The 72,089-nt window shown below is 46.5% G+C and overlaps 1 protein-coding gene across 1 annotated transcript; it reads right to left on the bottom strand.

Annotated features, from left to right (window-relative positions):
* Positions 1-7,460: 7,460 nt before the first annotated feature.
* On the bottom strand, positions 7,461-56,013 carry col6a1 (collagen, type VI, alpha 1). The gene is made up of 35 exons (XM_061733023.1): positions 55,750-56,013; positions 54,365-54,494; positions 52,817-53,017; positions 52,565-52,724; positions 49,285-49,398; positions 49,167-49,187; positions 41,408-41,428; positions 41,270-41,314; positions 41,121-41,174; positions 40,972-41,016; positions 40,086-40,112; positions 39,958-39,984; positions 39,812-39,856; positions 39,673-39,726; positions 38,953-39,015; positions 38,810-38,872; positions 38,674-38,727; positions 38,552-38,587; positions 38,402-38,464; positions 38,234-38,296; positions 37,088-37,150; positions 35,295-35,357; positions 35,129-35,179; positions 35,008-35,043; positions 34,855-34,917; positions 24,910-24,975; positions 18,989-19,024; positions 18,616-18,652; positions 16,229-16,237; positions 16,004-16,137; positions 15,468-15,565; positions 11,547-11,733; positions 10,665-10,836; positions 10,530-10,559; positions 7,461-9,717 (listed from the first exon to the last, which is right to left on the bottom strand). The coding sequence occupies exons 1-35, from the start codon at positions 55,832-55,834 to the stop codon at positions 9,095-9,097; spliced, it is 3,039 nt and encodes a 1,012-aa protein (XP_061589007.1). The 5' UTR covers positions 55,835-56,013; the 3' UTR covers positions 7,461-9,094.
* Between the last annotated feature and the right edge of the window lie 16,076 nt (positions 56,014-72,089).

The following is a 72,089-nucleotide window of genomic DNA, read 5'->3' on the forward strand; positions in this document are numbered from 1 at the left end:
GTGGACATCATATTTGGTCTCCAGCCAGGTGACCAGGGTGCATCACACAGCGAGTAGACCACAAAGTGGAGGAAACGGATGGAAGAGGCTTATCGCTTGGCATCAAAAACAGCACAAGGAGAGAGAGACAGGGCACTGGCACGCTAGGATCAGGATAGTTATGGAGCAGAGTTGTACCCAGGATGCAGAGTTCTGATTCGTAACTTCTCTGAGAGAGGAGGCCCTTGGAAGTTGAGATCGTTCTGGGAGGACCAGGGGCCTCATCTATAAAGCTTGCTTGCGCAGAAAAAGCGCCTGAAAGTTGCGGAAGCTGCCATCTACGCAAAGCCTCGGATCTAAAAAGAAAAAACTAACCGAAAAATCTGCTTATCTTTACGGCAACTCGGACCCTCCCGTAAGAATTTACTTAAGACACGGGGAACTGGCGACGCTGGGTTTGAGGTGTTGAAATGAAGCCAGATTCATGTCATACTCTTAATAATGTCATCACACATCACAACATATATCAGACTTATAATAAAATAGCGCTGATCGTGTCCCTCTGTGTGTGTGAAGCTCAGTCAGTCAGGACTCTGGTGCTGCTGCTGCTGCAACCTCCTCTTCACCCACCGCTTTAAGACAGAACAAAGGGGAGTCCCTAGAGCGTTTAGGGGCTCATTTCTTCCCTAAAGGGACACAGATATTTTTATATATATGAGTTTTACACGCGCGTGAAACCTTTAGGTGCGGGTGTATGGTGCCTAAATTAGGGTCCCGCGTTAAAACGACGCAGAGCCTACGGCGTAGGGTACGCGGCGACGCGCACCTACGCCGTAGGCTCTGCGTTGGTAACGCGGAACTCTAAATCAGCCCTGAGCAGCTCTGAGGGGAGACGGGAGAGGAGGAGGGGGAGCGGGGGGTGAAGCGGGGCTGCCGGGCCCTTCGCACAGGGTGTGATTTGCAATTTAAGGCTGAGCCTACCGTTAGTTATAGTAACTATAAAAAGTGGGGGGGACAAAAACATGATTTTGAAAAGACGGGGGGACATGCCCCCCCCTTGTTGCGCCGGGGCACTCACGGCGTTCCGTGCAGCAACGGCGTGCTGCACTCACTCGCTGTATTTTATACTATTTATTTTTCTACTTTTACTGTGACCACAAAATAATGTCGTTTTCCTGTCCTCCACCTCATCTACAACATCTAGATCTCAGATCTCAGTGAAATTCAGTGGCACGGTTGCTCGACACGTTCATTCATTCTGAAGCCAAACAGGTTGCAGGAAGCCACTGCGCATGCTCAGCAGGCTCATTCATATGCAAAATGATTCCATTTTCGGTAGAAAGTGGGCGTGTAGAGGGCGGGATACCAGGCGGATTCACGTGCGCAACCTTCCAGCTGGACTGTGATTTATAAAGAGAACCTTACGTGGAAGTCTGCGTACACGCGGTTTTATAGATCCGGATTTTTTTTTGCGCCCGCCATTTTTGGCTTTTGGGTGTACGTGCACTTTTAGTATGAATTCTACGCACTCCATTTTAAATGAGGCCCCTGGTCTACATAGTGACAGAAAGGAAGCACAAAGACAGCCAGAGGGCAGCTCAGGTCAAACAAGAGTCCTCCACGGAAATCCACTGCTTCCCTGTGACTTTCTCCCCTTTGAGCAGGGTCAAGCTGAGACAAAAACAGTAAAGGAGAGATCCAACAGCACTTTCAGAGGCAGATGCCAAGAACAGTTTGAGCAGCAGTAAGACCAGCAGTACTGTACTGGGGACATTCTTGCTGTGAGGCAACAGTGCTAACCACCAAGCCACCATGCTGCCCTCATATGAACCCCCCCATATTTTAGTTCATTTGAGTAATCATTTATTTTTCTTTATTTTACTTCATTTGTCAATAATGTAATTTCATATTTCAGTATGGACATGACATGGTGGTCAAGAGTGAGGTAAAGCACATAAGCTAGTCACATATTGTAGTAAGGTAAGATATTTGGCAAATCTGGGAACTAAATCGTTACCAAGAAATCTCTTCACCAATGTGTTTCTAAAGGTGTCTAATAACATGTCCTAAAAAGTTGAAATTCAACTCCTGGGGGAAACCTCGTAAAACCACTGCACAAAGTCGGGGTACCAATAACCGATTTTCGAAAATTTGAAAATGCAAATTGGCCTTAAGTAACTTGCGAGGGGTCAAACTAGGGGTTTTTCAATATTCTGAGTTCATTGCAAGTATTTATTTTTCACCAAGACCACTCCCTGGTGGAAAAATGGCCACACCCACTTTCCCAGGTCATCGTCCATGTGTTGGTATCAGAGACACCGCCTTGGAATGGTTCAGGTCATATCTGTCTGAGAGATGCTTCTCAGTCAGACTTGGTGACTCCCAATCGTCTTCTGTCCCTTTATCTTGTGGAGTCCCCCAGGGTTCAATTCTCGGACCCATCCTCTTCTCTTTTCACCAAGACCACTCCCTGGTGGAAAAATGGCCACACCCACTTTCCCAGGTCATCGTTCATCCCGGCAATGCCCTCCACTCAAACATATCATATGTAAAAAAAGAAAAAAAGATAATAGTTTATTCTTTATTGTTTGACATGATGAATAGGCCAAGTCAGTGTTTAGTGAGTTTAGTTGCTGTAGTTGTTTTTGCATTCAACGTGAGGACGTTTTGAGTTTTTTGAGTATTGCTGTAAGCAGACTCCTTCAACACATACAGGTAGACAACAGCCTGGTGGGCTAATAAGGTTAATAATGGGGCAGCCGCGAGGGTCATTCATGTAGAACCAGTGGTGAAATGTGTGATGTCTGTCTTTACAGGTGAATGTCGTAATGAGTTTGGGATTAAATATAAATTACGGGGCATGTAAGGTGTAAACAGGAAGGTTTATTTGTTGAGTGAATGTGAGTGTGGAATGCATGTTTACAGTTGGAAATGTATTTACCCGGATAAATACTTACCGCAAAGTCAGCTGGGCTAAAAATAGCTGGTCTGTAACCGGATGTGAGGAAGAAGCATAATTGTAAATTATTACAGCAGATATTATGAATATGAGATCTTAAAATCAACCACCACAGAGAAGCTGATAGACAGTTTGGAGAACATTTTTAGTCGTCAGGGTCTCCTGATCACCATTAGTTCTGATGGTAACCCACACTTCATATCTACACAGTTCCAGACATACTGTGAGGACAACGGAATACAGAATATGAAAACTAAACCCAAGTGGGCACAAGCCAGGGGTTAGTTAGTTAGTTAATATTTATTTTGGTCAATCGCAAACATATAAATCAACAAACAAGACAACACAGGTTTTTCCCTGGTCAACATTGTGATTATTTTGACCGAAAAGGTCTGGGCTTGAAGCATAAAGCTTATCTACCCACCTTTTAGCAGAACAGAATATACAAAAAGAACAAATTAAGTATTGTAAGTCTACACATAATAATAATAATAATAATAATAATAATAATAATAATAATAATAATAATAATAATAACAATAATGACGATGATGATAATAATAATAGTAATAATAATAATAATAATAGCAGCTTAAATAACTGTAATAATAGTAATAATAATGATAATAATAATAATGATAGCTCTGAAAACAGAAAGTGAAAAGATGCTAAGGAAACCGACAAAACCAATTTAAGTTATCATTTCATCTCATGCATGTGTACATTCTTCTTTGTTTGCTTATTGTGCTCCTATATATGTCCATTACCCTTGCTTTGAATAATATCTTGTATGCTTTTATTGAGTTTGCTAGTTTAAGGTCGTTATCTAATGAGTTCCACAGTTTTACTCCTAAAACAGATAAACATCTGCCCTTTGTATTTGTTCTTATTGCTGTTGTGTCAAACATTGCTGTTCCCCTGAGGTCAAATGGAGAGACAAAAATGATTGACGAATGAAAAGGAGAGAACTCCAGAAGTATGTCACAATTTACCGATCTACTGGCCACTCCACGACTGGAAAAAGCCCGGCAGAGCTACTCTTCAAAAGGAAAATACGAGGAAAACTCCCTGACACAACAACACCACAAGTCGAGTTGACAGTCAATTATGAAATCCTGTTAACAAAACTGCGCAATTTGGTTGGAATGGCAGGACCTACTACTACTGCCATGTCACAGACACTTTTCTCCAAAGCAACTTACATCTGAGTTGAGCATTGTGTTGGTATCAGAGACACTGCCTTGGAATGGTTCAGGTCATATCTGTCCGAGAGATGCTTCTCAGTCAGACTTGGTGACTCCCAATCGTCTTCTGTCCCTTTATCTTGTGGAGTTCCCCAGGGTTCAATTCTCGGACCCATCCTCTTTTCTCTATACCTTCTCCCCCTTGGAATGATTTTTAAAAAGCACGGCATCTCTTACCATTTCTATGCAGATGACTCTCAAATCTACCTGCCCCTCAAAATAAATGACAACAGCTCCCTGATGCCTCTGCTAGAGTGCCTAAAGGACATTAAGGCCTGGATGGCATTAAACTTTTTTAATTTAAATGAAGGTAAAACAGGTCATGGTGTTTGGACCCAATCGGGCCTATGATGGCCCTCCCATTGATCTGGGTTCCCTACAAATTTACTTGAAAACTACAGTCACCAACCTCGGCGTCAAAATGGACAGTGATCTTAAACTGGACAAGCAAATAAATTCTGTAGTAAAATCCAGTTTTTATCATCTGAGGCTTTTATCTAAAATTAAATCTGTTTTATCTTTTAATGATTTTGAACGAGTGATTCATGCTTTTATCTCAACCCGTTTGGACTACTGTAATGCCCTCTATACTGGCGTCAACCAGACCTCCCTTGCACGCTTACAGTTAGTCCAAAACGTGGCTGCTCATCTTTTAACAAGAACCCGCAAGCATGATCACATCACCCCCATTCTGGCCTCCCTTCACTGGCTCCCTGTCTCTTTTAGAATTAATTTTAAAATACTATTGTTTGTTTTTAAGTCATTAAATGGGTTGGCACCAAAATATATCTCAGACCTCCTACATGTTTAACTCCCTCGAGGTCTTTGAGGTTTCTCTGCTCAGTCGCAAAACCAGGAAAAAAACCAGGAGCTTTTTCAGCAATAGCCCCTAAACTCTGGAACAAGCTACCTCCGCACATCAAAATGGCCCCCACACTAGAAATTTTTAAATCTCGTCTTAAAACGTATTTTTATTCTTTGGCTTTTAATCCAGCGTGAGAGTTGTGTGGTCTCTGTCCTGTCTTTTATGTTTCTGAATCACTGGTTGTTGTCTGTCTGGTGTGTTTTTATTCCGTGCTTTTATGTGCTCTTATCTATTTTACTCTGTTTTTAGTTTTTTCTATTTTATTGTCTTGCTTTACTCATTGTGCAGCACTTTGGTAACCTTGTTGTTTTTTAAAATGTGCTATATAAATAAAGTGGATTGAATTGGATCTTCCTATTTGTCAGCTAGGAGTTTTAGTATTTCAGCAAACAGGATCTTGTCTGACTGATTTGCCGTGCGGAGTACCTCAGGGTTCTGTTTTGGGCCCGATTTTGTTTAGTTGTATGTTCTCCCCTTGGGAAAGAAAACCCAGGAGCTTGTTGAGGTTTTGTACCACCTATTTGCAGACGACTTCCAGCTGTACTGCTCTTTTAAAGCCTCTGAGATCCAGAAATCAAACTCCTTTATGAGCTGCCTTGTGCCTTGAGTTAATCATTCACACATTTGTCTCTCGTTTAGACTTCTGCAACTGTTTATTTTCTTGTCTAAACAAAGAGGAACATCTCGTCCTGCAGCAAGTCCAACGGCTGCTATTGTTGTAATAGAAGGGCTCACATCGGAGCTCAGGAATGATGTCCCGCTGTCTCCACGTCTGCTGCACTCCTTTGACGCTTTTAAGGGGAAACTTAAACCCACCTGTTTCTCCAGGCTTTGAAACATCAGTAGTGAGAGGGCTGTTTTATGACCATCATGTTGATTTTATGTACATTTTCACTCCAAGAGGTTTCATTGTATCTTCTCCTTTTTATTGTAATTTACATTTATTGTATTGTGCTTATTCTTTTGTGAAGCACCTTGGCACATTCCCCTGTCTGTGAACGGTGCTATGGAAATAAACTTTACTACTAGAACCACTTTTACTCAAAATCCTGGTTAAGAAACAGAACTACAGTTAAATGAATAAACTGTATGACCTACAGTTGTAATAAAATACTTGGTCATGTTTTGCGTTAAATGTGCTGCCTTAAGTTGCATAGACATAATTACTGTTTCTACAAAGTGAAGCAATTCAGTAAAGTTCTGTTTTGGTTTAATTTATTACTCCCCTTTAACAAATCTTGGTCTTGGCATTCTTCTATAATTTGCACAACAGTCACTGCAGTCATCAACCCGCAAATTTGAAACATATTATTTGGGTTTTGGTGCTAGATGAGAAGTGAAGAGATCATAAAACATAAACAAGGCTACCGTGGCAAAACGCCATGTTGCTATTGCGCTAATGTCACACAGTTGTTCTGGTTCCAGCCAAGAAATAACCTCAAGAGGTGCGTGTACAGTATTCCCTCTTTAAAACAGAGTGTCAGAAAAAGGTTCATTTCTCAACTCAGACTACCACTGGTTGATTATGCAGATATTGTTTATCAAAATACTCCAGATCCCCATCTTAAACCTCTGACTGTATTATTTAATTCATTATGTAGATTTGTGTTACGTTGTCCTTTCAGAACATTATTGTTTTATGTTTGATTCATTGAACTGGTTTCAACCCAAATCTAGACGGCAGTTTCACTGGCTTCACTTCCTTTTTAAATGTGTTTATTTTCACTGTTTTTCCTCCATATTTAAAAGAACTCATGATTCTATATAACTCTCCATACTCACTCAGACATATGCATTTTCCTTTTTTCTTTGTTCCTAGAATTTCAAAAGGTTGGTAAAATATCATTTTATTTTAAAGCTCCATCAGATTGGAATAATCTTCCTCTCTTTTTGCGTTCTATTACCTCTTCTCATTGTTTTAAGTTGGCATTATATTCTCATAATAAAATGAATTGTTTTTAATTTATTTATGTATTTTTTGTCCTTTTTTCTATTTATTTATTAATTTTTTTCTTTTCTCTCCCTTATGTTATATTTATCTCATTGTTCAATTAGTCTACTTTGTAACTAGACTTATGTGGGTGAGCAAGATGTCTGTGTGTGTTTTATGTCATGTATGTCTAGACTGTAATGTGATATATTGTAATCTTGTATATTTTATGGGACCCCCTTGAAAATGAGATGTTACATCTCAAGGGGCTATCCTTTAATAAATTCTAAAAATTCTAAATAAAACATAAACAAGCCTACCGTGGCAAAACGCCATGTTGCTATTGCGCTAATGTCACACAGTTGTTCTGGTTCCATCCAAGAAATAACCTCAAGAGGTGCATGTACAGTATTCCCTCTTTAAAACAGTGTGAATATTTATTTAGAAATCCAAGTATGGTGAGCAAAAGAGAGCAGACACATGTTGGTGTAGCAACCTTTATTGAAGGAGCTCTTAAAACACTTCTGAGGCCGTGGATCCCCAGCTACAAATATCTTCTTAAAGAACATGGACAGAGGCTGATACACTGAGACAAATAGCACCACATACAAGAACGACCATGCAGCCGCTCTCCGAGCCACTGGTGACAACAAACTATGTGGAACCTAAAGTTGTGAAATTGGGCAGATCTGGAAAAGTGTGTTCTTGTTTTTGTGACCTCATTAGGACTTATTTTGGCATAATCACTGACCTAGTTGGGACTTAGAAGCAAAGTCTGGTCCTAATGAGGCAGAGTGTCATTGGTTCTGGTAGGGGTGTGTTTGGACATGAATAGGGTCAGGTATGAACCAGGAATGATTACGGTTAGGATTAGGCAACTGCACAACCCATGCAAGTCAGCACCAAACAGTAATAAGAACAGCTTTGTAAGCTACTCTTATTACGAGTTCCTTAGAATTTCCCTTCTAACTTTCAACCGAGACAGATGTTTCCCTGCCTCACTGATGAGTTACAAAGCTATGTGTGTGTGTGTGTGTGTGTGTGTGTGTGTACGTGAGTGCTTCTGCGTTTATATGACGTTTATTCGTTGCACATATAATAAAGAGCAGGTTTCTGTCATTCTGTTATTCAACGTTTGACCCCAGGACAGTTTGGGAGGAATCAATTCAGCCACATGTATTTGCATAATGGGCACAAACACACACACACACACACACACACACACACACACACACACACACACACACACACACACACACACACACACACACACACACACACACACACACACACACACACACACACACACACACACACAGCTGTCCTCACTAGCCTTAGGTACTGATGGGTTTCATTAGTCTCCGTCCTGGGTTCCCTGTTGTTCCCTGTTGTGTTGTCGTCAAGTCAGGAATGACATCACCTGTCCAATAAACTTTTACAATAAACTTTGGTGAGGACGGAGCTAGGAGCTAGGAGCTAGGAGCTAGGCTAGGCTAGCTAGGCAAGCTAGGCTAGGCAGGAGAAGTGAATGGGCATGGTTTTGGTTCACAGCTGCGGTTGTTCTCTAGTCTCCGATTACTGTCACATATTACATCTGACACCACTTAAAGGAGTGGTAGGAACTGTAACTGAGCCCACATTAGACCCAAAAATTAAATCTTTCAAACGTGAAGAGCATCGGTCCTGGAGAGACCAGAGAGTAGCCTGCTGGGAGATGTGAATGGGAGCAGGGAATGATGCAGAGAAGCAGGGTACCTGAGTAGAAATCAGCCAAAAGGAAAGCTAGAAGTCGCTTTAATGTGGATCTTACAGAAGTCTGTCCAGGACCGGAGGGCTCATCTTTTACCCGGAATTTCATCTCCAGAGCAGAAATGTCTCCTGCCACATGTTCTTTACAACCAGATGCTTTTTGATCAGCAGAATCACAAGTGGAGACGGTCTGCTTTGGTGGATAAACTTGAAGTAAAAGGGTCGTTTCTCTGCTCCACAATCATTTGTCGTTTTGTGACATCTTTCAAAATCTTTTTTAAAATGTAATTTGAACGCAGTGTATTGTTAAGTGAAACTGAATATTCATACTGGGGCTAAAAAATCTCTAAACATGTTGGCGTGGTGGTTCAAGGCCCTGCGTTCATGGACACCCTACGGGTAACTGTTTGGTAGAAGACGCCGCGGAGGAGAGAGGGGTAGTCCGGGACTCGGAACAGGTGGCGCTGGCCGTAGGCCACGTCGTCCTGCTGGCCCCGGCTCACCAGCAGCCGCAGGTTGGCCTCGTTCACCTGGTTGCCGGCGGAGAGGACGAAGAGCTCGACACCAGAAGCCGCTAGGTCACTGACGCGCTTCTGCAGGACGGCCTCGGTGATGCCCTGAGACCGGCCGTCGGAGAACAGCACCAGCTTCTTCCTGCCCCCCGATCCGTCCCCACGGCCTTGTAAAATCCTACTGGCGAAGGTCATGGCCTCCAGGACGTTGGTGCCGTCGTTCTGGAAGGCGGCCTCGTCGATGCGAGACAGCACCACGGTGACGTTGTCGGCCCCCGGGCCGAGTCCCTGCTCCGCCTTGGCCGTCCGGCTGTACTGGCCCACGGCCACCCTCACCTTGGCGTTGTTCTGCCTCTCGGCGGCCAGGAAGCGCTCGGCCAAGCGCTTCACAAAGCTCTTGCTGGTCTCAAAGTTCTTCTGGCCCACGCTGGCTGAGCTGTCCATCATCACCAAGATATCGGTACTTCCTGAGAAAGAGACTGCAACACAAACAAACACCGCTGAGCCGCTGTTTCCAGGGGGCTAGACCAGGGCTCGGCAACCCGCGGCTCTAGAGTTCTTTAGCGCCGCCCTAGTGGCTCCTGGAGCTTTTTCAAAAATGTTTGAAAATGGAAATAGATGGGGGAGGGAAATATATTTTTTGTTTTAACATGGTTTCTGTAGGGGGACAAACATGACACAAACATTCTGAATGTTTTCCAATGCTGTAAAAATGTGTAGAATAAATATTTCCCTTAACGAAGATTTGTACGGAAGAGTATCAGGGCCATGCAGGAGAAAAAATATTTCAGAGGGGAAGATTTTTTTTTTTATTGTGCACTTCGAGAAAAAAGTAGAAATGTCGAGAAAAAAGTTGAAATTTCGAGATTAATGTTGAAATACAATTTTGAGAAAAGTCGAAATGTTGAGAAAAAACATTAATTTCGACATTTCTCTCGATATTTTTACTTTTTTCTCGACATTTCAACTTTTTTCTCATCATTTCGACTTTTTTCTCGAAGTGCAAAATAAAAAAAAATCTTCCCCTCTCAAACATTTTTTCTCCTGCATGGCCCTGATTCAACGTTTCTTGGAGCGAATCATTTGAATTCCCAGTTCTAACTAATATAGAAACATGCAGCATGTGTTCCTTCATTCTAAGGCTGATACAAGACTTTTAATTTTTTGCGGCTCCAGACATATTTTTTGGGGGGTTTTTGGTCCAATATGGCTCTAAAACATTTTGGGTTGCCGATCCCTGGGCTAGAGAGAGCGAGGGCAGTAAAATACTGGAAAAGAATAAAATACGTACTTGGACATTTGTAGTCGGGGCACTTCTTCTCTGCAGGAGACAACAACAGAGAGCAGGTTGAATTAACTGGACTCAGGAACATTTTCACCAAATGAAACAAGCGTGCATTAAAAGTGTGTGTTTGTGAAGCCGCACCTTCACAGATCCTGCCCGTGAGATTCTGCAGGAAATTGTCATCCAGCAGCTCAGCAAAGTTCTCCAGTACAATGGAAAATCCTGGTTTGGGGTCATTCTTACACGCCACGTTATCCAGCTGCTCCGGGTTGGGGGGGCGACCCGAATAATCCTTCACCCCCAAACCGCCCACCTGGAGGGGACAGGAGACGTCTCTGCCTGAGCCGGGGTGTGACACGGACTGCGTTTCCATGCATCAATAACCCTTTTAAAACCCAAATATTGGCAATAACCTGAATTTGCACGGACATGTAAACACCAATAACCCCTTTGAATAACCCGAATTTGCTCATATTCAGGTTTTTAAAAACCCCAATATGAGCCCTGGGTTACTCCTTTTAAAACCTGAATATTTGGTCATGTAAACACCAAACGGAATATCCCCATCAAACGGAACAGGAATTTGTTTTCTGCACATGCTCTGTTCACAAGGAATCCTGGTCTTTTGAGTCCAGGAAGTTCTTATAAACACGGAGAAACCAAGACCAGGAGGAGACTAATCACTTCATAAATGTAATGAAGGATATGAACATTTCTGCATTTGTAGATGGTAGAAAGTACCGGGATAGAAGATTTACAAGAAGGTGAGAGAAAAGTTGCGCGAAGCAGCATTTGTTTTGAATTTGGATACAGGAAGAAGAAGCGGAAATGACGGTAATTGCGTCATCACGTTCTCCGTGCGTCGCTGGTTTGATCCAGATATCCCCAATGATTAATTACCATGTAAACGGAATATTCCCAATGTTTCAGTAACCGGAATATTAGCAATAACCAGAATTTTGACTGCATGTACAGTAAACATAGTCACGGAGGCTTCCGTCAGGTTCCATGGGCAGCTCTTACCTGCAGGCCTTTCCCACAGAGAACATCCAGCGGAACCCGGTCCCTGCTGATGTCGGAGCGCCCGTCGGTCAGAACCAGAACCACCTTGTTCTCCTTGCGCATGTCATTGATGGTGGCGGTGAGAGCGAAGTCCAGGGCCTCCCCCGTGTACGTGGCCTCGGCCAGCCACTTCATGTCCCTCACGGCCCTGCAGTCAAACCACAGCTGGGTTGGGAAAACAGCTTCTTGTTGAAGAGACATAGGGAGGATCTCACGCAATCAAGCTGCCAGTGTTCTGACTCCATCTTTGAGCCGTTAACATATATGTCCTGCTTTGGTTTGGGGCATGCTGGGACGATGTTACGTCACCTCTGGCTGCATGTCGCACAGGTATAGAGGGAATGTGCATGACGTTTGTGGTTCCCATTTTGTATCAGGTAATGTTGGATTTTTGGGTAGCTAACGTTAAACGGTCAAATCATAAAGTTCGGTGTCCTCATCACTTTAATTTCTACAACAAATCCTGCCTTGAAGTCGGACCAAGCGTCAAGACTTTTGTAAGCCTTCAAGCTTTGCTTCGTGTATTTCCCCGGCGTAGAAATTAAGTACATATAAATATCAGGAAACTGGATTCGTGGCCAAATATTAATGTCCATGGACCACTGGTTCTTGGTAACTGTACCAAATATTAATGTCCATGGACCACTGGTTCTTGGTAACTGTACCAAATATTAATGTCCATGGACCACTGGTTCTTGGTAACTGTACCAAATATTAATGTCCATGGACCACTGGTTCTTGGGGTAACTGTACCAAATATTAATGGCCATGGACCACTGGTTCTTGGTAACTGTACCAAATATTAATGTCCATGGACCACTGGTTCTTGGGGTAACTGTACCAAATATTAATGTCCATGGACCACTGGTTCTTGGTAACTGTACCAAATATGAATGTACATGGACCACTGGTTCTTGGTAACTGTACCAAATATTAATGTCCATGGACCACTGGTTCTTGGGGTAACTGTACCAAATATTAATGTCCATGGACCACTGGTTCTTGGTAACTGTACCAAATATTAATGTCCATGGACCACTGGTTCTTGGTAACTGTACCAAATATTAATGTCCATGGACCACTGGTTCTTGGTAACTGTACCAAATATTAATGTCCATGGACCACTGGTTCTTGGGGTAACTGTACCCAATATTAATGTCCATGGACCACTGGTTCTTGGGGTAACTGTACCAAATATTAATGTCCATGGACCACTGGTTCTTGGTAACTGTACCCAATATTAATGTCCATGGACCACTGGTTCTTGGTAACTGTACCAAATATAAATGTACATGGACCACTGGTTCTTGGTAACTGTACCAAATATTAATGTCCATGGAGCACTGGTTCTTGGTAACTGTACCAAATATTAATGTCCATGGACCACTGGTTCTTGGTAACTGTACCAAATATTAATGTCCATGGACCACTGGTTCTTGGGGTAACTGTACCAAATATGAATGTACATGGACCACTGGTTCTTGGTAACTGTACCAAATATTAATGTCCATGGACCACTGGTTCTTGGGGTAACTGTACGGGTCACTGTCAAGTCCAACAGCCTTTAATTTAAGCTGATAATCAGCTGTTATCCGGTCTTCTCCACTAGTTGCAGCTGTTTTGGGGGTGTGGTCCAGAGGGAAAGTGATGTCAATGCAGACCCTCTATTGGGTAGGCAGCCCGTGCACGTGCACATTGCCCGTACGTGCACACGAAGCAGTAGATTGACAAACGGAAGAGCAGGTTTATTTATCTAAAATTTTGAAGATTAAGTTCTAAAATTGAAAAACAAAGTTATTAGAGCTAGTGAAGGAGTCCTCTCTCAGATGACAGGTAATAACAGGTAATAACACTCCCTCCTCAGTAACCACCCCCTACTGCCGCCCTGTAATTGTGTCTAGAAGAGACACACTTTCCTTGTTCCTGCAGCTGCTTCTCAGAGAACGACCTCCACCACTTCGTTGAAGGCATTTCTGTCTGCAACATCTGTTGTAACGCCGGTAGTTCAACACACTCGCAAAACTGAGTTCAGCTGTAAAGTGTCAAGTTTATTGTTAACATTTTCACTATATGTGACGCCAATTGTAAAAGCTTCACTTTATTAGTAATATTTTGACTCTTCTTGCTATTTTAACTCTGTTCTGGAAATTAAAAAAGAAAAAAAAACTTTTCATTAGCCAACTTTTTATTTTACCAGATTTCATTTTATTGTCTGTAGTTCTATTTCTGTTTAGATTCGATTATGTTGAAAGGAACCAACCGTGGCTTCTGGTGCTTTTGCGTCATTGATAATCCAATAACAAACAGAAGTGCCATGCCATTATTTTCATCTCATACTTTAATCGAGTCTGACCAGCCATAATAATTCACACACGCGTCTGGTTCCCAGTGTTGTGCAAGTTCCTACTTCTCATGAACTAGTTCAATGTTCAGTTCACATAGTTTAAAAGTGAACAGTTTACGTTTATAGTTCACCATTTTCATTTTGAACTAGTTCTACTAGGAGTAGGAGAAATGGGACAGGGACCTGGGCCAAGTGCCCTAGATCTCAAGTGCCCTAAAATCTCCCCCTTCTTTTTTAGGGGGTAGGGAAGAAAAGAAGGGCGAGTGAAGAAAAGAAGGGCGAGTGAAGAAAAGAAGGGCGAGTGAAGGAGAATTGGGATTGGGCCCGAACAACCAACATGGCTGCAGAACTGTTTTTACTGCAAAACCAACAACAGTCATTCTGTTGCACACCATTGTAAGTGTATTTAGTAGGGCTGTCAGTTTAGCGCGTAAATTAGATTAATTAATTACATTGCTAATTAATGCGTTATGCAAATTAGAATAGAATAGAATAGAATAGAAATAGAATAGAAAGCCTTTATTATCAATGTACATGTACAGTGGAATTAGGCAGCAGCTCCCCAAAGTGCACACATGCAAAGACTATGTAAGCAAGGAAGCATAAATGTATATGTACACACACTATAAACAAGAGTGAATGGGAGGATAAAAAATGTACATGGATGGGTGGGGGGATATTGCACTTAAATGAATTGAAGAATAATATTGCCCTTGAAAGGATGGGAGTATTGCACATAGATAGTAGAATTAACACAATTAATTATGAGTAACAAAATGCGCAAGCATTTGAAATTTGGCCCATTGTGCCTATTTGAGACTCGGCCTTATTTTATTTCTGAATTTTATTTATTTAACTGTATTTGTATTGCATTTTTGAATAATGCACCTGGCCTAATTGGTTTGCTGATGTGCTTGAGCTTTTTACTTTGAATTTCATTTATGAAACACACTTCACCAATAAAAATGTGGATTTCAAATCTTCTCTTCTTAGTGTATTACATTGATTAGTCATGCACTGCAATTTTGTAATGTCCTACAATTCAGATTCTTTATTTGGGGACCTTTAGCAGGTATGAGATTAAAATGCGATTAATCAGATTAATTCATTATAAATACTGTAATTAATTAGAATAAATTTTTTCATTGCCTGACAGCACTAGCATTTAGTTATATATTTATGTTTATTTAGAAACCAAAAGGATAAATATGGTAAATATAAAGCTTGTTGGAACAGTGGAGGACATACTGTGCAGCAACTTTTATCTCAATGGAATCCATGCAGCAGAAGAGGATTCACCCCAGAGTTTGCTGATTGCTAAGTGCACGTCTCCTCCTGTTGTAATGATAGTTAGCAATCACTGAATCATGGACCACAAAGTTAAAGAAAAACTCATGAATGAAACCTTAAAGCAGGCAGCCAACACTCTTGTGTGCGTGTGTGCGTGTGTGTGTGTGTGTGTGTGTGTGTGTGTGTGTGTGTGTGTGTGTGTGTGTGTGTGTGTGTGTGTGTGTGTGTGTGTGTGTGTGTGTACTCACTGCTTAAACTCGGTAGGGCTGGTTAATAGTTTGATAACTTCTTGTGCTTTGGATCCGCTGTACTGGACCACACTCACGGAGGACTGGTCCACTGCAAACTAGGGAGAAAAACACGGCACGGTAAGAGTGTGTTTTGGTCTTTGTGTGTGTGTGTGTGTGTGTGTGTGTGTGTGTGTGTGTGTGTGTGTGTGTGTGTGTGTGTGTGTGTGTGTGTGTGTGTGTGTGTGTGTGTGTGTGTGTGTGTCATGTCTGCATGTGTTTTCATCTGTCAACATTTCTGCGTCCCACCCATCCCGGCTAATTACATCCACACTGGAAGGCTGGAGTCACTGGAGGGACATAAAAGCGTGCTCCAGAACACAAGACAATATATCTCACTCAGTCTTTCTATTTTGAGGACGGATCACAAGGCAAGCATTCTGCAACGCCTCTGAAAAACAGCTCTGCTGAAATCTTCTGCACATACGCCAGGCCACAAAGGTCAGGCTGCTGTCACCCCGCAGAGGCCGGGACGACAGCGTCCACACACACCTTACCTTGACCTGGTGGTCTTTGATCAGTCTGTCCACGACCATGATGATGAAGTCTTTAGCTAGAGCGAAGTTGGAGGCGCCGATGCTCTCCGAGCTGTCCACGATGAAGGCCAGGTCCACGGGCGCACACTTGCACTCTGAAGACAGAAATGACAAAGATATCAAACCAAAACATCCCTGGGGTCGACAGAGTGTAAAGAATATTCAAATCAGTGAGTCCAAACTTACCACAACAAGCTTGGGAGTGATATGAAGAGGATGAGAAAAGAAAAAGCCAACGTTAATTAACAGAGAAGAAGATCAACACAACATAACTTGTTTGTTTGCAGGCCAGAGCTTCGGGAGCTGCGTGCTGGCCTGCGGTCCCGGAAACCCCTCCCCCACCCACCCCGCTGCTGCTTCCACCTGCCTGCGCCCCCCGGTGATCCCGCTGCTGCTTCCACCTGCCTGCTGTGCTGCTGACGTCCCCGACCCCCCAGTCTGGCCCTCGGCAGGAGGGTCCCCCCTTATGATCCAGGTCCTGGTCCAGGTTTCTTCCTCCTAAAGGGGAGTTTTTCTTGCCACTGTTTGGCTTAAGGTTTTTCTCCCAGTGGAGTTTTTACCTGCCATTGTTTATGTAATAATTGTTCGGGGGTTTATGTTCATGTTCTGGGTCTCTGGAAAGCGTCTAGAGACAACATCTGTTGTAATAGACGCTATATAAATAAAATTGAATTGAATTGAACTGAATAACCTGAGTGGCCAGCTTTGGTCTGCAGTTCCAGCACAGCTTGTCCTGGTTTATGATCGTGTGTTCAAGCGCTCATTAAAAACCGCCCTTTAACTCACAGCAACCTTCAATGAACTCAGTTTCATTAAAGGACAAACATCTTGTAATAATGTTACTTTCTAAATGTTACCGAGGTCTTCCAGCGTGTAGCTGGAACGGGATTATTTATTTTGTTCAACGGATTAATTCAGACTTTGTTATAATTGTATGAAAGAGATTAAGATATGATGTCATCGTCCTCAGGTGGCTGATCAGACAGTCCCACGATGGACGGAGGGACGAGGCAGGGTTGTCCCCCGTCACCATAAGATACGCTTGTATGCAGACGATACTTCCTTCCCTGCCAGAGAAAGTCCAGCTCTGTTAAATCTAATGAACCAATTCAGATCTCAGGCTTGGCCACTTGGGAGTGTTCATCAATACCAACTGTCCAACTTCCTTGCCTCTCAGGGGTCCCAGGAGGTTTGGAATATCTAGGTGTGATTGTGACCCCTAAATTGGAGCATCTATGTAGAACAAGCTTCCATCCTTTGTTTGAGGAGGTAAGAGGGGATTTGGTGAGATGCAACTTGTTGCCTGTGCCCTAACCCTAACCCTTGGTCGGTACGTATATGTTTGATTAAATTGAATGTAGTGCCGCAGTATCTGGATCCAATTAGTATGATCCCCATTTTCTAACAAGGTAATAAAGAACTTAAATGGCTGGCTGGGCTCTTTTATAAGGACCAGGCGTGAGCTAGGCGTGGACCGGCCAGCATTAGAATATAGCAGCTCTGTGCCCACATGGCCTACATTTACGACTGCAAGTGCAAACGGATTGGGTTAGGGTGGATGTGGAGACCTCGCTTTGCAGTTACATTTTAACTCTGATGATGAAGATTGGGAAAATATTTGGAAACCAGCCGAATCAATTTCAGGTTGTAATTGTGGCAAAAGCACTGCAGCCTAGACGTGTGAGATGGAGGTGGGGACTCCTACTCATTGTTTTCCATCAACTATTGAAGTCTTGCTGGAAATGGAGAAGATATTTAGAGTTAAGTTGGAAACGGCCTCTCCATTCTCCTTCCTTCCTTCCTTCCTCCCTGCAGCTGTGAGACTACACAACCAGCACTGCTCACAGTAGACCACATACAAACCTGACAATAATGTAAATAAGGGAAATAATGTGCAATCTTTCACTCACTGCAACGTGCAATTATGTATATATAAATCCATCTGTAAATATCCGTCTGTTATCTTTTTCATATACTAATATCTTATTATTTATCTTTATTCTTCTTCTTCTTATTATTATTATTATTATTATTGTATACCAGTTTACTGTTTATAGTGTTTATAGTGTGTTATTATTATTACTGTGTTATTACTTTTTTCTATTGTTGCCTCTTGTTTTTGCACTATCCCCTTTGCTGCTGTAAACTGCAAATTTCCCCTCTGTGGGACTATTAAAGGTTTATCTTATCTTATCTTATCTTATCTTATTTCTGTTTTAGGGGCTCCCGAGCAGAGCCGTAACATCTGAACATAAGACACTTGACTGTGCGTTGACCCTTGCTGCTAATGGATTTGGTTCCACTGGACCACCTGACACGCCTCGTGGACTCAGAGACGGATCTCGTCTTCAGGACCTGGAACCTTGTCTGGGCTTCGTGAGGCCGGAGGTGTCAGCAATCCTGCTGCAGATGTTTGTTTTTTAAATGGTTGTATTTTGTGCGCGTTGTTCTAATAGTTTTTTTGTGTGTCTTTGAGACTGAGCCGACCCCCCCCCCACCAGTTAGTTGTTCATTTTATCCCTTTATCCCCCTGGTGTCTTCAAAGTCATTGTTAAAAAAACAAAACAACTTACAGCAGAGTTTCATGATGATGTCCAGAATTTCACATTCCTGCGGGGAGAAGTGGAGCACAGATTATAGGACGGTACCGTGACATCACATCGCATTCAAAACACTAGATCCCCGGGCCCTTCCAGCCGTCCAAGAGGGATAAAGGAAAAATAATGGCGGTGCTGTATTTAAAAGTCCGTGAATGGCTTCGGGTTTCAGTGTTGAGGAAATTGGAAGTAGGATTTTGGACCAAACATTAAAGTATCCGTTTCAAATTCAATAGTAGCGCAGCCTCGAGGGGGAATTACGTGTGTTGCTACGCTGTCTGGCCCCGGGTCTAAAACAGGGTAAAGGTTCACATTGGATGGTCTGATTTTTATTTAGTCTTATACTCACATCGGTTCCTGCTGGTCCAGGCGGCCCAGAAGGACCCTGCAGAGAGACAGAGCAGCACAAGAAGAGAAGATAGTGATTCAAACACCCTGATGGATGTTTATATTTTCCTGTTTAACAAATATGTGTCTGGTCTGACTGCAAGACGACACGGCCGGCAGCGGAGGAGTCTTTTTATTTGGACTGGAATGAAGAAACGGGGGTTTCTTTGAAAAAAAAAAGATAAAAAAGTATTACTCTAACAACTGCAAACCAGATTCCCACAATAAGTGAACCCACGTCTACACCCACACATTGGTGTGCACCACTATCTTCCCGTTACAGCATGTGAATCATCCGACAGTTGACTGCAACAGTATTTGGGGTTTCTTTCACTCGGCTGCAGGAAAAACCATCTGTTTTGTTTTAAGCAACATTAAAACTAAGTTTAAGAGCATTCTTTTCTGCAACAAAGACGCCAGCGCGCGTGCACGCACCAGAGCCAGCTCCACACAGCCGTTAGCTGTGGAAGAAAGAAACGGTTCCAAGAAAAAACCTGAGAAAAAGGCGTCAGACGGAGATACGTAGCAGGGACGGGAGCCAGACTGGGAGCAGTGGAAGGAGAGAAGACAGGAGGGAGGAAGGTGGGAAAAGTGCAGCTACAACATCAAGATTTGCTCATTTTTTGCAGGATACAAAACTAAAAGGTTTACATGCCAGCTCACCAAGAGACACCCACATTTACTTTACACTTTCATCCGTTAGGAAGCGAGATTAGCCATCGGTTCGGCTGATGGAAGCCTACAGAAAAATAGAAAACCCCTCCCAAAGTGTGGCATTTCCTCCTGCACTGAGCGCTAAACATGGAAGTGTCTGTGTGGATCATCATGACCGCTGTCCTGGTCGTCCTCAAAGCCTGAAGAGAAGGCGGCCAAAAAGCAGTTAAATGAGTTCCCTTGAGCACTTGGAAGCGGCCACTGTGACGTGACTCATTTGTTTATAGAAGTCCATTTAGAAACCCTGAGTCTGTTATTTAATCATTCCCACGATGACACTGTCTCTGTCCGTCAAGTTGCAACCGCAGAACTCCGCTGTCAAACAGAATGGCCACACCCACTCCTACCCTGTATTAGATGTATTTTTTATTTTTTAATTTAACGTTTGTTCAACCAACTAGGCTGGGTTTTCCTCTGGGTTCACGCTACCTGCAACATCGATCGGTATCATTACCGTACTGGTTTTGCAAAGGTCTGAGTTGCACCAGACTTGCACGTGACAGCCTTTTGAAACAAATGTGCCGTCATTACCTTTTGGTGTGCGTCAGCTGTATGAAAGAAGGACGAGATGTTGTGCTTGTGAAGGCAGACGGAGGCAGGAGGTCAGACTGATGCAGAATACAAACAGTGCAGGACGGAGGTAAACACAGCTGCCGTTGTTGACGTCTCCCGACTACTGTCCCCCACCCGCCCGAAACCCGGGGCTGCTGGGGAAACTCTGTGAACCACCTGGTCTGGTGGGCCCTCGTCAAAGCCCTCTCTGACCCCACTCACCCCCTCGGTGCTGGCTCCGCCCCACCCTCACTCAGAGTTGCTAGGACCACTCCCACCCTGAAAAACCCGGCCTGGATCCTGACCACCTGGACAATCCCAGACCCATATCCAGTCTCCTGGTGCTCTCCAGAACATTGGAGTGCACCAGGATTGTGCAAGTTGAGCAGTATCTTCTCCTTTGCTAGTATTTCGAAACATTCAAGTCTGGTTTCCGTTTGCACAACAGCACTAAAACAGCCTCAATGAGAGTCACTAATGGCCTCCTCCTTGCCTCCGACTTTGCTGCCTCGCCATCCTCCTCCTACCGGACCTCATCACTGCCTTCGACACTATTGACCCCTCCATCCATCCATCCATCCATCCATCCATCCATCCATCCATCCATCCATCCATCCATCAGACACTTCCTCCAGCTCTTCCACCATCTCTTCCTCCAGCTCTTCCTCCATCTCTTCCTCCAGCTCTTCCTCCAGCTCTTCCTCCATATCTTCCTCCAGCTCTTCCTCCAGCTCTTCCTCCATATCTTCCTCCAGCTCTTCCTCCATCTCTTCTTCCAGCTCTTCCTCCAGCTCTTCCTCCAGCTCTTCCTCCAGCTCATCCTCCAGCTCTTCCTCCAGCTCTTCCTCCATATCTTCCTCCAGCTCTTCCTCCAGCTCTTCCTCCATATCTTCCTCCAGCTCTTCCTCCATCTCTTCTTCCAGCTCTTCCTCCAGCTCTTCCTCCGGCTCTTCCTCCAGCTCTTCCTCCGGCTCTTCCTCCAGCTCTTCCTCCAGCTCTTCCGAGGGGAGCCCGAGACGTTCCCAGTCCAGCCGAGAGACATAGTCTCTCCAGCATGTCCTGGGTCTTCCCCGGGGTCTCCTCCCGGTGGGACATGCCTGGAACACCTCCCTAGGGAGGAGGGACATGCCTGGAACTCCTCCCTAGGGAGGCGTCCAGGAGGATCCGGTACAGATGTCCAAGCCACCTCAGCTGACTTCTCTCAAATTCGAAGGAGCAGCGGCTCGACTCCGAGCTCCTCCCACGTGACCGGACTCCTCATCCTATCTCTAAGGGAGCGTCCAGCCACCCTGTGGAGGAAACTCATCTCTAAGGGAGCGTCCAACCACCCTGCGGAGGAAACTCATCTCTAAGGGAGCGTCCAGCCACCCTGCGGAGGAAACTCATCTCTAAGGGAGCGTCCAGCCACCCTGCGGAGGAAACTCATCTCGGCCGCTTGTATCCGCGATCTTGTCCTTTCGGTCACTACCCAAAGTTCATGACCATAGGTGAGGGTAGGTGCGTAGATTGACCGGTACATCGAGAGCTTTGCCTTTCGACTCAGCTCCTTCTTCACCACGACGGTCCGGTACATCGACCGCATAACTGCGGACGCTGCACCGATGCGTCTGTCAATCTCACGCTCCATTGTTCCCTCACTCGTGAACAAGATCCCAAGATACTTGAACTCCTCCACCTGAGGCAGGACTTCTCCACCCACCAAGAAAAGGCACGCCACCCTTTCACTATTGACCACTCCATCCTCCTCAATGGTCTGCAGTCACGCAAGGGTATCACCGTAAGCACTGGTTTAGCACCGACTTGGTTCACCTCCTACCTCCCTGTCCGCCATCATTATGTCTCCATTAACTACTAAATCCCACACCACACCAGTCAGCCACGGCGTCCTTCAAGGCTCAGTGCTCAGTCCCCTCCTATTCATTGACTTCCACACAACTACACATCTCCCCAACTCCATCACCCCGGTCCTCCTGTCCTCCATCACAAACTGTCTGACTGAACTCAAACCCTGGATGGACAACAACTCTCTGAAACCCAACAGCAACTTAACAGAACTCATCATTAACGGACCCATAGCACGACCTCCAGACTCAGTTACCGTACCAGCATTCTTACGGACTTCCCACAACCAGCCTACAAACTGCAACTGCAATGCACACATATTCAAAAACACTTTGTTTATCCCCAAACGGAAATCAATTATAATTAACGGAACATATTTAGACAGTATTTAGTTGCCCAGGTACTCAGCTGCACTCGTCCCAGAGACCACATCTCCCCCGTCTTTCACTGGCGCAGAGCCCAATACAGCATTAAGTTCAAACCCCCCCCCCCCCCCTTCGCAGACAAAGCCCTGAATAAGTTGCCCCCTCCCACCTTGCTGACCTCCTGCAGTGCCGTTCACCTGCCCGATGTCTTCCATCAGCTGATTCCGGCCGGCTGACACCTACTAGGACCCAACACCCAACCTTGGGGTACTGAGCCTTCGCTGGCCTCACCCTCAGGAATTCCTGCCCCCGACCTTCAGACCACTGCTCAAACCCCCCCTGTTCAGTCTGGCACCCCCATAGTCTCTACCAGTCATTCTACTTTAGTCTTTTCTATGATGCTGTCGAGCGTTTTTGAGTGTCTAGAAAGACGCTTCATCCGTCTGATGTACTGTTATTATTTGTTTCCTCACATGTACTGAAATATTGAGGATTTCAGAGGGTATGTTTGTACTGTACTGTACTAGTACTTGGTATTAGACATTTTTATAGCTTAAAGTCTATTTCTGCTTTCAGTGGTTTGATGATGTAGTGAAATTGTACAAACTATGTAAGCAATGGTAAACATTACTGAGTGGGCCTTTGAGCTTCGACGCATCTCTTTCCAACTTTCCTTCCTTGTCCCTGAACATTCCATGTGTCGGTTCTGTCAGGGCTCGGAGGCTGGAGGACGTCACACGCTGCACAAACTGCACAGGCAGTTGTTTTAGATCTGTGATCTAGGGATTTGTCTCGACTTTGTCAAACTTTGTTATTCTTGTCCTTCTGCATGTTTACATATCAGAGCACAAGATCTCTGAGAGAAGCAAGAGCCGTGTCAGACTCTGTGTGTTTCAGATACAGCCGACGGATTATTCCCACAAACCCAGACCAGAACGTACTCTGATGATGGGCGGTTTGGACTTGCTGCTGGTCTAAAAGGTTGCTACACGGTGCCCATTTCTTTCACAGAAGAGGTGGAATAGTGATTGGTTTGGATACTATAGAGCCCAAACCTGGGCGCATGATGTCACAGATGTGACTTCACAGCGGGTTACGCCCACTGAGTGTCAGAAAGACTGAGTGTCAGAAAAACTGAGTGTCAGAAAGACTGAGTGGCAGAAAGACTGAGTGTCAGCGTAAACTTTCAATTTGAGCAACTGGAAAACATCTAAAATGGGAAAGAGCTGTTGTGCGATCGACTGTACTCATAGATTTAGCAATAAATCTGAGTTATCCTTTCTGCCGGAAAATAAGCTTAAGAGAGACAAATGGATCGCTGCAATTCACAGAAACAACTGGATTCCAGGCACCGAAACGTGGATTTGCGGTTCCCATTTTGTATCAGGTAATGTTGGATTTTTGGGTAGCTAACGTTAAACGGTCCAATCATAAAGTTCAGTGTCCTCATCACTTTAATTTCTACAACAAATCCCTCCTTGAAGTCGGACCAAGCGTCAAGACTTTTGTAAGCCTTCAAGCTTTGCTTTGTGTATTTCCCCGGCGTAGAAATTAAGTACATATAAATATCAGGAAACTGGATTCATGGCCAAATATTAATGTCCATGGACCACTGGTTCTTGGTAACTGTACCAAATATTAATGTCCATGGACCACTGGTTCTTGGGGTAACTGTACCAAATATTAATGTCCATGGACCACTGGTTCTTGGTAACTGTACCAAATATTAATGTCCATGGACCACTGGTTCTTGGTAACTGTACCAAATATTAATGTCCATGGACCACTGGTTCTTGGAGTAACTGTACCAAATATTAATGTCCATGGACCACTGGTTCTTGGGGTAACTGTACGGGTCACTGTCAAGTCCGACTGCCTTTAATTTAAGCCCATAATCAGCTGTTATCCCGTCTTCTCCACTAGTTGCAGCTGTTTTTGCCACTCAGTACCAGTAAGGGGGCTGGTCCAGTGGGGAATTGACGTCAATGCAGACCCTCTCGTCAACAGTACGGCACATCAACGTCACATTAAGACATCAATTGTCATTTGTCATGTCATTGTAAAGTTTATGTGGCCTTTGTAAACAAGTTTTTATCTTTTATCGTAAAGATAATCGTAGTGCTTGACCAAGGTTTCATCTTTCCTGTTTGGTTGCTTCCGTTTGGAGACTGATGTTCTCGATGCTGCAATGGCTGAGGGACCTCCGTTGTCCAGGTTAAACTTCCACCTTTACACACTGAAATTCCTCCAGACTTCTTGAATCATTTTGCGATATTTTGTACGACAGAAGCAGAAACATGCAAATTCTTTCTAATATTTCTATTGCAATGTTTTTTTTCAAACATTGCAATAATTTTCTCATGTACTGTATGTGTTGAAAAATATGTTCTAGATGTGGGGACATTCTTACCGCTCTGCCCTCCTGTCCTCTGTGGCCCTTGGCTCCTTTAGGTCCTGGAGGCCCAGGTTGGTTGTTCTGTGAAGACAGAAAATGGATGGGAATTAACAGAAAGCTACAGTAATCACTACAGGTATTCAGACTTCAGGATGGAGAACACGTCGTAGTTACGTGTGTGAATTACCACAATCTCAGCCCTCACATTGAACGCGTGCTGCTAAAAAAGCAAAAGCGTCCAGTTCTGCTATGTAGACGTGTTTTAAGCGCTGGAAAGGAGTGCGAGGGATAAACGGTTAATGGAGTGCTTTCATAGTCTTGTTGAGCACTCAAAGGGATTTTAATGACAATGCAAACTCCCATTCTTACAGGCCCTCTTATACTGCTTCCAGACATAAATCCAGAGTATTTGTTAGTTTCCAACGCAGCAGGAGAGAGAAATGTGACGCTCAAGCAGAGCTTTAAATCCGCCTCCAGTAAACACTAAATAGAGACAAACGATATTCAAACCTAAACAGCAGACAAAAAGCATACAGTATCACTAATGTGATGAGACATTGTCCTCAGCCCAGCACCCAGCGTTGGGCCACATGTACACAGCACCCAGGGTTGGGTCACATGTACACAGCACCCAGGGTTGGGTCACATGTACACAGCACCCAGCGTTGGGTCACATGTACACAGCACCCAGCGTTTGGCCACATGTACGCAGCCGGCCAGCGTTGGGCCACATGTACGCAGCACCCAGCGTTGGGCCACATGTACACAGCACCCAGCGTTTGGCCACATGTACGCAGCACCCAGGGTTGGGCCACATGTACACAGCACCCAGGGTTGGGTCACATGTACGCAGCACCCAGCGTTGGGCCACATGTACACAGCACCCAGCGTTGGGCCACATGTACGCAGCACCCAGCGTTGGGCCACACGTATGCAGTACCCAGCGTTGGGCCACATGTACGCAGCCGGCCAGCCGCACCGTCAACGTTGCATCTGGTGCAAAACCTTTATTTCAGACTCAACATGTTCCACCGTGTTCCACGGGGCTCCTGAGTATCGAGCTGTCCTCGATCCAGAAGCCCCTTTAATCAAAAGCGGTATTATGGCGCTTTTCCACTAGTTCCTACTGAGCTCAACTCGACTCGCCTCGTTTTTGTGCTTTCCCACTAGGAGTCTAACGTACCGAGTAGATACTTTCCTGTATCTATTCTGCCGAGGTTCTAATCGTGCTGAGTCGGCAGTATCTGACATCATCACACTACAGGCCACCGATTGGTCAGGGGGTTGGAGTCAGACGTCTGAGTCGGGAGGAGGAAATCAGAGAAAGAAAGTTCATTTTATTCAACCAGCAACGGCAGCAAAAGTCTGTTTCATGATCCAACTCTGAGGGTCAGATGTTCATAAACCTGGTGCTGAGGAGAGAATTAAAAAGAGATCTAGACGGGTGATAAGGAACGACCAGATCTACCAGGAGCTCTGTCTCTTCATAGCTGCTCACGGCTCCAGCTGACTTTTCGGCAGCACAGAGACAAACAAACAAAAGCGTTGCCGCTTGAAGCTTCTCTCACTCTCATTTTTTAACTTGATATCAAACACAAGCCACAGATCCAGCAGCACATCTATCATCTCCTCCAGGTTCTACATCTTTAGTGTTGTCTTCTTCGTTTAGATCACACAATCAAATACGTCACAGCAGCTTCTCTCCAACCTCCTACTTCTGCTCCAGGTGCTGGATTGTTATGGAAAAGAAACCAGGACGAGTTGAGTCGAGCCGAGTAGGTTCTAGTGGAAAAGTGCCATTGGTCTGCACGGTTCTCTCCATCGTACACAGAATCAGGAACGTGGTCAGCGCGGGGTTGAGAGTCACGACCAGGGACTCTGACCAGTGGGCTGGGCTCTATTTTCTTGGGCTTACGGTTGTGCACGATGACCGTGAAATGCTGGGGATCCCGTTTAAAACACTGTTGGGAACTCAGTGGTCCACTGGCACTAGAAACCTGCTGGAGTGGCTGTGATGTGCAGATAGAACCGGATCAGAACTCGGATATTCATGTCCAAATGAACCCGTGTGAGAAGCAGCGGTCATACAGACTTTTACCGAAACGGCAGTGACACGACTGCCTGAAGAAACCCTTGTTGAATACATACAAAGATCCACACTGCTGCTTCAGTGGACCCACGTCTTTGAGTCTCGTCTGAGACTTAAAATAGTTGTTGTCTTGGCTTTGGTCGACTGATCAATGTGCTAATATTGACTACCACTGCAAACATATTCCATTCTCACTCAAATCTGCCTCCCTTAACATCATTTCAGGCCCTTATGCAAGTTGAAGAACTTGCATAAGATCTACACTTGATTGAACTCTATTATTTTGAATATAATGATCATTTCTGGCTGTATTATGTCACACTCTAATTGTTTAACTAGGACTTATAATATTAAAAACCATTCAAAATTTGTAGAGAAAAACAATCTGTTCCTGAAGGATGTCAGAGGATAATATCTTCAATATGCCCATCCATTAGTAAAACAATAAATGGGTTTTAAATAGAGGGTAGAGCTGGAGGATGGAGGGGCCAGAGCATCGATGGAGCAACGATCGCTGTGAAACCACCGTCCAGCGGCTGGAGATCCACGAGGTTAACAAGTTCAAGATAATTATGCCATCTTTGAATTTCATTTCCTCAGATATTTTCATTCACTATCAAGAAACGTGGGAGATCCGGTCTTGGGAAATTGCGCAGTGAGGCACGGTTGCAAACTGAGAGCAGATACTCACACACTACACTCTAAAAACGGCCTGCAAACACCTGCAAACTCAGAGGTATGTCTTCTTTTCCGTTATTGAAGGTGTAGGCACCCCCTTTAAAAGGCTTACTTTGGATGGAAGTATGCGTCCTCTTTTGATTTAAAAACATACAGGACTGTCTCAGAAAATTAGAATATTATGATAAAGTCCTTTATTTTCTGTAATGCAAAAATGTCATACAGTCTGGATTCATTACAAATCAACTGAAATATTGCAAGCCTTTTATTATTTTAATATTGCTGATCATGACTTACAGCTTAAGAAAACTAAAATATCCTATCTAAAAAAATTAGAATATTCTGGGAATCCTAATCTTAAACTGTAAGCCATGATCAGCAATATTAAAATAATAAAAGGCTTGCAATATTTCAGTTGATTTGTAATGAATCCAGAATGTATGACACGTTTGTTTTTTTAATTGCATTACAGAAAATAAAGAACTTAGAATAAAGAACAGTCCTGTATATAGAATAAAAAACGTGACATTTGAGGTCCTTAGCAGATGTATTCCCAGCAAATACAAACCATGCAAAGTCACTTAAATCCTGACTGGTCTTTGATGTGAGCTGGAAGGCAACGCAGACCAGCAGCCCTGCAGCCCTGCAGCCCTGCAGCACTCCAGCAGCCTGTTGGACTTATAAGGAGAGGGATAGAGGACGTACCCCCACCTGGCCCTGACACATACACAAACACCCATCAGCCCTGACTAAGAGCGCGCACACACACACACACACACACACACACACACACACACACACACACACACACACACACACACACACACACACACACACACACACACACACATACACATCTGATGCAGAGAACATGCTCTACATCATCCACACTTTCACAAACACACACCCTGACCTGGATTTCATGGCTTATTCCATGACTCACAGCCAGATGTGGCCGTTTCCTTGCAGCTTGTTGAATATGTGCATATCATCAATCCAAAGCGTAGCCTGCTACAGAAGCAGAATAATGTGGAGAAGTCCGTCTGGACCCCCCCCCCCTCTGGCCAGAGAAAGTGCAAGCACCAGCTTGTGCAGCTTGTACAGATATTTTAACAATTTAGATTACATACCTGTCTGTTTAACATATCTCAGCTGAAAGCCAGTGGGATTAGATCTGTCTAAATGGTAAACAGCAACAAACACTTGTTTTTCTTTTAAAGGATTCATCAGCAGTCGTCAGAGACTCATATCTCTGGTTTAAGGCTCTTGCCTCTCATTTTACAAGATGTATATTTCTTAGGTTTTACCCGAGAGGGCGTGATGAGAAAACTGACCCATATTTCTTATTTGAAACTACTTGTTTAGCTCAGGTCCCGAAGGAACCAAGTTAACAATGCAAAATGAGTAACAGCTCTTAGTTTGTACATGATCTATTTTGATTGGATGTAAAACAAGTTAATTTGTGGAGGTACTCATTGGGCTGGCTGTTCCAGGCCTGCTCTCAACAACATTACTGCAAATCTTGTATTTAAAGTAGCAGTAATAAATATAATTAAAGCTGCAAGCAGTGATGAACGGGCCCTCGCACGTGCAATTTCCACCAATAAAAGTCAAAGACTCAAAACTAAGTCCGATGACACCACCCACAAGTCTTTATGTCAAACCATTCAAAATATATGGCTGAAAATAGGAACTATCACATATCGACCAATCAGAAGAAGGGGCGGGGCTAATTTGCACCAATTAAGGTGAAGGAGTCAAAACCGAGTCCGATGGCACCACCCACAAGTCTTTATGTCAAACCATTCAAAAGTTATAACAGAAAGTAGGAACTATCAAATATGGACCAATCAGATGAAGGGGGGGGGGGGCGCTTTTTGGCATCTATCGTCGCTACGGTAACGATTTTGAAAGAGAAAAGTAATGCGCATCGTTGCAGGATGGAGACGCGCATTTTGATGTATAACACACCTGGGTGCACGTTACGGTTCGGGTGAAGAAGCGGCCGAAGAAATTGCATAAATTGCGCCAAAATTAAATGATTAATTCAAAATGGCCGACTTCCTGTTCGGTTTCGGCCATGGTGCCAAGAGACTTTTCTTTAAGTTGCGACATGATACAGGTGTTTACCGATTTTCGTGCATGTACGTCAAACCGTATCGTGGGGCTTGAGGCACAAAGTATTCTAGGGGGCGCTGTTGAGCCATTAGGCCACGCCCATTAATGCAAACCATTAAATATCAAATTTTTCACCAGGACTGGCTTGCGTGCAAAATTTGGTGACTTTTGGGGCACGTTTAGGGGGAAAAAAAGGCCCTCATTTCGTCGGAAGAAAAACGAGGATAAAAACTCCTACAGATACAAAAGGGCCTTCGCACTGTAAGTGCTCGGGCCCTAATAAAAAAGGACATGTAGCTGCTGTTAGCTGGTTGTTGGTGTTGTAACTTTCATACCTTTGTTTGCTCCGTCTGGTAGTGAGTTAGTGAATCGCACAGTGATAAGTTTCCATTTGTAAAGGTATTAAACGTCTGGTACGGTTATGCGTGGTGTTGACTCGACTCCAGCTAATTCAACCCTCGAAAACAAGACCCTGTTTCAGCCTGTACATGCTAACCGCTGCAGTGAAGTCTTGATGAACACAACCAGACCAGGAGCATCTGGAAACAATGATTTACTTGCATTTCCTCCGTGATTCCGTCCTTTGGGACATTATATATCCTCCTTTGATTCATTTATATCATGTGACCATGGATTTCCGTACAGCCAAACTGAAGTCTGTAACTAATTATAAGCGCTCCGCTTGAGCGAGCCCAGCCTGCCCAGCATGACCAGCATTAGGCCTGCGTTGAAAAGATCGATTCTCCGATTCTAAATCGATTCTCATATTAATTCTTAAAAATCGATTTGTGTCTAAAGATCGATTTTTTTTTCATCATTACATTACAACTTTTGGTATTTTTTGTTTATGCCCTAAAAAGGAATGTTTTGTTGGACACGAGAATAACTACTGCCATATTTTTGCCTTTAAAAATGTTTAAAGGTATGAAAACAATAAATTTCAGTAATAATCTCAGTAATAATTGCATAAATTGGCTATATTTCATTACTTTATATACCGTTGTGGGGTTACATTAGCATAAAATGCTAAAAACCAAATTTTCCTAAATGGGACAAAATGAAACCGATTTCATACAAATGCTGCCCTGGATCTGTTTGATAATTCTTTTCTGAAAGCAGTTCTATCAGCATTCTGGGAGCTGATTGATCCTTACAGCATCATTAGCTGCAATACTTGCTGTTGAATCTCAATATAATACCAGTATTAATATGTTGCAGAACTACAGTCATATAATTCATGCAACAGCTTAAAAAAAAACATTTTTAATAACACCAACCAAATAGATATCGGATTGAATCGAATCGGATCAAATGAAAGCGTGATAATCGATTCTGAATCTTAAGAATCGGAATGGAATGGATTCTTGACACATCTGAATGGATCTCCAGCCCTTCCCAGCATGACGGTGTGGTACGTGTACGGTGGGGTAAGATGGACGAGAGCTCTTCTGACACGGATCTGAAACGCTAATATGGATGTGGATGGCTGGATGTGGACAAAGCCTAAATGTGTCCCTTCAATGACAAAGCGTCCTCTCTGTTCACTGGTCAGACATGTCTGCAGTGAGAGAAGTGTTGTGGAAACGGCCCCAGTGTTCAGCCCGCGGCCTGGTTGCTGTCTGTTCTGTTCAAAGCTTGTATTTATGACTCTACAAATGTGCTACAGTTGGACCGGAGTCACCGCAGGTGTGACATAAAACCGTGCAGAAGCTGTTTCATGAGATGATGAATGTTTGCATTGAAACAGTATTAAGGATGGGAAGGGAGAATCCCAGTAGTTCCATTCCGTGGAATCGTTAACCCGTCTGTCTAACGTCTAACGCTTCTGCCAACGTCTGACGCATTTGCGTGATAATGTCATCTACATGCTTCGTATTTTGGCTTTGAATGTTTCCAATATGGCACGGAGGTGGTTTGGTTATATTTCACGAAAAGGACAATACTAGGGCCGGGTGCAACCAAAAATTGATTTGTGTCTAAAGATCAATTTTTTTTCATCATTGCATTACAACTTTTGGTATTTTTGTGTTTATGCCCAAAAAAGGAATGTTTTGTTGCACACGAGAATATCTTGTGCCACGTTTTTGTCTTTTCAGTTATAATTGCATAAATTGTCTATATTTCATTACTTTTTATACTGTCTTGGGGTTGCAAAAAACAAATTCGCAAAAATTAAAAACCGAAAAAGACAGAAAATGGAAAAAATAAAACCAATTTCATTCGTCCTCTGTTTCCTCCCTGGATCTGTTTGGTAATTCTGACCCACGATGTTTCTGAAAGCAGTTCTATCAGCATTCTGGGAGCTGATTGGTCCTTACAGCATCATTAGCTGCAATACTTGCTGTTTAATCTCAATATAATACTAGTATTAATATTTTGCAGAACTACAGTCATATCATTCATGCACCAGCTCAAAAAACAGTTTTATTAACACTAACCCAAACCAATATCGGAATCGAATCGGATCAAATCAAATCGTGATAATCGATTCTGAATCTTAGGAATCGGAATTGAATCAATTCTTGACATTTGAATTGATCCCCAGCCCTGACATCCCATCCCCAGTCCAGGCATCAGTGGGTTCAAATCCCTGGCACTAATTTTGACAACAATTACTTTAACTTCAAGTCAAGTCAAGTTTCCTTTCTTTTGGTGTGAATACGTGGGTAGATGAGTTAGTGTGGAAATCCACACGTGTTCATTTGTACGCTGATGACACATGAAAGTAAAGTTGAGGAAATGTGGGAGGCTTTTGTCCAAACGGGTCCAATGTCTCCCTTAGAGACTGTGGGAAGATGAAAGAACTGATTAAGGCCCCATTTCCACGTAGCAAAAACGGTGGTGTTTTCATGCGTTTTGGCCGTTTGTTTAAACGAAAACGAAGCTCAAAGTCTCCAAAAACCATCATTCCTGAAAACTCCGGCCAAAGTGGAGATTTTCAAAAACTCCGTCTCCACGTTTGCTTGTAAACGGAGAGAAACGGATATTTAGGCTTCAGAACGTCATATTATGAGACAGAAACGTCACCAGCGTCATGAGTGCGACCTGTGTTTACAATTTGTTTGGCCACCGTCAATATTTTCTTGTATTTTACCTGTTTTATATTCTAACGTCACACTTAAAAGTAAATCCACTTCTCTGTCACTCCATACCAAAGACTCTCGTTCATCTTGGAAGTAACTGGAAGTTACTCGTGTCATTTGTTGATGTTTTTTTCCAGGATTCTGATTGGCTAGCATGACTTTATCTTCTGGTTACACTGCCCCCTGTAGGTTTGTGTAAATGAAGAGATTTTTCAAAACGTAGAGGGGGAAATATCTGTTTTTGTAAATACCCGGCTACGTGTAAACGTGGCCTAAGATGCCCCCAAGTTCTTATCATCTACAGTAATCAATCATCCTGTCGCTGGTCTCCTGCAGGGGACGTGTCAGTGACGGTAAGCAAAGATACGGGTTGTCTTCTCGCTCTGGAAAATACTTTCAGACTTTTTCTGCAGTTGCTGCTGACATATGCACTTCAAAGGAAGCTGCTTGGTGGACATGTGCTGCAGCAGATGTGCAGGACAGGAGACATCAGGGAACGTCTGAGTGAACAGGAAGCAAGACGTAACACAAAAAATATGCTGTGGAAATTACTGGGGTTTTCTTTACATCGCATGGAAATGATGGACGGTTCTCTTTGATGACTGTTGTCGAGTTTCTATCAATAACATCTGGATGAATCAGCGATATCAACAAGCGAGTGTTCAGACGCCGCAACACTTATCAGCACGCGCTAACGTAAATACTTACATGCACGTTAGCTCGCTCATTGTTTTCCTACACATTTAACTGTTGTTGTGGAAGAAATGTCTCCCAGAAGTTCGACGCCAACACTGCAGACACATGTGCTCACACATGGCACCACATCAGAGAGTCTATGAAAGTATTCAGGGCTTAGCGCATGCTCCAAAACAGCTACCGACACAAGAAACCTTTCTTTTATCACACAGTTTCTTTTCTTGTTTTTTTGAACTTCTGAAAAGCATCTGGTGACAAAATGGGGCATTTGTCCTTTAAATTCACAATTTATTTAAATACTGGGTCCATTTTAGTTGACGTTTTTTCAGTTTTTAACCCTTCAACTTAGCTTATAATTTCAAGTTTCACCAGCTAGCCAGCAACGGGAACATGGCTGACGTCTACCAACTATCCAGCTACTAAAATATTTCTTCGCTTTGCTTCCGTTTGAAATCTTACTGCTTAGGGTGTGAGAGGTTGAGTGCCAAACTAGTGCTCAAGTGTTGCAGCCAACTCATTTCTGGAATGTTCTCAAATCAAATAAAAAACATTTATAAAGTGCTTTGGCCTCGCGACAGTCTTCCAACCAGCTGAAAAACTCAACTCCGAGGCTACAAGTGCAACCGGTCCAACTGTTGATCGGGAATTTGGTTTGTTTTTTACCTAATTCCTCTTCTATTCGCAACCTTTTTACAGAAGTGGCATGAACATCAAAGTGCTGGGGGGGGCGTGAGAGTTTCATTACGCTGCATCTGATCCTGATCAGCGCTGAACTGGCCTTCAGCTCAGTCCCACTGGTGAAAGAAAAAGGCTCACGTGGGGAGTGTTAGTGCCACGGACCTTGGTGGAAATGTCCCGACCTTAACATAAACACAGTCCAGCCCAACCCGGGTTAGCGGCGTTGTACCCGGGTACAACGCTCCCTTGGACGACCCTCGCACATTCACTCACGCACACAGCACAACTCCCGTTCCTGCATCGTCACCGCTCATTTCCTGGTATCCTTGACAACGGCATATACACAGCTGCATCAGCTCAAAAACCTCCTCTCAGACACACACACACACACACACACACAAATGTGTTCAAATGTTCTTAAGAAAGCATTTGCAGCTGGAGAACAGAAGGAGAGTGTGGGAGTGAGATAAATGGACACGGCAAGACGGGAAAAGTTATGTGTCCAAAAAGGCCAATAGTGAAAAAACTAATGAAACACAAACAAGTGAAAGATGGAAAGCATTATCGTCTCTCTCTTTTAAAGTGGGTAAGCAACGTGAACATGAGAGGCAGACTCACATCGGGGCCCGGATCTCCAGGCTCTCCGTCGTCTCCTTTAGGTCCGGGGGTGCCCTTGCTGCCCTGAGGAGCACACAGCCACAACGCTTAGCGGGAATTTTCACACTGTTGCTCTGAAAAGATGCCGTTGAGCGGCTGAGAGAGACAACCTACCGGCTCGCCGGGGTCTCCGTTGGTCCCGCGGTCCCCCTGAAGGGAGAAACATGCAGAGATGTTGAGACGTTCACGTATAGTTTACCAGGAATTAGACGAGTGACGTCGCGGCAGCACCAACCTGCAGACCATGACAGCCCACCGTGCCGTTGCCCGGGACACCGTCCACTCCCTGAGGACGGAGAAGAGCAGAGGAGCCGCTCAGAGATGCAGCTGGTCCACAAGTCATGGACGGGTTTATGATGGATGGCCCACATCTGTACCCCACCCCCCCCTGGCCCACTCACCCTCTCCCCCATGGAGCCTCTATCGCCAGCTGATCCTTTGATTCCTCTCGGCCCTTTGGATCCCTGGGAGAAGAAAGGCAGGATGAGATTGGAAACATATGAAGTTTAACACGGTCTTGCTGAAAATGTGTGTGTGTGTGTGTGTGTGTGTGTGTGTGTGTGTGTGTGTGTGTGTGTGTGTGTGTGTGTGTGTGTGTGTGTGTGTGTGTGTGTGAAGAAATAAAAAGATCAGTTTGAAACACACAAGCACTTGATTATTTCTTGAAACTGCCTCATGAAGAAAACTATCTCCAGAGTCAGACTTGAGTAACTCCTTAAGCCTGATTTATGGTTCTGCGTTAAACCAACGCAGAGCCTACACCGTTGCCGTGACGCCGTCGTGAACCCTTCGGACTTCTCCGTCACTCCATTTCTCCGCGGTGCAGTACCCCCCAGAGCGCTAGGTGGTTGCGTTCTTTTCCAGGGAAAAGTAAAGGCGATTCATGCTCGAAAACCCTCCAATGTGGCTGAATTACAATTTGATTATCGTCGTCTCTAGTTGATTCTTTGTTTAGTTTCCGGCTTTTCCGGTCACAGTGAACAACGGCGACCGAGAGAGAACCGGAACCGGAAATGCGTTGCTACCAAGCAAACCAATCCCAGCCCTCTCGGTCTGCGTTGGGTCTGCGTCGCCTCCACGCCTAGTTCCGTTTTTTAGGTGCAGGTCAGGCTACGGAGAGACTCCTGCGTAGCCGCGTACCCTACGGAGTAGGTTTAACGCAGAACCAGAATTCAGCCTTAACTGACTGTGCTACGACCATAACAATCAGTGTCGTCCATGCACATCTAAATCAAGCTATTGGCAACAATCCAGCTGAGGATTGAAGAGATTAAGAGAAATCCAAGCATACGTGCACAAGAAGACGATTGATTATTGGCTGAGGTGCCTTTGACTCCGCGATGCTAGGTGGCGCCACACACACTTTTTCATTCTTCCGGTTCCTTCTTTGTTGTTTGTCTTCTTCTTCTCCTACGGTGTTATTATTCCCGTTCTCGCGGCGCGTCACTTCCAGACGGGAGTCCCGGGGCGGTCGCTAGCTCGGCTAAGCGTGTCCCGGGGCGGTCGGTAGCTCGGCTAAGCGTGTCCAGGGGCGGTCGGTAGCTCGGCTAAGCGTGTCCCAGGGCGGTCGCTAGCTCGGCTAAGCGTGTCCCGGGGCCGTCGCTAGCTCGGCTAAGCATGTCCCAGGGCGGTCGCTAGCTCGCCTAAGCGTGTCCCGGGCCGTCGTTAGCTCTGCTAAGCGTGTCCCGGGGCCGTCGCTAGCTCGGCTAAGCGTGTCCCGGGGCCGTCGCTAGCTCGGCTAAGCGTGTCCCGGGGCCGTCGCTAGCTCGGCTAAGCGAGGGTTGTATACATGCAGGAATAACTCGGATTAGGAGCATTATCTGGCACTAAAAGCTCGACCTCAAGAGCTTCAGCCCGGCTAAGATGTAAACATGGCTTTTTAAAAAATAGATATCAGTCAGATTAAGACAACAATTTGACTTTCTGTTAGCGCACGTAAACGTACTGAGTGACGTTATTGAACACCCCCACTCCCCCAGTGGTGGGTATCAGTGGTTCCAGCAGGTGATTATTGCCCCCTGGTTCCGGCTAAATGCACATTTGTTTAGGTTTTGAAGCTCAGTAACCAGTGTTAGTGCTCCAGATCTGGCAGCATTTGAACAGAAGCTTGTTCTAAAATTAAAACATGCTTCCTTTGTCTCTGAGCTTTTGTGAACTTGTGGAGAAAGTGTGACGTTGCTTTTTCTGGACCCACCTCCTGTCCTGGGGGACCTTCGTCGCCTCGGTAGCCCGGCGCGCCGGCCCTTCCGGCCTCACCCTGGAAAACAGCAACCGTCATTCAAGAGCGGGTCAAACATTACTGGACAATAATGAATCAAAAACCAGCAACAGGCCAGAAAAAAACCTGGGACAGAGCCCAAGTAGGTCTGTATTTTTAATTATGTGTATTTATGTGTTCCTGGTTCACACTGGGATTTATATCAGGGCTGAAATTCGGCTGATATCCGTCATGTCTGCTTTTAAAAGAAATATCCTGCTTCGTTATTACAACTCCTGTCCTCAGGTCGAAGGTGCAGATGAAACTTCCTTCCTCTCATTACTGCTCAGATACGGTAAAATGGCAACTTCACTTTGGCAGCAAACTGATCTGATCTTTTAATCGGATTTCGTGACTCAGGACAAAAGCACTTGGACGCGTCCCGGTTGGAAAGTTGGAAGCAATCCGTGGGTCTTCATCCGGCTTGGAGAGGGACCGCAAACAGCCCCGAGGCCATCATGGGAACGCTGCTGAAAGGCTGCTGATGCATGGCAGCGAGCCGCGGTGCAGCTACAGATTCATTGGGAGGAATGCAGCCTGACGGTGTTTAATGTGGGGGCATGATGAGCCCGGCATGGCTGCAGCGCAGGGCTAGGCCTGGCATCTCACTTATTCCATGTTTTCAGTGCTGTCGGGCTGCTCAGAACCTCGCTGATGAGGAGGGGAAGGTCCAGAGCACAAAAGAACCATTCAAGGTTCTGACATCACGGAGGTTACCACATCTGACGCTTGTAACGTATTATTATTATTACTCTGCCGGTGCCTTGTTAGGGAAAACCATACTGAGGCTTTGGCCCGAGGAGACGGAGAGAACAACTGAGTCAGAGGGGAAAGAGTGAGCGCTGTTGTTCCCCGGAGGAGTCAGCGATGAGAAGGAGAAACCGGAGATGAGAGGAGTGGGCTGTCTAAGCTCCGGCCCAAGGTGTTCCTCCCCAACATGAACTATGGACATAGTAGGCTCCCACGTGCACACACAAGGAAATCCACATCACCAAATGGAAAAGGAGGATATTGAAAGGAGAAGTGTGGGCAGTGCGTGTACGCCAGGTTAACAGTGCATGGGTGTTTGGTTTTGAGCCTTACAGGGTCTCCGTTGGGGCCGGCCGAGCCCTCCCTCCCTTGCTCTCCACGCGGTCCCGGCTCTCCCTGGGAGGAAACGGGAGAAAGAAGTGAGCCAAGTAGCTGAAGACGTTAAGAGCAGCTGGAGCCGGCTGGTTCGGCAGGAGCAGGGGTTTAGTTAGGGAGACTTACTGCGTCTCCTCTTGGACCTCTGTTTCCACGAGAACCGTCCTCGCCCTTCTCTCCGACCAACCCCTGCAAGAGAGTTTAAAGGTGTTCAGACATATTTTTCCAGCTTGCGCGACAAAACTTTAACTTCAAGTCAATATGAATCCTATTAACTCTCTCCCCGCGAGGTCCGTCTGGTCCGGGTGGGCCCTGAAACACAAGACCAGACATCAGGAGGTCTATCAAAGTTCAGGAACGGAAGATTTGCGGGGTCCAGCAGAAGCGTTGGCACGTACGTCATCACCGCGCTCTCCCTTGGCTCCATCACCTCCGGGGGGGCCGCGAACTCCCTGTCACATACACAGGTGGTTAAACCGGAGTCTCGGCGCCTCCTCCGTCTCCCGTCACACTCCTCTGTTCATCTCTACTCACCTGCGGACCCAGCGGCCCATCGTTCCCGGCTCGCCCCGGCTCACCTTCTCTGCCAGGATCCCCCTGAAATTGGGAGCACAGATCCTCAGAACTGAGCGCCACGAGGCTCCGGCACGCCGTGAGCACACATCTTTAAATCTCACCTTTTCACCTTTCTTCCCATAAGAACCAGCGTCTCCCTTTGGTCCTGGAAATCCTTGCAGACCCTAAAGTTGGACAGCCCAGGAAACATGTTCAGTGCTGGATGATCAAAAGCAGCTGAAGCCACAGGCTTTGATTCTGCCGTGGGCTCAGTGTGTGAGCTTGTTTACAGAACCACTATACAGCTCCATTTAAACAGGCTGACAGACGAGAATGTAAACGGAGCTGTGATTAAAGAGCCCAGTGCCTCTCTGGACCCGGTCTCCGAGGATCCAGAGGCAGAGCGGGAGTTCAGCTAATGGCTAATCTGTAAACAAAAGGAAGAGAGCCGGAGATTTGGGCAGATACGGAAGTGGCTTGTTGCTACAAATTACATCACCAATCTACAGCAGAGTCTGGGGCCCAACATCTTTACACCTCAGGGACCCTGAAGACGGGTCTGCAGACCCATGTGCAGACCTGTCTGCAGGCCCGTCTGCAGACCCATGTGCAGACCTGTCTGCAGGCCCGCCTGCAGGCCCGTCTGCAGACCTGTCTGCAGACCCATGTGCAGGCCCGTCTGCTGGCCCGCCTGCAGACCTGTCTGCAGGCAGCGTTTGCAAAGATCTAATAATTACTCTCCACCTGTCCTCCTTTTTCCAACAGTGCTGGCGCTGTGGAGTCGGCGGGTGGAGCTGGGCTGAGGGAGCGGGGCCGGCCAAAGGTACAGAACCACAACTTACATCTGATCCAGGTGAGCCTTTGCAGCCGGGAAGCCCGGGGAAACCACCCTCGCCCTGAAGAGAGAATCCACGTAAAACACACGTTGACACACCAACTAAGGGACCAAAGCCAGCCCTGCCGTGGAGGCGCAGCACTCACCTTGCGTCCGTCAGTCCCGTCCCGTCCTCGTTGGCCTTTGTCGCCCTGAGGTCAAGGTGGAGAAGGAGGGGACAGAAATTGGGCGGAGTTAAAGACGAAGAGGATGCTAACAGAGGAAATTTAGCCGACGTTCAAGAGTAGCTCACCTTGAAGCCTTTGTGTCCTCTTTCACCCTAAAAGGATAAAAGACACCGGAGAATTTTACACGACCGAACATTTTCTGAATTATTGCTTAAAATATGTACTTTATTTTCCTTTGTGTATCTGACAGTACCTTGTGTCCTCGGGGGCCGCGGTCGCCCTGGAAGTGAAAACACACATATTAATGGTGACATCATGATATGCAGCGTTGCGGTCACGAGAAGGTGGTAAAACGTCGCCAGAGGTCGAACAAGACGGCCTCTTCACAGAGATTACGTGGAGACTCCAGAGTCTCACCTCACGTTGTCTGGGACCAGTATGTCTGGACCGGCCGCACAGTAAAGATCCTATTATTGACAACAAACTGTCATTTGGAAAAAATTCAGACTCAATATATAGCAGCGCTTTTTTTGTCTTCGAAAACTTTCTAAATTCCAGGTGGATTCTTCCCTGATGACTATGTTTTTTCGTTCTTTCATCGAATCTGTTATCACTTTTTCTTTCATTTGTTGGTTTCAATCTTTGAAGGTCAAAGACAGAAACTTGCTCAATAAGGTTGTCAGTCTAAGCAGTAAAATCATTGGGTCGGCTCAACAAACTTCACAAGAACTTTATGATAAACAGCTTATCAAGAACTCCATGTTGTCTGCTTCTCACATCCCTTAATAAACAGTTTCAGTTTCTACCATCAGTTACTGCTTACACTCCCTTTTGCAAAGACAAACAGATACAAACACTCCTTTGTTCCTCCGCTATTGTTCTTTTAAATGCCGGAAGGAAAAGGTAGTGGGTGAAAAAGCCTTCCCTCTTAAGCTTAGCTCTGTACTATGATATTGTAACTTATTATGTATATTTTATGTATATTTAACATTGTGTGCTTCTCCTGTCGCGGAACTAATCGCCACCTTGGGGACAAATAAAGTAATTGATTGATTGATTGAATACAGTTACGACGAAAACCGGATGAAGTGTGTTGCATTTGGACCCATTTCGTCCCAGTGTCACCAGTAAACTCTTACCTTCATTCCACGATAACCGACAGGACCTGGGTCGCCAATGCTGCCCTGTAGCAAAGACAAAGCCACGTTAGTCACTGGATGGTGGACCTGCACAGCCAACGGGACTCCTGCATGGTTCTGCAGCATGTGGGGGGATGGAAAAGACTTACAGGGTTACCGATATCTCCTTTCTCTCCTGGCATTCCTGGTCGACCCATCTCTCCCTGTAAAGAAGGAAAGAAAAAAAAAGAGTTCAGAAGGTTTCGGGCTTTGGGGTTTAGGGGGTTAGGGTTAGAGTGTTCCCCGAATGAGATCCTACCTTAGCGCCAGAGTCTCCGTCTATCCCTTTCCTTCCTGCAGGAGGCTACACATCAGACAGAAGACCACCGTCACTCATCGTAAAACACTGATCACAAACCAACTGGGATTCATACGAGGAACAAGCCTGGATACTTACACTGCAGTCGAAGGAGCAGCACTGAAAACAAAAGAGAGAACTTTTAAAAAAGGATTTCAGCAGTGGCGATTCCTCTAAGACTGCAAGGGAAGCTCAGCTTCCTCTAAAATGTCAAAAAATAAGTGGTCAAATATGTACTGTTGTGTTTACATTTCATTGACTATATATGCGCTATATGCGTATCAGCGATCTTGAGATATAAATACTGCCGGAGAAGTTTTGTAGCTTCATTCCGTTCCATTCCGAGTTGATCTGGAGAGTTTGGAAATCCTCGTAGTGACTTTTGTCTTTGTTAAAACGATAAGCGACACACTCAGCAACTTGTTTCTGGTGTTACTGGAGACTGTAATGGTGTTATTGGAGACTGTACTGGTGTTATTGGAGACTGTACTGGTGTTATTGGAGACTGTACTGGTGTTTGCAGACTGTAGTGGTGTTATTGGAGACTGTACTGGTGTTACTGGAGACTGCACTGGTGTTATTGGAGACTGTACTGGTGTTATTGGAGACTGTACTGGTGTTATTGGAGACTGTACTGGTGTTATTGGAGACTGTACAGGTGTTATTGGAGACTGTACTGGTGTTATTGGAGACTGTAGTGGTGTTATTGGAGACTGTACTGGTGTTATTGGAGACTGTACTGGTGTTATTGGAGACTGTACTGGTGTTATTGGAGACTGTACTGGTGTTATTGGAGACTGTACTGGTGTTATTGGAGACTGTGCTGGTGTTATTGGAGACTGTACTGGTGTTATTGGAGACTGTACTGGTGTTATTGGAGACTGTACTGGTGTTATTGGAGACTGCACTGGTGTTACTGGAGACTGTACTGGTGTTATTGGAGACTGCACTGGTGTTATTGGAGACTGTACTGGTGTTATTGGAGACTGTACTGGTGTTATTGGAGACTGCACTGGTGTTATTGGAGACTGCACTGGTGTTACTGGTGACTGCACTGGTGTTATTGGAGACTGTACTGGTGTTATTGGAGACTGTACTGGTGTTATTGGAGACTGCACTGGTGTTATTGGAGACTGTACTGGTGTTACTGGAGACTGTACTGGTGTTACTGGAGACTGTACTGGTGTTATTGGAGACTGCACTGGTGTTATTGGAGACTGTACTGGTGTTATTGGAGACTGTACTGGTGTTATTGCAGACTGTACTGGTGTTACTGGAGACTGCACTGTTGTTACTGGAGACTGTACTGGTGTTATTGGAGACTGTACTGGTGTTATTGGAGACTGTACGGGTGTTATTGGAGACTGTACTGGTGTTATTGGAGACTGTACTGGTGTTATTGGAGACTGTACTGGTGTTATTGGAGACTGTACTGGTGTTATTGGAGACTCTACTGGTGTTATTGGAGACTGTACTGGTGTTATTGGAGACTGTGCTGGTGTTAGTGGAGACTGTACTGGTGTTATTGGAGACTGTACTGGTGTTACTGGAGACTGTACTGGTGTTATTGGAGACTGAGCTGGTGTTATTGGAGACTGTACTGGTGTTATTGGAGACTGTACTGGTGTTATTGGAGACTGCACTGGTGTTATTGGAGACTGTACTGGTGTTATTGGAGACTGTACTGGTGTTATTGGAGACTGTACTGGTGTTATTGGAGACTGTACTGGTGTTATTGGAGACTGCACTGGTGTTATTGGAGACTGCACTGGTGTTACTGGAGACTGCACTGGTGTTATTGGAGACTGTACTGGTGTTATTGGAGACTGTACTGGTGTTATTGGAGACTGCACTGGTGTTATTGGAGACTGTACTGGTGTTACTGGAGACTGTACTGGTGTTATTGGAGACTGCACTGGTGTTATTGGAGACTGTACTGGTGTTATTGGAGACTGCACTGGTGTTATTGGAGACTGTACTGGTGTTATTGGAGACTGTGCTGGTGTTATTGGAGACTGTACTGGTGTTATTGGAGACTGCACTGGTGTTATTGGAGACTGTACTGGTGTTATTGGAGACTGTACTGGTGTTATTGGAGACTGTACTGGTGTTATTGGAGACTGTACTGGTGTTATTGCAGACTGTACTGGTGTTACTGGAGACTGCACTGTTGTTACTGGAGACTGTACTGGTGTTATTGGAGACTGTACTGGTGTTATTGGAGACTGTACTGGTGTTACTGGAGACTGTACTGGTGTTACTGGAGACTGTACTGGTGTTACTGGAGACTGCACTGGTGTTATTGGAGACTGTACTGGTGTTATTGGAGACTGTACTGGTGTTACTGGAGACTGCACTGGTGTTTATTGGAGCGGGTGCTGCTGTAGCCGCTCCACCGTTGCAAAGCATTCACAGCCGGAACGGACGGTAGAATTCACATACAAATAAACTGACACAATTTATGATGTAATGCGAAAATGAGCTTCCCCTCCTTGAAAGAATAGCTGATCATGACTGGATTTCAGTCATGATCAGCTGGTCTTTCAAGGAGGGGAAGATCAGACAACAGCAGGACGGCACGTCAAGAGTTTAACTGGCACCACCGGAGGAAACACAACAGTATCTGCTATCTTAATTATTATTTATCTTAATTAGCTCTGCCGCTCCGTCCCTGCTTCCTGGCAGAGTTTACACAACAGTGACACGGGAACAACAACTGGACCTCACGTACAACCAGACCTAACGTACAACCGGACCTCACGTACAACCGGACCTAACGTACAGCAGGACCTAACGTACAACCGGACCTCACGTACAACTGGACCTCACGTACAACCAGACCTAACGTACAACTGGACCTAACGTACAACCGGACCTCACATACAACCGGACCTAACGTACAACCGGACCTAACATACAACCGGACCTCACGTACATCAGGAACACACGTACAATCAGACCTAACGTACAACCGGACCTCACGTACAACCGGACCTAAGGTACAACCAGACCTAAGATACAACCAGACCTAACGTACAACCGGACCTCACGTACATCAGGAACACACGTACAACCGGACCTAACGTACAACCGGACCTCACGTACAACTGGACCTAACGTACAACCGGACCTAACGTACAACCGGACCTAACGTACAACTGGACCTAACGTACAACCGGACCTAACGTACAACCGGACCTCACGTACAACTGGACCTAACGTACAACAGGACCTAACGTACAACAGGACCTAACGTACAACTGGACCTAACGTACAACCGGACCTAACGTACAACCGGACCTAAGGTACAACCGGACCTAACGTACAACTGGACCTCACGTACAGCAGGACCTAACGTACAACTGGACCTCACGTACAACCGGACCTGATGTACAACCAGACCTAACGTACAACTGGACCTCACGTACAACCGGACCTAACGTACAACTGGACCTCACGTACAACCGGACCTAACGTACAACCGGACCTAACGTACAACCGGACCTAAGGTACAACCAGACCTAAGATACAACCAGACCTAACGTACAACCGGACCTAACGTACAACTGGACCTAACGTACAACCGGACCTAACGTACAACCGCACCTAACGTACAACCGGACCTAACGTACAACCGGACCTAACGTACAACCGGACCTAACGTACAACCGGACCTAACGTACAACCGGACCTAACGTACAACCGGACCTAACGTACAACCGGACCTCACGTACATCAGGAACACACGTACAATCAGACCTAACGTACAACCGGACCTCACGTACAACCGGACCTAACGTACAACCGGACCTAACGTACAACCGGACCTAAGGTACAACCAGACCTAAGATACAACCAGACCTAACGTACAACCGGACCTAACGTACAACTGGACCTAACGTACAACCGGACCTAACGTACAACCGCACCTAATGTACAACCGGACCTAACGTACAACCGGACCTAAGGTACAACCGGACCTAACGTACAACCGGACCTAACGTACAATCGGACCTAACGTACAACCGGACCTAACGTACAACCGGACCTAAGGTACAACCAGACCTAAGGTACAACCGGACCTAACGTACAGCAGGACCTAACGTACAACTGGACCTCACGTACAACCGGACCTGATGTACAACCAGACCTAACGTACAACCGGACCTCACGTACAACCGGACCTAACGTACAACTGGACCTCACGTACAACCGGACCTAACGTACAACTGGACCTCACGTACAACCGGACCTAACGTACAACCGGACCTAAGGTACAACCAGACCTAAGATACAACCGGACCTAACGTACAATCGGACCTAACGTACAACCGGACCTAACGTACAACCGGACCTAAGGTACAACCAGACCTAAGGTACAACCGGACCTAACGTACAACCGGACCTAACGTACAACCGGACCTAACGTACAACCGGACCTCATGTACAACCGGACCTAACGTACAACCGGACCTAACGAACAACCGGACCTAACGTACAACCGGACCTCATGTACAACCGGACCTAACGTACAACCGGACCTAACGTACAACCGGGCCTAAGGTACAACCGGACCTAACGTACAACCGGACCTAAGGTACAACCGGACCTAACGTACAACCGGACCTAACGTACAACCGGCCCTAACGTACAACCGGACCTAACGTACAACCGGGCCTAAGGTACAACCGGACCTAACGTACAACCGGACCTAACGTACAACCGGACCTCACGTACAACTGGACCTCACGTACAACAGGACCTAACGTACAACCGGACCTAAGGTACAACCGGACCTCACGTACAACCGGACCTAACGTACAACCGGACCTCACGTACATCAGAAACACACGTACAATCAGACCTAACGTACAACCGGACCTAAGGTACAACCAGACCTAAGATACAACCAGACCTAACGTACAACCGGACCTAACGTACAACTGGACCTAACGTACAACCGGACCTAAGGTACAACCGGACCTAACGTACAACCGGACCTAACGTACAATCGGACCTAACGTACAACCGGACCTAACGTACAACCGGACCTAAGGTACAACCAGACCTAAGGAACAACCGGACCTAACGTACAACCGGACCTAAGGTACAACCGGACCTAACGTACAACCGGGCCTAAGGTACAACCGGACCTAATGTACAACCGGACCTAAGGTATAACCGGACCTAACGTACAACCGGACCTAACGTACAACCGGCCCTAACGTACAACCGGACCTAACGTACAACCGGACCTAACGTACAACCGGGCCTAAGGTACAACCGGACCTAACGTACAACCGGACCTAACGTACAACCAGACCTCACGTACAACCAGACCTAACGTACAACCGGACCTAACGTACAACCAGACCTCACGTACAACCAGACCTAACGTACAACCGGACCTAACGTACAACCAGACCTCACGTACAACCAGACCTCACGTACAACCGGACCTAACGTACAACCGGACCTAACGTACAACCGCACCTAACGTACAACCGGACCTAACGTACAACCGGACCTAAGGTACAACCGGACCTAACGTACAACCGGACCTAACGTACAACCGGACCTAACGTACAACCGGACCTAACGTACAACCGGACCTAACGTACAACCGGACCTAAGGTACAACCGGACCTAACGTACAACCAGACCTCACGTACAACCGGACCTAACGTACAACCAGACCTAACGTACAACCAGACCTCACGTACAACCAGACCTCACATACAACCAGACCTCAGGTACAGCCGGACCTAACGTACAACAGGACCTAACGTACAACTGGACCTAACGTACAACCGGACCTAACGTACAACCGCACCTAACGTACAACTGGACCTAACGTACAACCGGACTTAAGGTACAACCGGACCTAACGTACAACCGGACCTAACGTACAACCGGACCTAACGTACAACCGGACCTAACGTACAACCGGACCTAAGGTACAACCGGACCTAACGTACAACCGGACCTAACGTACAACCGGACCTAACGTACAACCGGACCTAAGGTACAACCGGACCTAACGTACAACCGCACCTAATGTACAACCGGACCTAAGGTACAACCGGACAACACGTACAACCGGACCTAACGTACAACCGGACCTAACGTACAACCGGACCTAACGTACAACCGGACCTAACGTACAACCGGACCTAACGTACAACCGGACCTCATGTACAACCGGACCTAACGTGCAACCGGACCTAACGTACAACCGGACCTAACGTACAACCGGACCTAACGTACAACCGGACCTAACGTACAATCGGACCTAACGTACAACCGGACCTAAGGTACAACCAGACCTAAGATACAACCAGACCTAACGTACAACCGGACATAACGTACAACTGGACCTAACGTACAATCGGACCTAACGTACAACCGGACCTAACGTACAACCGGACCTAAGGTACAACCGGACCTAACGTACAACCGGACCTAACGTACAACTGGACCTAACGTACAACCGGACCTAACGTACAACCGGACCTCATGTACAACCGGACCTAACGTACAACCGGACCTAACGTACAACCGGACCTAACGTACAACCGGACCTAACGTACAACCGGACCTAACATACAACCGGACCTAACGTACAACAGGACCTAAGGTACAATCGGACCTAACGTACAACCGGACCTAACGTACAACCGGGCCTAAGGTACAACCGGACCTAACGTACAACCGGACCTAAGGTACAACCGGGCCTAAGGTACAACCGAGCCTAAGGTACAACCGGACCTCACGTACAACCGGCCCTAACGTACAACCGGACCTAACGTACAACCGGACCTAACGTACAACCGGACCTAACGTACAACCGGACCTAACGTACAACCGGACCTAACGTACAACCAGACCTAACGTACAACCAGACCTAACGTACAACCGGACCTCACGTACAACCAGACCTCAGGTACAGCCGGACCTCATGTACAACCGGACCTAACGTACAACCGGACCTAACGTACAACCGGACCTCATGTACAACCGGACCTAACGTACAACCGGACCTCACGTACAACCAGACCTCACGTACAACCAGACCTCAGGTACAGCCGGACCTCATGTACAACCGGACCTAACGTACAACCGGACCTAACGTACAACCGGACCTCATGTACAACCGGACCTAACGTACAACCGGACCTCACGTACAACCAGACCTAACGTACAACCGGACCTCATGTACAACCGGACCTAACGTACAACCGCACCTAAAGTACAACCAGACCTAACGTACAACCAGACCTAAAGTACAACCGGACCTAACGTACAACCGGACCTCATGTACAACCGGACCTAACGTACAACCGGACCTAACGTACAACCGGACCTCACGTACAACCGGACCAGATGTCCAGGACCAGCGCTGGTCCGACGTGTCCCACAGGAACCAGTCTTCTCAGGTTCCTGTCAAGCAACTATCCCTTCTGTTGTGTTGTCTGCAGTGCTTTATGTACTTTGACCACAGGCATGCAAAATAATAAACCATAATAATAATTATGGGATGCATATTTATTTGCAGAGATACAGGTCCGCGATTCCCGCCTGTTCTTAGCCGTGCTGGCCTTCAAATGGTAAACAGATCAGCAGGTAGTGTGTGAGATGGGACTACAACAGCGCTGGGGTCGACAAAAACACTCAACTTCTGCGGTGCTTCTTAAATATATTTTGTGTAATAAACTGACTACTCGCTAATATTTCTATAAAAATTATTTAGGGGGTTTGAGAAAAACCCAAATCTACTCTGTTTTACAGTTTTAAGCAAAACCTCAGAGCTAAATGTCTTCTACCCTCATTCACAAGAGAGGAAGAAAAATATACATACCACATCCATCGTCTCATTTTTCTGAAAAGACAGAGATTTAAAAAAGATTATTTTAAATCCATATGTTTCATTTAGAGAGGAGAGGAGAGGAGAGGAGAAGAGAGGGGTGGAGACGTACAATGATGTCAATGATGGAGCGGATGGTCTTGATCTTTGTGGATCTGGTCTCGTCTGCAGCTGTGAAGTTCTGTCTGTAGTTCTGGTCTGTGGCGATGACGGACAGCCGGGTGTCCTGGTGGGACCAGAAACAGAGAAGAGCAGCGTTCAGTTCCAGACAGGCTCCTGGACTCTCCCTGTCTGCTGTCAGCATGAGAGAGAGCTTGTTAGCACCATCCTCCTTGGCGCTGCCGGGTTCATGTCACCTCTCCAGGTCTACCCACTCACCTGAGGTAAACTTTTACCTGTCTCATATACTTTCTTATCTTTCAATCAGTTGCATAAGTTTGAGTGTAATTTCATTTGTGCCCATCTTTAAGCAACTCGGTGTTGTCCCTATCAGCTGGATGTCAGACCTGAGAACGGCTCCTAAAGGGGCGGATCTGATTCTGTGAACTGATCAATGATCGGATCAGAGTGGTGTTGTGCTACGTCATGTGATCACGTGAACTCTTATGAATGTTTATGAACATTTGGTGAATATGTGAATTCGACTTTAAAGCCGGCTCAACCCCGGCCTGAAATCAGCTTTAAAATGCCTCTTAAAATGGCCGCTTTGTGAAGAACTACAAAGACCAACGTGCCTTGGGGGCGGCACCTGAAGGGCGCACGTCCAATCACTGGCCAGGCGCTGGTGACGTCACGCAGCCCGCTGAGCGCAAATCTCGGTTCTCCCCCAGCCCTCATCCTCTTTTCGCCCAACCCAGCGACCAGGACAGACCTATCCTGCCGACCAGCGCACCTGGGCGCGTCTTCCCACTATTCCTGAGAGCTGTGGGGGGGAAGAGCCGCTTGGACCGGATTGACCGGCCGAGCGTAAGCCCTGACCCGAGTGCGGCGCATTCTTGACTCTCTCTGCCTTTAAATCCCCTCTTTTGATCACTCTCCTACACCAGGAACCGTGCCGTCCAGGGCGATCGCCAGCGTGGACCAGAATCCGCCGTAGGAGCTCCAGCCTTGGACCAGTGAAGCTTCCCGCCCCCCCCACCCCCCCTTAGAGGGTCCCCCCTTATGTTTCTTCCCTCCTAAAGGGGAGTTTTTCCTTGCCACTGTTTGGCTTAAGGTTTTTCTCCCACTAAGGGAGTTTTTACCTGCCATTGTTTATGTGATAATTGCTCGGGGGTTTATGTTTATGTTTATGTTCATGTTTATGTTCTGGGTCTCTGGAAAGCGTCTAGAGACAACATCTGTTGTATTAGACGCTATATAAATAAAATTGAATTGAATTGAATTGAAGCTCCCCCACAGTCCGGCGACACAGACGGACGAGCCGCGATTCCAACGGACGGAACCGGCCCCCGTGTGCAGCGAGGCAGCGTGTACAGGCTCCGTGGACCGACAGCAGTGAGCCGGCATGAGGCGCCGCTGCAGCAACTGTCCCCTCTCTTTCCAGAGTTTGAAACAGAGAGAGAAACGAGGCCGCCTCGGACTGGAACCCCCGACAGAACCCGCAGCCCCAGACCCGGAGCCAAGGGAGACGTGAGGCTGTGTTTGGGCGATCAGTTTAATCTAGAGCGGTTCAGAGCTAAATTTGTGTTTAATGAAGTTATTGTTCGCATATAACTGTGTAACGCCGGCAACTACCGGCATCATTATTGTTGTTCGTTTATTTTGTGTCGCCATTTTCCGCCAGTTATTCACGTTTTAAACGCCGTGTTTTGTCATCCCGTCTGATTGCACATGGCGTGGCGAGGGCGCCGCCATCTTTAAATACCACAGGGCGCCGCCATCTTTAAATGTTTTGTCGGCCACGCGCAGCCAGTTGCCTGGAGACACAGATGATCGGGAGTTTTGTATCACGTGTTTATTGTTTTGATTTATTCTCCTTATGCAGTTAACGTTTTATTGTTGTTGTTTTTCTTGGTAGTTAGTATTTTCTGTTTTTAATGTAGTTGCCATCAGAGTTTATTTGGGTATCGCTTTTACCATCTGCTTGATACCTGAATGTAAATAAATTCTGATTGATTTTAATGAGAGAAGTTGTTTGTGTTGTTTGCACGTATTTCGTCACAATGGCTGTTTGACAGAGCCAGTGTAAACTGTAATGGCCTTCAACTTTATTCACCAGAAACAACAGCCCTTACTGTTGTTCCGGTGGAATAATCCCTAATCTCTGAGACTGATTTCTACTGTTAAAAGTTATAATATTCAGGTGGTGCCCCGATTAGGATTAAATCATTTTGATGATTCAATTTGATAAATAGTCTACTTTATTAATTATTAATAATTGTTGAATAAAATTATTAATAACTCTTGATAACTGCAACCGTTGTGGCACAACAGTGGAGTTATCCATCTTCTGCATATTTATCTCTTCATCTCTCCGCTGCAGTGGTTTACCTGCAAGTGGGGTAGCTATGGCTACGACATCCACCTCAAAAGAGGTGGGCGGAGTCTGGAGCCTGAATCCACCCCCTCAAACCAGCTGCAATCAAAAGGAGTGGAGAGTGCACAAACAGTCAAAACTGATGCTTTACATTAGTTTTGTCTGAAAAAAAATCTCTCTGAGATTAGGGTGCAGAAATGTAAGGTTTTAACGAATACGGTGCCAGAGTTGGTCATATCATCTAGTTATCCACCGGTTCCTTGATGCACCTCCATGAGCTTGTGGAGAGCAGACCGGGACCAGAGCCTGTCCAGGTAGGACACTAGACTGGACACTAGACTGGACACTAGTCTGGACACTAGTCTGGACACTAGACTGGACTCTAGACTGGACTCTAGACTGGACACTAGTCTGGACACTAGACTGGACTCTAGACTGGACTCTAGACTGGACACTAGTCTGGACTCTAGACTGGACACTAGACTGGACATTAGTCTGGACACTAGTCTGGACTCTAGTCTGGACACCAGTCTGGACACTAGACTGGATTAGGGTTAGAGGTTGGTTCCTGGTGTTCCCCCAGGGGTGAACATGTCTGTGTGGGGGGGTTAGGGTTAGAGTTAGGGTTAGAGGTTGGTTCCTGGTGTTCCCCCAGTGGTGAACATGTCTGTGTGGGGGGGTTAGGGTTAGAGTAAGGGTTAGAGGTTGGTTCCTGGTGTTCCCCCAGGGGTGAACATGTCTGTGTGGGGGGGTTAGGGTTAGAGTTAGGGTTAGAGGTTGGTTCCTGGTGTTCCCCCAGGGGTGAACATGTCTGTGTGGGGGGGTTAGGGTTAGAGTTAGGGTTAGAGGTTGGTTCCTGGTGTTCCCCCAGGGATGAACATGTCCGTGTGGGGGGGTTAGGGTTAGGGTCCCCTACCTCCTGGTCAGGGGAGATGGCCACAGCAAACACTTTGACCCCGTGCTGCTTGGCTTCGTTGGCGGCTTCCTGCACGCCTCCACACGGCTCCTTGTAGCCGGTGATGGGATGGCCATCCGTCACCACCACTATGTACTTGTTCTCATGGTAGTGGGAGCCGCTGTACGGGGCAAAACACAAACGTGCACTCAGAAACTAGCGCTCCCGGGTGTTACGCATGCTTGCATGCATTATTATTATGATTCTTATTACCCAATAAGGAGCTCTGCCACGCCTCTCTTGATGGCGCAATCCGTGTACGTGCCCTTGCCAATGTAGGTGATGCCGTCGACGTTGTTCTTGAGGGTTTGCCGTTGGACGTGCAGGTCACTCAGCTCCTGCACGAGGATGACCTCGTCACTGTAGTGCAGCACTCCTGAGTTCCAGGTCAGGACCCGTTCACACTTGTGGCGCCTGGCGAACAAAACACGCGAGGGCCAAATATAAACCACAATGAAAATGCAAACACGGCGGAGACAGACACATATTAATAATGGAATAATGTTTATGGGAATGTGTGAAGATCCAAAACTTCTGGAAGGATGTTCTAAATTGTTTGTCAGAGATGTTTAATGCTGAAGTCCCCCTAAATGCCAAACTGTGTGTGCTTGGAATAAACCCAAAGAACTTCTTACAAATGTCAAAGCAATATTCAGTTCTGGACTTTGGACTTGTTCAGGCCAGGAGAACCGTTGCACTGTGTTAGAAAAGTACGGATGCTCCGACATTGAGAATGTGGATAAGAAGCTTTCTGGCTGTATTGGACTGGAAAGACTAACGTACATCGCTAAAGGGAAACGAAAGGACTCTGGGAACCGTATATGAACATTATGACAGATGAAAGTGCAAGATTTACCTGAAAGTAACTTGTAAATATTGTGGAAAATATCATCTTTTTATTTATTTTTGTTTAATTTATTTATTTAATTTATTTTATTTTTCCTCGATTAACGATTGGTTAATTAAATATAATTATTTATATTTTAATTGAAAATGGTGCAAGCTAAGTGTATGTGTCTATGTAATGTATCTGTAAATGTTGTATGTTTGAAAAACAAAAAAAACGACAATAAACATACTGTTAAAAAAAAAAGTAATAATGTCATGATAAAGCAAAGACAACACTGGTGGGCGTGGCCTAGGTGTGATGTTAGCATGTTCATCACTGACGTACCATAACATGCTAGATTAACTATTATCTGAATATTAGTGTCTCACTACTAGTGGTGGGGAAAAAAATGTGTATTGTTGCGCTCTCTGTCGCAATAAATAATCGATAAACTGACGGCAAATATCGAAATTTTATAACAACACACATAATGGAATTACGTGGTTGTCACCGCACTATTGTTCATGCACTTTACTTAGTCCAGCTGTACAGTGTTTACATTTACAAGCCTAGCAGGCAGTGAGGACATATACAAATGCACTTTCTTTGTACATTGTAGGAAGTTTTGGCATTGAATACATGCATAACTACAGACGTTTTCCTTTTTATGGGTATTTTTTCTTTTTCAGTCACATATATCGTGATATATCGTTGATGAAATTTCTTACAATATATCGAATATCGTAGATATCGTGATATTATCGTTATCGTGGGCCACATATCGCCACAGTATTGAATTGTGAGTTACCCGTATCGTCCCACCCCTAGTCACTACGTGTGTGTGTGTGTGTGTGTGTGTGTGTGTGTGTGTGTGTGTGTGTGTGTGTGTGTGTGTGTGTGTGTGTGTGTGTGTGTGTGTGTGTGTGTCTTACATGTCCTGCAGCTCATCTATGAATTGTTTGGTGAATTCTTTGATCTGGTCGATGTAAAAGTTGGGGGGTTTCTGCCGGAGGGCCACGCTCTCAGACGTATCCAGGACAAAGAAAAGGTCAACGGGACAGTCTGCTCCCAAAAGGAAAAGAAACAAATATCAGCAAATATCATCCAGTGAACACATGTGGTTTTTATTAGTTGAAACCTTTGAATGGGTTTGGACAAAGAATCCCTCTTCAATCCTTGATGGCGAGCTTCCTTGGACTCAATTAAACCTCCAACTGGTGGTGGATCAAACCTTGTTGAACTGAATGGAGATTACTTGACTATTGTTCTTTGATTCAATGGACAAAGGACTTTAAAAAAGAACTCTTTAAGGAAGAGAAACTTCCAAAAACCCAAAGGACTTGTGTTTACCTTGATTTTGTTTACTTATTGTGTGAAGCATTGCAATACAAATTATTATTTTCAAACCTAAGTTGTGTCTGTTTTCATATGAATTGGACTACTCCTGGAGTGTCATATGGGTGTCAGAGCTGACCCTCCTGAGTTGTCAGGTTTACTGCAGGTGGGTTATGACAGGACCCCCCCCCCCCCCCCCCCCCGGTGTTTGGACCTGGACCATAACTGCTGGGGGGCACGTGCCCTTGCTGAGCCCCCCCTGCTGGATCTGACTGCACTATCACACATCTAAGTCTGCTTCACTCTCTAAAGCTGCAGAGCCAGCCAGGACCGAGAAAAGGCCTTCGCTGCTGCTTCCACCTGCCTGCGGTCCCCCACTGGTCATCCCACTGCTGCTTCCACCTGCCTGCAGTCCCCTACCCCCCTCGGGTCATCCCACTGCTGCTTCCACCTGCCTGCAGTCCCCTACCCCCCTCTGGTCATCCCGCTGCTGCTTCCACCTGCCTGCTGTGCTGTTGACGTCCCTGACCCCCCAGTCTGGCCCTCGGCAGGAGGGTCCCCCCTTATGATCCAGGTCCTGGTCCAGGTTTCTTCCCTCCTAAAGGGGAGTTTTTCTTGCCACTGTTTGGCTTAAGGTTTTTCTCCCACTAGGGGAGTTTTTACCTGCCATTGTTTATCTAATAATTGCTCGGGGGTTTATGTTCTGGTCTCTGGAAAACGTCTAGAGACAACATCTGTTGTATTAGACGCTATACAAATAAAATTGAATTGAATTGAAGCTGGGCATCTGTTTCCATCGCACTTCCAGCATCTGCATCTCTGCTGCTCATGTTAAAGCGACCTGAAGACAGAAAAGCGCTCAGCTCGGAGGAAACGTGACATCAGTAAACCCTCCCGAGGGATGAACACTTTACTAGTGCAACACACAGCAAGCAATAAGCTGTTTGCAATGGTGAAAAAAAGATTTACTGCAAAAACTTACCCGCAAAACTGGGTCTTGGGATCTGCGGTTGCGCCTGAGACAAAAAGACGCACAGCAGCGCAAGGAGACCTCTGAGAGCCTCCATGCTTCTGACGGAGGACAAGTTCTAAACAAACTACCTTTTAAACGACTATTTTAGTCCCCAGAAAAGTCCACGCACCTCCCGGCCGTCTGGGTCTGGGTCCGCTGCTGCTGCACGGGTTCGGCCAACTTTTTGGAGAAGCGTCGCCCCGGAGCGCGCAGAGGAGGAGGGGAGCGCGCAGAGGAGGGGAGGACCAGAGCGCGCAGAGGAGGAGGGGAGCGCGCAGAGGAGGGGAGGACCAGAGCGCGCAGAGGAGGAGGGGAGCGCGCAGAGGAGGGGAGGACCAGAGCGTGCAGAGGAGGAGGGGAGTGCGCAAAGGAGGACCAGAGCGCGCAGAGGAGGAGGGGAGCGCGCAGAGGAGCACCAGAGCGCACGGCGAGGGGGGGTGGGGGGGAGTTCACAAACATCTCTCCGAGCAGGGGGATGAGTCAGGCTGGTCGCAGAGCGCGCCGGGGTCGTGCCAAAAAGTGATTGCCTGCCAGAATCTGATTTCTCAAGTTCAAGTAGGGCTCCCAAAATTTATAGAATTGGTCTGTTTTTGAATGCAATATACATGTTAGGTACTCTAATGGCACTGGATCAAACACCACTCTCTTCCAGCCTTTAGACCGAGCACGTTAAGGAAACGTGGATGCAGGATTGTGCGTAAAAGTTTGGCTGGTGTCGTGCCAAAAAGTGATTGCCTGCCAGAATCTGATTTCTCCCCTGAAAATTGATCTTTTTTACCTGCCAAAAATTGATTGAAGGCCAAATACAGTTAATGAAAGGTTGTTTCTACCTAAATATGATTTGATCTCATTCTTGAGCTTCATAATATAAACACTAGAGCTCACAGGATTGCTTTTAACTCTTTTAAAGGACCATTACAACACAAAATAGGCATTTTCACCTGCCAAAAAAAAAGGCAATCACTTTTTGGCACGACACCAATCTCGTGCCAAAAAGTGATTGCGTGCCAGAATCTGATTTCTGGCCGCGGGAGCGCGCACAGCAGCCCGTTGAGCGATAGCGCTAAAACGTCAGATTTTCATATTATGAAGCTCAAGAATGAGATCAAGTCAGATTTAGGTAGAAACAACCTTTCATTAACTGTATTTGGCCTTCAATCAATTTTTGGCAGGTAAAAAGACCCATTTTCAGGGGAGAAATCAGATTCCGGCAGGCAATCACTTTTTGGCACGACACCTGCCAAACTTTTACGCACAATCCTGCATCCACGTTTCCTTAAAGTGCTCGGTCTAAAGGCTGAGGCAGAGAGTGGTGTTTGATCCAGTGCCATTAGAGTACCTTACATGTATATTACATTCAAAAACAGACCAATTCTATAACGTTTGGGAGCCCTACTTGAACTATGTAGAGCCTGATGTCTCTAATATCATGTTGCAGGGATTTTCTTGACTGGTCATACTGTACATTTTTACTGTAACCCAGGGTATGTTTTATTTGCCTGTTTTGCCTGTTATTTCTGTGGATCATATTACGTATCCATTCTTTACTTGTGAAAGTGAATAATTAATAAAAATACTGTTTAAATATTGTTTTAATCGCCATCCAGATACACGGTGAGATGTCAGAGAGAGATTGACCTCACAGACCCAGAAAACTGAGTCGAACACGCCGAAGTCATTTCATCCCGGCTAATGAAAAGCAGACGATGGACATCTTGGACGCATTTGGAGCTCCATTCCTGTTAAAAAAAGCGCAGTTTCTGAAGAAGACGGAGTGGGCGGAGTCGGAATACATCTGGTTAAACTGGACCAGGCCGTGATCTGAACATGAAAGAGCATCACCCCCCTCTTTAGGGCTGTGCTGGAAGAGACAGAGCTCCATCTAGTGCTGAATCCAGTGCTGCATCTGCTGCTGGTGTGACGCTCTTGGAAGCCTCTCTGGAAAGAGTTGTGGGGAGTGCAGGAAGGGGGCAGACATGTGTGGGCGAGGGGTGTTCACTGGGGAAAGTTAGTGGGACTGCAAAGGAAGGTCTGGCTCCGACTCACACTTTCCACTGAGATCACCGAGCCGGGGTGGGTGTGGGGAGGGGGGCTGGGGGGGGCGGTACCAGTACTAGAGAAGGGGGGACATCTGGTAGTGATCCGTCTTTATTAGCCAGCTCTCATAGTAAATCTGCTGGACTTCAGCAGCTGTGGGACTCCTTAAGTCGTGATGGAAACGTCTCAACAGCGGCCCCCCATCCAAACCCTCTCCTCGGAAACGGTCCTGGAGATCTGGGCCGTATGGGACCAGAACCAGAACCAGAGATGATTATTTCCATGGAAGAGTGGTGGTGGTCCTGAACCTTCCCCCGTGTTCAGATGAGTAAAACAGGTCCAAACATTACCAAACCCGTGTTTTCCCAGGGTTGATGGTAACATAGAGTTGGTCCTGTAACCTCGTACCATCCCAAACCCGGAACCCAATCAGACCTGCTGTCTTTATCAGCAACACGCCCGGAAAAACGCCAGGAAATGACAGGTTCATTAAGATTCCAAGCGTTGTCAGGAAAAGTTAATGACAGGAAAGGGATGGACTTCCGCATGATTTACATCTGGACGCTCTGCTGCAGCCGTCCCCAGCGCCGTCACCGTCTAGAGCATTATCCCCCCGACCGGGGGCCACCGGGGGCCCCGGATCCCACCGTACGGTTCGCTGCTGCCCTCTAGCGACCCCCGGTGGGATACAGTGTTGTGCATGAACACGTTAAAATAAAAGCGTTCATTTGAACGTTCATTTCTGTGAGAACGTTGAACTGAATGCAACATATTTGCAAATAAAGAACTAGAAGGTGAACTTGTTCATTCTGCAGATCAGGAACTGGAACTTGAACTGTTCAGATTATGTGAGTTTCAGCTTCACTGTTTAGGTCCAATTATTACGGAATAATCCTTCTCATTTCACCAGCGGGCGGCGTGCACATTTAAAAGACATCTCACTACATTGCCCACAATGCAGTGCACACTAGCATAACAACGGCACCAGCTCCATGGCAACGGTGGCCCGAGCCCGGTGCATCTTTACATCACCAGTGGAGAGAGAGACGTTGCAGACGCAGCGTCAGCGAGCCGCCAGATGATGATCCGCTTATGTTTATCCACGGGAATTATACACATTGTCTCCCAAAGAGTCCGACGGTAAAAATCTAATCTTTCTGTGCAAATTATGTCCACCTGCGCTGAGAAAACAAGTCAGAGTATCTGCCTCGTCAACTTCACATTAGAAACGTCATGTGGAGTTAAAGCATCCGTCCAGTGTGAGAAACAAAGTCATCAGGAAAGAGCAAGAAGACCCAACAGCCCCAAACGACCCCAGTCACTGCTGCTCCTTCAGGGGGAGGATTTACCTGCAACAGGGAGACAAACTGATAATGGACTACATTGTTGGAGATTTACAGTCTCTGAGTAAAGTTGAAAAGCCACTAGGACATTATTTGAATACAGTGAACAGTTTAGGATAGGGGGGCGTTTCATTTGTACTTCTCACCTAAAAATATTGAAATGAACTGAATTTGAACTAGTTTAAAGTGAAAATGGTGAACTATGAATGTGAGCTGTTCATTTTTAAACTATGTGAAATGAACTTTGAACTAGTTCATGAGAAGTAGGAACTTGCACAACACTGGTGGGATCCCACCGGTACGGTGGTCTGCTGCCCTCTAGCGACCCCCTCAGGACTGGGGGTACGGTTACCGGTACGGTCGTGTCGTGTCAGCCGACACGGCATCTCTTTCCACTGCTATGCCGATGACACTCAGCTGTACCTCCGGACTGACCCCAACCTACGTTCCACCTCAGTCCTCTCATCATCACCTACTCAAGCCCTCTCCAACTGCCTGGAAGAGATTAGGGCGTGGATGAGTCACAACTTCCTTCAACGGAACGGTTCCAAAACCGAAGCCATCCAGTCATCCCCCATAACCACCATCTCCTTCTCCAGTCAAGACATCCCCCTCTCTACCTCTGTTACAAACCTCGGTGTGAAGCTGGACCCACAACTCACCTTTGTAAACCACATCAAACATCTGTACAAAACTTGCTTTTTCCATATAAAGAACATATCTAAACTCCGCGCCTTCCTCACTTTCTCCGATGCAGAAAAACTCATCCGCGCCCTAATGTCCTCCAGGCTCGAGTACTGTAACAGCCTGCTCATTGGTTCTCGACTACTGTAACAGCCTGCTCATCGGTACTGGACTACTGTAACAGCCTGCTCATCAGTACTGGACTACTGTAACAGCCTGCTCATCGGTACTGGACTACTGTAACAGCCTGCTCATCGGTACTGGACTACTGTAACAGCCTGCTCATCGGTACTGGACTACTGTAACAGCCTGCTCATCGGTATCGACTGCTGTAACAGCCTGCTCATCAGTATCGACTACTGTAACAGCCTGCTCATCAGTACTGGACTACTGTAACAGCCTGCTCATCGGTACTGGACTACTGTAACAGCCTGCTCATCGGCATCGATTGCTGTAACAGCCTGCTCATCGGTATCGACTACTGTAACAGCCTGCTCATCGGTACTGGACTACTGTAACAGCCTGTTCATCGGTGCTGGACTACTGTAACAGCCTGCTCATCGGTACTGGACTACTGTAACAGCCTGCTCATCAGTACTGGACTACTGTAACAGCCTGCTCATCAGTACTGGACTACTGTAACAGCCTGCTCATCTGCACTGGACTACTGTAACAGCCTGCTCATCGGTATCGACTGCTGTAACAGCCTGCTCATCGGTATCGACTACTGTAACAGCCTGCTCATCAGTACTGGACTACTGTAACAGCCTGCTCATCGGTATCGACTGCTGTAACAGCCTGCTCATCGGTATCGACTACTGTAACAGCCTGCTCATCGGTATCGACTACTGTAACAGCCTGCTCATTGGTACTGGACTACTGTAACAGCCTGCTCATCAGTATCGACTACTGTAACAGCCTGCTCATCGGTACTGGACTACTGTAACAGCCTGCTCATCAGTATCGACTACTGTAACAGCCTGCTCATTGGTACTGGACTGCTGTAACAGCCTGCTCATCGGTATCGACTACTGTAACAGCCTGCTCATCAGTACTGGACTACTGTAACAGCCTGCTCATCAGTATCAACTACTGTAACAGCCTGCTCATCAGTATCGACTACTGTAACAGCCTGCTCATCAGTACTGGACTACTGTAACAGCCTGCTCATCGGTATCGACTACTGTAACAGCCTGCTCATCGGTACTGGACTACTGTAACAGCCTGCTCATCAATATCAACTACTGTAACAGCCTGCTCATCGGTATCCCCAACAAACACCTCCAGTAACTTCAATTCATTCAGAACTTTGCTGCCCGCACTCAAAATACAGACGCAAATTAACATGTAGATATGTACATTTATTAATATATGTAGATATATAGATGTACATTACGTATATAGATATGTTAAATGTAGGTATGTTTATGGATATATTGAGTTGTATTATACATACAGTATTTGTGTATCTGTATCTCTATTAATATATATTGATTTATAGTTATATGTAGATATGTCAATATATAGATTTATAGTAATTTTATGTATATAATTGGAGGTAAATATATGAACCAGTATATATATATCATATGTACTCTTATATAGTTAATCAAGTACATTGTTATATCATTGCTGTCTATTGTTCTCTATTATATTGTAGTATTATAGTAAAGTAATGATAATGTAACACTATTCATTATAATTACATACATACATACATAGTAGCACAACTAAATGATGGGCGTTAGCTTTGTTTTTTTTTTCTTTTGTTTGCCTTGATTTGCTTGATTTTGACTATATTTATATATACATATAATTGAGTATTATATCAGTGTATAGAACAGTTATTAAAGTAGGTATGGGTGTTTTATAAGTAAGCTTATTGAAACTCTACAGCAATGACCTCATCACCAACTCTGCATCTACAGCCATAACCATCCATACCTCAGACCTGCTGACCCCTCACTCATCCTCCTAAAGACCTGACCCCTCACTCATCCTCCTAAAGACCTGACCCCTCACTCATCCTCCTAAAGACCTCCTGACCCCTCACTCATCCTCCTAAAGACCTGCTGACCCCTCACTCATCCTCCTAAAGACCTGCTGACCCCTCACTCATCCTCCTAAAGACCTGCTGACCCCTCACTCATCCTCCTAAAGACCTGCTGACCCCTCACTCATCCTCCTAAAGACCTGACCCCTCACTCATCCTCCTAAAGACCTGCTGACCCCTCACTCATCCTCCTAAAGACCTGCTGACCCCTCACTCATCCTCCTAAAGACCTGACCCCTCACTCATCCTCCTAAAGACCTGACCCCTCACTCATCCTCCTAAAGACCTGACCCCTCACTCATCCACCTAAAGACCTGCTGACCCCTCACTCATCCTCCTAAAGACCTGACCCCTCACTCATCCTCCTAAAGACCTGACCCCTCACTCATCCTCCTAAAGACCTGACCCCTCACTCATCCTCCTAAAGACCTGACCCCTCACTCATCCTCCTAAAGACCTGACCCCTCACTCATCCTCCTAAAGACCTGCTGACCCCTCACTCATCCACCTAAAGACCTGCTGACCCCTCACTCATCCTCCTAAAGACCTGCTGACCCCTCACTCATCCTCCTAAAGACCTGCTGACCCCTCACTCATCCTCCTAAAGACCTGCTGACCCCTCACTCATCCTCCTAAAGACCTGCTGACCCCTCACTCATCCTCCTAAAGACCTGACCCCTCACTCATCCTCCTAAAGACCTGACCCCTCACTCATCCTCCTAAAGACCTGACCCCTCACTCATCCTCCTAAAGACCTGCTGACCCCTCACTCATCCTCCTAAAGACCTGCTGACCCCTCACTCATCCTCCTAAAGACCTGACCCCTCACTCATCCTCCTAAAGACCTGACCCCTCACTCATCCTCCTAAAGACCTGCTGACCCCTCACTCATCCTCCTAAAGACCTGACCCCTCACTCATCCTCCTAAAGACCTGCTGACCCCTCACTCATCCTCCTAAAGACCTGCTGACCCCTCACTCATCCTCCTAAAGACCTGCTGACCCCTCACTCATCCTCCTAAAGACCTGACCCCTCACTCATCCTCCTAAAGACCTGCTGACCCCTCACTCATCCTCCTAAAGACCTGCTGACCCCTCACTCATCCTCCTAAAGACCTGCTGACCCCTCACTCATCCTCCTAAAGACCTGAGCCCTCACTCATCCTCCTAAAGACCTGACCCCTCACTCATCCTCCTAAAGACCTGCTGACCCCTCACTCATCCTCCTAAAGACCTGACCCCTCACTCATCCACCTAAAGACCTGCTGACCCCTCACTCATCCTCCTAAAGACCTGACCCCTCACTCATCCTCCTAAAGACCTGACCCCTCACTCATCCTCCTAAAGACCTGACCCCTCACTCATCCTCCTAAAGACCTGCTGACCCCTCACTCATCCACCTAAAGACCTGACCCCTCACTCATCCTCCTAAAGACCTGACCCCTCACTCATCCTCCTAAAGACCTGACCCCTCACTCATCCTCCTAAAGACCTGACCCCTCACTCATCCTCCTAAAGACCTGACCCCTCACTCATCCTCCTAAAGACCTGCTGACCCCTCACTCATCCTCCTAAAGACCTGCTGACCCCTCACTCATCCTCCTAAAGACCTGACCCCTCACTCATCCACCTAAAGACCTGCTGACCCCTCACTCATCCTCCTAAAGACCTGCTGACCCCTCACTCATCCTCCTAAAGACCTGACCCCTCACTCATCCACCTAAAGACCTGCTGACCCCTCACTCATCCTCCTAAAGACCTGCTGACCCCTCACTCATCCTCCTAAAGACCTGACCCCTCACTCATCCTCCTAAAGACCTGCTGACCCCTCACTCATCCTCCTAAAGACCTGACCCCTCACTCATCCTCCTAAAGACCTGACCCCTCACTCATCCACCTAAAGACCTGCTGACCCCTCACTCATCCTCCTAAAGACCTGACCCCTCACTCATCCTCCTAAAGACCTGACCCCTCACTCATCCACCTAAAGACCTGACCCCTCACTCATCCTCCTAAAGACCTGCTGACCCCTCACTCATCCTCCTAAAGACCTGCTGACCCCTCACTCATCCTCCTAAAGACCTGCTGACCCCTCACTCATCCTCCTAAAGACCTGACCCCTCACTCATCCTCCTAAAGACCTGACCCCTCACTCATCCTCCTAAAGACCTGACCCCTCACTCATCCTCCTAAAGACCTGACCCCTCACTCATCCTCCTAAAGACCTGACCCCTCACTCATCCTCCTAAAGACCTGACCCCTCACTCATCCTCCTAAAGACCTGCTGACCCCTCACTCATCCTCCTAAAGACCTGACCCCTCACTCATCCACCTAAAGACCTGACCCCTCACTCATCCTCCTAAAGACCTGCTGACCCCTCACTCATCCTCCTAAAGACCTGCTGACCCCTCACTCATCCTCCTAAAGACCTGCTGACCCCTCACTCATCCTCCTAAAGACCTGCTGACCCCTCACTCATCCTCCTAAAGACCTGCTGACCCCTCACTCATCCTCCTAAAGACCTGCTGACCCCTCACTCATCCTCCTAAAGACCTGCTGACCCCTCACTCATCCTCCTAAAGACCTGACCCCTCACTCATCCTCCTAAAGACCTGACCCCTCACTCATCCTCCTAAAGACCTGACCCCTCACTCATCCACCTAAAGACCTGCTGACCCCTCACTCATCCTCCTAAAGACCTGCTGACCCCTCACTCATCCTCCTAAAGACCTGACCCCTCACTCATCCTCCTAAAGACCTGACCCCTCACTCATCCTCCTAAAGACCTGCTGACCCCTCACTCATCCTCCTAAAGACCTGCTGACCCCTCACTCATCCTCCTAAAGACCTGCTGACCCCTCACTCATCCTCCTAAAGACCTGCTGACCCCTCACTCATCCTCCTAAAGACCTGACCCCTCACTCATCCACCTAAAGACCTGACCCCTCACTCATCCTCCTAAAGACCTGACCCCTCACTCATCCTCCTAAAGACCTGCTGACCCCTCACTCATCCTCCTAAAGACCTGCTGACCCCTCACTCATCCTCCTAAAGACCTGACCCCTCACTCATCCTCCTAAAGACCTGCTGACCCCTCACTCATCCTCCTAAAGACCTGCTGACCCCTCACTCATCCTCCTAAAGACCTGCTGACCCCTCACTCATCCTCCTAAAGACCTGCTGACCCCTCACTCATCCACCTAAAGACCTGCTGACCCCTCACTCATCCTCCTAAAGACCTGCTGACCCCTCACTCATCCTCCTAAAGACCTGACCCCTCACTCATCCTCCTAAAGACCTGACCCCTCACTCATCCACCTAAAGACCTGACCCCTCACTCATCCTCCTAAAGACCTGCTGACCCCTCACTCATCCTCCTAAAGACCTGACCCCTCACTCATCCTCCTAAAGACCTGCTGACCCCTCACTCATCCTCCTAAAGACCTGCTGACCCCTCACTCATCCACCTAAAGACCTGCTGACCCCTCACTCATCCACCTAAAGACCTGCTGACCCCTCACTCATCCACCTAAAGACCTGCTGACCCCTCACTCATCCACCTAAAGACCTGACCCCTCACTCATCCTCCTAAAGACCTGCTGACCCCTCACTCATCCTCCTAAAGACCTGACCCCTCACTCATCCTCCTAAAGACCTGCTGACCCCTCACTCATCCTCCTAAAGACCTGACCCCTCACTCATCCTCCTAAAGACCTGCTGACCCCTCACTCATCCACCTAAAGACCTGACCCCTCACTCATCCACCTAAAGACCTGCTGACCCCTCACTCATCCTCCTAAAGACCTGCTGACCCCTCACTCATCCTCCTAAAGACCTGACCCCTCACTCATCCTCCTAAAGACCTGACCCCTCACTCATCCTCCTAAAGACCTGCTGACCCCTCACTCATCCTCCTAAAGACCTGCTGACCCCTCACTCATCCTCCTAAAGACCTGACCCCTCACTCATCCTCCTAAAGACCTGACCCCTCACTCATCCTCCTAAAGACCTGACCCCTCACTCATCCTCCTAAAGACCTGCTGACCCCTCACTCATCCTCCTAAAGACCTGCTGACCCCTCACTCATCCTCCTAAAGACCTGACCCCTCACTCATCCTCCTAAAGACCTGCTGACCCCTCACTCATCCTCCTAAAGACCTGACCCCTCACTCATCCACCTAAAGACCTGCTGACCCCTCACTCATCCACCTAAAGACCTGCTGACCCCTCACTCATCCACCTAAAGACCTGACCCCTCACTCATCCTCCTAAAGACCTGCTGACCCCTCACTCATCCTCCTAAAGACCTGACCCCTCACTCATCCTCCTAAAGACCTGACCCCTCACTCATCCTCCTAAAGACCTGCTGACCCCTCACTCATCCTCCTAAAGACCTGACCCCTCACTCATCCTCCTAAAGACCTGCTGACCCCTCACTCATCCACCTAAAGACCTGACCCCTCACTCATCCTCCTAAAGACCTGCTGACCCCTCACTCATCCTCCTAAAGACCTGACCCCTCACTCATCCTCCTAAAGACCTGCTGACCCCTCACTCATCCTCCTAAAGACCTGCTGACCCCTCACTCATCCTCCTAAAGACCTGACCCCTCACTCATCCTCCTAAAGACCTGCTGACCCCTCACTCATCCTCCTAAAGACCTGCTGACCCCTCACTCATCCACCTAAAGACCTGACCCCTCACTCATCCTCCTAAAGACCTGCTGACCCCTCACTCATCCACCTAAAGACCTGCTGACCCCTCACTCATCCTCCTAAAGACCTGACCCCTCACTCATCCTCCTAAAGACCTGCTGACCCCTCACTCATCCTCCTAAAGACCTGACCCCTCACTCATCCTCCTAAAGACCTGCTGACCCCTCACTCATCCTCCTAAAGACCTGACCCCTCACTCATCCTCCTAAAGACCTGCTGACCCCTCACTCATCCTCCTAAAGACCTGACCCCTCACTCATCCCCCTAAAGACCTGACCCCTCACTCATCCTCCTAAAGACCTGACCCCTCACTCATCCTCCTAAAGACCTGACCCCTCACTCATCCTCCTAAAGACCTGCTGACCCCTCACTCATCCTCCTAAAGACCTGACCCCTCACTCATCCTCCTAAAGACCTGCTGACCCCTCACTCATCCTCCTAAAGACCTGACCCCTCACTCATCCTCCTAAAGACCTGCTGACCCCTCACTCATCCTCCTAAAGACCTGCTGACCCCTCACTCATCCTCCTAAAGACCTGACCCCTCACTCATCCTCCTAAAGACCTGCTGACCCCTCACTCATCCTCCTAAAGACCTGACCCCTCACTCATCCTCCTAAAGACCTGACCCCTCACTCATCCTCCTAAAGACCTGCTGACCCCTCACTCATCCTCCTAAAGACCTGACCCCTCACTCATCCTCCTAAAGACCTGACCCCTCACTCATCCTCCTAAAGACCTGACCCCTCACTCATCCTCCTAAAGACCTGACCCCTCACTCATCCACCTAAAGACCTGACCCCTCACTCATCCTCCTAAAGACCTGACCCCTCACTCATCCTCCTAAAGACCTGACCCCTCACTCATCCTCCTAAAGACCTGCTGACCCCTCACTCATCCTCCTAAAGACCTGCTGACCCCTCACTCATCCTCCTAAAGACCTGACCCCTCACTCATCCTCCTAAAGACCTGCTGACCCCTCACTCATCCTCCTAAAGACCTGCTGACCCCTCACTCATCCACCTAAAGACCTGCTGACCCCTCACTCATCCTCCTAAAGACCTGACCCCTCACTCATCCTCCTAAAGACCTGACCCCTCACTCATCCTCCTAAAGACCTGACCCCTCACTCATCCTCCTAAAGACCTGACCCCTCACTCATCCTCCTAAAGACCTGCTGACCCCTCACTCATCCTCCTAAAGACCTGACCCCTCACTCATCCTCCTAAAGACCTGACCCCTCACTCATCCTCCTAAAGACCTGACCCCTCACTCATCCTCCTAAAGACCTGACCCCTCACTCATCCACCTAAAGACCTGACCCCTCACTCATCCTCCTAAAGACCTGACCCCTCACTCATCCTCCTAAAGACCTGCTGACCCCTCACTCATCCTCCTAAAGACCTGACCCCTCACTCATCCTCCTAAAGACCTGCTGACCCCTCACTCATCCTCCTAAAGACCTGACCCCTCACTCATCCTCCTAAAGACCTGACCCCTCACTCATCCACCTAAAGACCTGACCCCTCACTCATCCTCCTAAAGACCTGACCCCTCACTCATCCTCCTAAAGACCTGACCCCTCACTCATCCTCCTAAAGACCTGCTGACCCCTCACTCATCCTCCTAAAGACCTGCTGACCCCTCACTCATCCTCCTAAAGACCTGCTGACCCCTCACTCATCCTCCTAAAGACCTGCTGACCCCTCACTCATCCACCTAAAGACCTGCTGACCCCTCACTCATCCTCCTAAAGACCTGCTGACCCCTCACTCATCCACCTAAAGACCTGACCCCTCACTCATCCTCCTAAAGACCTGCTGACCCCTCACTCATCCACCTAAAGACCTGCTGACCCCTCACTCATCCACCTAAAGACCTGCTGACCCCTCACTCATCCTCCTAAAGACCTGCTGACCCCTCACTCATCCTCCTAAAGACCTGCTGACCCCTCACTCATCCTCCTAAAGACCTGACCCCTCACTCATCCTCCTAAAGACCTGCTGACCCCTCACTCATCCTCCTAAAGACCTGACCCCTCACTCATCCTCCTAAAGACCTGCTGACCCCTCACTCATCCTCCTAAAGACCTGACCCCTCACTCATCCTCCTAAAGACCTGACCCCTCACTCATCCACCTAAAGACCTGACCCCTCACTCATCCTCCTAAAGACCTGACCCCTCACTCATCCTCCTAAAGACCTGCTGACCCCTCACTCATCCTCCTAAAGACCTGCTGACCCCTCACTCATCCTCCTAAAGACCTGCTGACCCCTCACTCATCCTCCTAAAGACCTGCTGACCCCTCACTCATCCACCTAAAGACCTGCTGACCCCTCACTCATCCTCCTAAAGACCTGCTGACCCCTCACTCATCCACCTAAAGACCTGCTGACCCCTCACTCATCCACCTAAAGACCTGCTGACCCCTCACTCATCCACCTAAAGACCTGCTGACCCCTCACTCATCCTCCTAAAGACCTGCTGACCCCTCACTCATCCTCCTAAAGACCTGCTGACCCCTCACTCATCCTCCTAAAGACCTGACCCCTCACTCATCCACCTAAAGACCTGCTGACCCCTCACTCATCCACCTAAAGACCTGACCCCTCACTCATCCACCTAAAGACCTGCTGACCCCTCACTCATCCACCCGGAACCTCCGCTCACAAAAGACCAACTTCCTCCATCAGCCCCACAGCTCCAGGACTAAGACTGGACCATCAGCTGGTTTAGTCTGGACCTGCTGGTCCAGGACTAAGACTGGACCATCAGCTGGAGCTGCTACAGGTCGGACATCTCTGTCACCATGACGACCGTATGAGACGACTACTGGAGATAAAATCCAGATCCTAAAACATCCCATAACTGTGTCTGGACAGAAAAACATTAAAATACATTTTGCAGCGAAGAACCGGTTCTGTAAAGTTGTCTTTTAAAATAAAACTAATATGTCACGGAAAGGTTGGTTGGTATGAACTGATGTGATTCAGCAATGATGAATAAAGTTTTTATTGAATGTTTAGGGGAGGTGGGAACTTCGATAATCCCGTCGACACAAATTGTCTTTATTTCTGCTGCGGAGGAATCAGATCGTGATGCTTCATGTTTTAAATATAAATGTATATTGTTAACATTGTTACTTATGAGAGAGGTGATCGCGGACATCCATAATGTGTAAGACTCAATAAACGTGTGCATTGGTTTTAATCCGTCAGTATATAATACGCGTGACAATAAAGCGGAATGAGGAGCCGTTTTTCATCCACCAACTTAAGTTCTGGTGTCCGTTCTTAAAATACAAACAGGAAAAGCAGGGTGTAATGATGCACTAACGCTGCCCATAAACATTAACAAACCCGTACGATCATAATAAACCACAACTCTTCACAGAACGCAACACAAAGCAAAGAACTGCATTACCCATAATGCAATCCAGCTGAGTTCGGAAGGAATGCCCCAAATAAATTATTTATTCCAGCTCACAGACGATGTTCTTTTTAATTTGTTTCACCTGTTGCACATTTCTTGTTAGGATGAGCGGTTTTTAATGGATAATTATCTTCATTATCATATTCAAACATATTTGAGGGAGGAGACAGGGTGGAGTGTCGACGCTCAAATCCACGCTGATTGGGATGTTCAGAGAAACCTGCGTGGATTTGGGCGAACGCACAGTTTTGTACATATGAATTTTTGCGTTCGTGTAAATTCCACGCACGGTTTCACGTTGAAAAACACGCACTCTTAGTACATGAGGCCCCTGAACAGCTACGTTGACCGCAGTCTGGGGACACTTTTAAAAAGGGTCTGAAACCCTGTTTGTTCAGGAAGGCTTTCCCTGGTCTTTCAGAGATGTCTTTATCGTCTCTGTGCTTTTACAGGACTGTCTCAGAAAATTACAATATTGGGATTTTCTGTAATGCAATTACAAAAACAAAAATGTCATACATTCTGGATTCATTACAAATCAACTGAAATATTGTAAGCCTTTTATTATTTTAATATTGCTGATCATGGTTTACAAGAAAACTCAAATATCCTATCTCAAAAAATTTGAATATTCTGGGAATCTTAATCTTAAACTGTAAACCATAATCAGCAATATTAAAATAATAAAAGGCTTGCAATATTCCAGTTGATTTGTAATGAATCCAGAATGGATGTATTTTGTTTTTGTAATTGCATTACAGAAAATAAAGAACTTTATCACAATATTCTAATTTTCTGAGACAGTCCTGTATGCTTTTACTTCTGGTTTCTTATGTGCCTTGATTTTATTCCTTTTTGTTTATTTTGTTTATTGGTTTCTGTAGCACTTTGAGATTATTTTATGAAAAGTGCTTAACAAATAAAATGTATTATTATTATTATTATTATTATTATCTGCTGCCCTCTAGCCACCCCCTCCTGACCGGGTCACCAGGGGCCCCCGGGGGCCCCTCCACCCACCGGTACGGTTCTCTGCTGCCCTCTAGCGACCACCTCCCCCCCACCCACCAACACGGAGCTGACAACACGCTGGAGGTTAACAAAGGTCATTTAATGTGAAACTCAAACCATGCACACTATGGGAGATGTAAAAAGGCCTACAGAAACAAATTCAGTCGACGTATTTACAAAGAAGCTCACTTTCACGCTTCTGTCTTTGAAGGCCTTTCAAACAAAAACTAATTAAAAACAAACGTTCTTCAGTAACACACCTAGCACTCATACAGCAGCTCAGCCACGTCTACAGAAAAAGGTTCATTTGTGCTGCTCCCAAGTTTTGCATCTTCCTTAATCTACATCAAGAGGCGTGATGATCAAGACTTTTTCTTCAGAAAATGATCCTTGGATTCCACAGCAGCAGAGATGGTGTGAAGCTCCACCCAGCTCCGCTGATTGTGGCCCCCGGGGGCCACGGCCCGCCTGCAGAGGACGTGAGGGCGGAGCTCAGGACAGCGCCCCCCGCTGGGACTCTTGGGGAGCTCGGTAAAGTCCAGTCCAATATTAACCAGACATCACAAACAAAGGGACAGAAAAACAGAACACTGGAGAACTGATAAGAAGTGATAAGGAATGAAGCACGAGAGCGTCGTCTTGTGCTAGTCGTCGCAGACAAACAGTCGTGTCACCTCACTCTCAAAAGCGTGACTCTATATTACAGGTTACGTTGGTCCGCTGACGTTTTAGTACCCTTCTTTCTAGCAAGTGCAATGTGAGTGTACTTCAGTGTTGGGTGTGACGGGCATAGACATATAAACGTATCCGCCGCATGGAGCTGCTGCGATACGTCAACGTCGCCGCCATATTGGATGTTCAAGACTGCGCTGTAAACTAATACAAGTAAATGGACTTATTTTCATAAAGTGCCTTTCTACAAAGAAATGTACGTTTTACGTCTCATTTATTCATTCAAACACGCACTAATATACTTGGGAAACAGTTAGGCACCAAATTTAAAATATTTAATTTTCTCAGACGGCAAAAATAAGAA

This window comes from Cololabis saira, chromosome 10 (assembly GCF_033807715.1).
Source record: "Cololabis saira isolate AMF1-May2022 chromosome 10, fColSai1.1, whole genome shotgun sequence".
NCBI lineage: Eukaryota > Metazoa > Chordata > Actinopteri > Beloniformes > Belonidae > Cololabis > Cololabis saira.

Excerpts from the sequence above, each read along its gene's own strand:
- col6a1 (XM_061733023.1), bottom strand. The coding sequence starts at position 55,834 with ATGGAGGCTCTCAGAGGTCTCCTTGCGCTGCTGTGCGTCTTTTTGTCT. Across the intron at positions 37,151-38,233 it reads CCGGCCCCAACGGAGACCCT|GGTGAGGCCGGAAGGGCCGG; the intron begins GTAAGGCTCAAA and ends GCTGTTTTCCAG. Across the intron at positions 18,653-18,988 it reads CTGGACCAGCAGGAACCGAT|GAATGTGAAATTCTGGACAT; the intron begins GTGAGTATAAGA and ends TTCTCCCCGCAG.